Source organism: Crocodylus siamensis, chromosome 3 (genome assembly GCF_052110815.1).
Source record: "Crocodylus siamensis isolate JL-2025a chromosome 3, ASM5211081v1, whole genome shotgun sequence".
Taxonomy (NCBI): Eukaryota; Metazoa; Chordata; order Crocodylia; family Crocodylidae; genus Crocodylus; species Crocodylus siamensis.
Genome location: NC_143397.1, coordinates 107,098,592 through 107,169,963, shown reverse-complemented (window position 1 = coordinate 107,169,963; position 71,372 = coordinate 107,098,592). Strand labels below are relative to the sequence as shown.

General features: G+C 44.9%; 2 protein-coding genes across 5 annotated transcripts; both read right to left on the bottom strand.

Moving 5' to 3' along the window:
* Positions 1-12,483: 12,483 nt before the first annotated feature.
* AMBN (ameloblastin) lies at positions 12,484-27,872 on the bottom strand. Of its 3 annotated transcripts, XM_090037253.1 has the most exons (11): positions 27,795-27,872; positions 27,021-27,089; positions 24,899-24,949; positions 22,602-22,646; positions 19,897-20,013; positions 16,425-16,661; positions 15,950-15,988; positions 15,432-15,494; positions 15,273-15,317; positions 14,934-14,978; positions 12,484-13,471 (listed from the first exon to the last, which is right to left on the bottom strand). In XM_090037253.1, the coding sequence occupies exons 2-11, from the start codon at positions 27,072-27,074 to the stop codon at positions 12,944-12,946; spliced, it is 1,224 nt and encodes a 407-aa protein (XP_089893379.1). In that variant the 5' UTR covers positions 27,075-27,089; positions 27,795-27,872; the 3' UTR covers positions 12,484-12,943. The 3 variants fall into 3 exon arrangements, with proteins under 3 accessions (XP_089893379.1, XP_089893376.1, XP_089893377.1); XM_090037250.1 differs by lacking the exon at positions 24,899-24,949; XM_090037251.1 differs by lacking the exons at positions 27,021-27,089; positions 27,795-27,872 and having other exon boundaries at positions 22,602-22,643; positions 24,899-24,943.
* A 25,424-nt stretch (positions 27,873-53,296) lies between these two features.
* Positions 53,297-69,860, bottom strand: AMTN (amelotin). 2 transcript variants are annotated; one of them, XM_090037248.1, is made up of 10 exons: positions 69,734-69,860; positions 69,557-69,625; positions 68,296-68,340; positions 67,177-67,233; positions 65,886-65,969; positions 62,929-62,994; positions 61,000-61,092; positions 60,484-60,519; positions 56,981-57,007; positions 53,297-55,762 (listed from the first exon to the last, which is right to left on the bottom strand). In XM_090037248.1, exons 2-10 carry the CDS (start codon positions 69,608-69,610, stop codon positions 55,235-55,237), a joined length of 990 nt encoding a protein of 329 aa, XP_089893374.1. In that variant the 5' UTR covers positions 69,611-69,625; positions 69,734-69,860; the 3' UTR covers positions 53,297-55,234. The 2 variants fall into 2 exon arrangements, with proteins under 2 accessions (XP_089893374.1, XP_089893375.1); XM_090037249.1 differs by lacking the exon at positions 61,000-61,092.
* Positions 69,861-71,372: the final 1,512 nt, after the last annotated feature.

Genomic DNA, 71,372 nt, shown 5'->3' with positions numbered 1-71,372 from the left:
CCATCCACCACCCACCAAGGAAAGTTCAGACTTTTGTATCCCCACACATCCATCCATCATCCCTCTATCATGGCCCCTCAGTCCAGGTGCACAGCAGCTGGACGGGGGAGGAGGTTATGAATGTCATTGACATCTGGAATGAGATCAGGATTGAGCCAATGTTCCCATCAAACCACCAAAATAAGGCAGCCTACAAATGGATTGTGAAAGAAATGGTGGCCTGGGGGCATAACTGTGACTGGGCCCAGTGTCAGTCCAAGGGCAAAATACCGAGGCGGCAGTTTGCAAGGACTTGGGACAGCAACAGTGTGTCAGGGTCATGAGTGTCAGGGTCATGAGCACCCATGATGAGAAACTGTCCCATATCTTCACAGTCAGTGACATGGTCATGTCTGAAAATGAGGAGACACAGTGGTCTGTGTCTGCCAGGAAAGCAACAAGGACTCCAGTGCAGCCATGGTTGAAGACAGGCTGCCCTTGCAGGCCAGCACAGCAATCTCGGCAATGAGCCAGATTGCAGATTCCTTGGTCATCTGCAAAAGCCACATGGTCTGCATTAGGACTCCGAAATGGACCCAGACTTGAACAATGGGACCTGGAATTTCTCCCAGTTTCTCCCATTGCCTTTCACGAGAGACAAGCTGTACTCCATACCCCCCTTGCTTTGCACACACTGCAATCTTTGCAAGACTGTTTTCAAAACAAATTATTTGTTGTTTTGTTTTCTGGATATTCTTGGCAAACATCATCTGCCAGCAGCAGGCAATATGGAGTATCCTACCCTGATCTTCAGCATCCCAGCCATCCCTAGCCCACAGGGAACCAGTGCCCCAGAAGACCCAACCCACAACAGGACAAATCTCACTTTCCAAGGATGGTAAGTAGCAGCCCATGCAGCCTCCTTTTGTCCTCCTCCCCCCTGCAGTTTGGATCTGTGCTGGAACCACAGGACTGTGTTTGGGGATTTCCTGCTATGACCCCTCCACTCATCTGCCCTTGAAGTGAGGTGTGCTAATAGGTACATAAAACTATACTACCACAAAGGGTGTACAAGAAAGGAAAATTGCCTCCCACCCTGAGTGAAATAAGCTAAATCAGGACAGTCCACTCTTAGGACTTCTGTTGGTGCAGCTCTGTGAGTAAGGGATGATTCCTCCTGCCACAGCTCTGCTGTAGCATGGACCCCGCCACACTGCTGTAGCGTGGATGCAGCCTGTCTCTACCTAAATCTTCCATGTATAACATGTTGATCTTGACACTTCTCTGTCTCATAAAGGAGTTGTGAGGACAAAAGCATTAAGAACAAGGACAGTGAGGTACTTGTGTAGTAATGGGGTCATGTGAATACCCCAAGCAGCTAAACCATTTTCCAGACCACCAGAAAAAGCATAGTCATTTGACAGCTGAATATCAATGGGGATGGTTAACAAGAACTCCTCTGGGGGAATAGTTGTCCACTTCTGCTGTAGGGCATGACTGAGTAAACAAGTAGGTGTAAATACAGCTTCTGTTGGATCCACTTTATAAACAACTTTTCCTTTACAAATCATATCATTTAATATCCTACTGGGCGAAGGGTGGGAAGGAACCTCTTGCAATTAGTGCCAATGAGCCTGTAAATTCCAGAGGCTTCAAGAAATTAAACTGTTGTCAAATAACAAGAGACCAAAAGGAAGAAAAGGCCCAGGGTCCCTCACCATGGCAGGCAACTCACTGTACTTGTTACGTCTAGATGGTCCTAGAAAACAATCCCTGCTGGAATGTCAAAACCCCTAGAGGTTTCCACTGTATTCTGAGGGGGTAAATTGCTTTCCAAGTCCACATATAGCAACCTGGCTAATCTTCTGTATATGGCAAAACCAAAATAGCTGACTGCTTCCTACCTGCCTGCACCAATCACAGTGACTCTCATATTCTACCTGTCCTGGGTACTTCTCAAAGGGCATATCTACATATGCAAATAAGTATGACTAAATTTAATGTACATTAAGCTAATTAGCATTAAGTGTTTTTTGGCAGGTGTCTACACATGCAGGCACTTGGGACTCAAGTTAGTCCCAAATCCCTCCAATCCTGCTACATGTCCCTGTGGTCACTGGGGGGAGCTACAGTCTCCAGCCACATGGCCAGCAGTTGGGACTAACTTTAGTCCCAAGTTGAAGCCAGAGTCAGCTGCCAGCATTTGGGACTAACTTTAGTCTCAAATTGAAGCCGGGAGAGGTGGCCAGCCCTGGAGCTGGGCTCAGGTAGGCCCCATAGTGGCTGGGCAGACCTGGTACTAAAGTTAGTGCCAGGTCATGTCTATACATGTGTTAATGTGTTTTAACTAATCACACCTGCATTTGCAGGTATCAAATTTAGCCACAATTAGCTTAAGTTAATGCGCATTAAGGGCTTGCATGTGTAGCTGTGTACCCAAAATGCTCATTCACTTATGCTAATGTGCATTAACACGTCATGTAGATGTGCCCAAAAGAATATAAGTGTAACAGCATTGCTTCAGAGTTCTTCCAGGCCTTCGGTGTGCCTCCCCCATCCTGCACTCAAGCAGCTCATATGCATGAGGCAGTCATGGAAGTGGTTTCTGAGAGCAGACAAAGCTCTTAGGTACCTTTTAAAATCTCATCTTTAAATCATAAAAACATGGATTAGGAACAGCTGAGCCATTATTTTACTGTTTGTAGAAAAAAATTGTGGAGAATCTGGGGAATTTCTGGAATTATGTGTGACTCAATTTACCTGCTCCCCGCTCTCAAAGGATAATTTCTTTCCATAGATACTTACTGGGTGTGTCTACATGAGATGCTTTACTGCTCAATAGAGCAGTTTACTGCTCAGTAAGTGTGCATGTCTATGGGTATGTCTACACATCACACTATGGCAATGTAGCGACATGCTACATCACTGTACAGTGCACTGTGGTGATGCAGTGATCACATGGGTCTACACATGATTGCCAGCTATGTTGCAGTAGCAGCATACTCCCTGGTTATAGCACACTGCTACAGTGACAGAGCAGTGAAATCTAACTGCGCGCCATGCACATGGCACAGTAACTACCCATACTGTGCCATGCTTTAGTACTTCCAAAAGGAAATACTAAAATATGGTGCTCTAACAACATCACTGTACAGCAATGTGTAGACATGCCCTACATGTGCACATGCTTATGGCACAGTATATTTGCTACCTGTAAATGCAAGTAGCAGATTTACTTGTGATTAGTTACTGCACAGTAGCACTCCTGTAGATACCTGACTAGGAGGATATTTGCTCCCAGACAGCAGGGGAAGGGAGATTGCTCCCTGCCCCCAAGAGCTGCCTGCTGCCAGGGCAAGCTCTGTCACAGAAGCCCGGATGGGGACTATGTCTCCCTGACCCAGCAGCAGGAAGTTCCCAGCCCCCTGCTCTGAGAGCACAATTGGGAAGTGGGAGGGTAGGGGATCCTTACCTCCCAGCATCAGCTCCATGGTCCTGGGGCCAGCACTGGGAGGTGGTAAACTCCCAGCCCCCACTGCCCCATCATGGAGCAGGGACTGGGAGTTCCCTGCTGGTTGGGGCTGCAGAGTCTGTTCCCTGCCCAGCTCCATGATTGTGACCCAGCCCTATGCCCTGATCAGCCAGTCAAAGTGCATGTTGTAGTTAAAAGTGGATTTTTAAGCCTACTACAGTTAAGAATTGACAGGGCACCTCATCTGATCAATAGCAGAAAGGCTTTAATAACAATACCACAAACAAGCTATAAAACTAAATGACAGAAAAAGACTCTTTCCCAATATAAAATGAGCTATCACAGAATGTCCTAGTACGTATTTAGCTACAGGCATGTTTCTCTCACCAGTACAGGCAGAAACCTGGTCCAGTCTTCTTGCAGCCTTCACCAAGCAGGATCCTTCACCTTAGTGCTAGCTAGGTGGAGAAAAATGATTCCTCTGTCTTTCACCTGGACTTCACACCTTGCTGGCAAATCTGTTTTTCTCTTATACTGTTTAACTGTATAGCTTCAAAGCATTTTTTCTTGATGGTTGGTGAATTAAAGTCCAAACAAAACAGGGAGGAGTGGGGCATGAGTGACTGGTGCCTCCTGAATTTGGGGGGGCTCCTGCAGAAGTCACCAACCCTGTTGGGGGGCACCAGCCCTACCAACAGCATGAGTGTCGGGCATCAGGGGGGCACCGGCCCCTTTGAGGGGAATGTACACCCCTGTGCACCCCATACCAGTCACCTATGGAGGTGGGAATTATGACATTACACTTGTTAACTGCTTAGATCCTGTTTTTGGATTTGTTCAGGTGTGAAAACTTATTCTCCTGGCAGTTTCTGACCAGTCTGGAAGTTGTAAGTCAATCAAATATGATGAGTCTTGATTAGCTAAACAAGATACCTAGAGGCATTCATTACTGGACTTGTCTTTGGGTCTTTGTTTAACAATAGAGCAAATTTGCAATAGCCCATACCAGTGACGGTCCACTTAGAAAACTCCAGACAGATATTGAATGATTGAGACATTTGGAACACTTCAGGCATTCCATAGATTTCATAGAGGTTAGGGCTGGAAGGGACCTCGAAGATCATCGAGTCCAGCCTCTGCCCCAAGGGCAGGAAGTCAGCTAGGGTCCAAAGATCCCAGCAAGATAAGCATCCGAATGCTTCTTAAAGGAGTCCAGAGTAGGTGCTTGCACCACCTCTGGAGGGGGTCTATTCCAGGCCTTGGGGGCTCAGACAGTAAAAAAGTTTTTCCTTATGTCCAGCCTAAAACAGTCTTCCATGAGTTTGTGACCATTGGTCCTTGTTTTTCCTTGGGGCGCTCTGGTGAACAGGTGTTCCCCCAGATCCTGATGCACACCCCTTATATACCTATAGACAGCCACCAGGTCCCCCCTGAACCTACACTTTTCCAGGCTGAAGAGTCTCATGGCTCTCAGCCTCTCTTCATAAGGCCTGTTCTCTTGCCCTCTGATCATGCACATGGCTCTCCTCTGGACTAATTAAATACATGTTTTGAGAAATATGAGGATGTCTTTAGCAAGGCACATTTTGTCACGTACAGGACATCTTTCCTGTATTCAATGCTCCTTTTACAGGTTGTGCTTGAAATGTATATTTAGTCTTTAGTTTTCTTTAGTTACTAGCTGAATTGAAATGTATATGTCATTTCCTTGCCTTCTCTCGTTACACCAGCTCAGCCTCTTTTTCTTGCTCTTGTAGCTTGACAAACACATGTGATGAGTGTGGCAGGTCTCTGCCAACAATTTTCCTTTTAGAGGAATGATCACTTTTACTTTTAGGCACGGGTGTGGTAGAGGATTGAGACCTATCTAACTCGATGTCTAGTGGGTTGCAACCACTAGTGGAGCACCTGTTTGTTCTCTTGACAGTGCTCTCACTATCCCCATCCACTCTTGCCCTGGCCATCATTATGTTATCATCTTATGGCATGGGTCTAGTATTGGGTGTTGCAAGCTGTACTTTCTCTATGCCTAATGGGTTGCAACCATTAGTGGAGACTAATTTTCCTTGTGGCAGTCTTGTCACCACAGTCCATTTTTGCCCTAGCCACTGTCTTTTGTGCAGGAGGGTGTCTTTCCTAGCTTTTAAAAATTATAAACACTATGATGATTTGGCATAATCTAGCACAGAGAATAAAATGAATTGGGTTTGCTTTATTTTGCATGGTCCAAGCTGCCACCTTGCATTTTTCTGCAAGATGCACTGTTATTTCAATGTGATTATAGTATGTGTAGGTCTGGCCAAGCTGTCACAGCTTTCACTGTCATCAGTGCGGGGTTTTGAAAGAGCTGCAGGGAATCCCTACTCAGCCAGGGGCTCACTGCTAGCTGCCCCCACTGGCAGATCAAGGCAGGGGTTGGGACCTGTCCCTCCTCTGCAGGTCTTTTCAAGTCCCCTGACCCCGAGTGGGGAGCCAGGGCAAGGAGCTCCTATTAGCAGGCAGCCCCCTGGGGGCAGGGAGCAACCTCTTGGACCCATGCTCCTTGCTAGCCCCTGGGCTACCACCCAGGGGGAGCTTAGAGTTACCCCTGGCTGCTGCAGGGGGCAGGTGAAAGGCCAGTGTGGGAGGGAGCAGATTGCTTCCATGAGCAGCAAATCTTCACCCAAGTACCTCATTTGTAGACACCTGCCTGAGTAGTTTACTCGTGATAAACTGCTCCCAGATCAAATGCATGTGTTGATACACCCACTGGGAGTGAGAAATAGTGGCCTCGTGACCACTGGGTTGGGTAGGTAGATTATTAAAACTCACTGAATTTTGAATAGGTGTCATTGGAAATGCAATGAATGCATGAAAGAAAGCAACCAAACCCATAATACTAGTTATGCCAAATGTCTGAGTAACCAAGCAGCGCATCTCCTTATGTGGTCAGCTGATGAAGTTGATCAGGTATTCCCCTGACAAAGGGTCTCTCACCATCTGTATGATAGGAAATGTGGGTGAAGTTACATGTTGAACCTAGAACATATTAAGGGCATTTTAAATGTGAGCATCCACATGTTAAAGTTCATTAACTTGTGCTATGTACCCTCAGAGTGTCTCAAAGTTACACCATTTCAGGTTAGGGTTAGGGTTAATTCTGGCCCATGCTATCTAGCTTGTGTTGTTCAGTCTGCTCCATGGAGATAAAATGAGCAACTTGCAGCCCTCCAGGATCCCATGGTTCATCAGTCCCAGCCACCTTCATTTCCCCTGATCCTACCCAGAGCAGGGATAGAGTCCTTGGCTAAGTACAGGCATTCAAGAAAGTCTGAGGCACAAGTGCTCTAACTTCTGAGCTTTACTCTAAGCACCCAAGGTTAGGTCTGGAGCAAGCAGAACAAATATTAGCCCTTTGGTGGGGTAAAGTTTAGAGCCTGCCTGCATAGGCCAAGCCCAGCAGGTAGGGGGAGCTCTTGCACCCCTCCCAGCATGCCCCATGGGCTACCTGGGCTGCTGAAGACTCCTGAACAGAGCCAAATGGACAGCCTACCCCTGATTGGCTGCTGGGCATGGATCATCAAGCCCCCAATCCCCTGCCATCATCGTGACATGCTCATGCCTTCATTTCCTGGCCAGCACACCCAAGCAAGGAGAGCCAGGAACTGCAGCAGGTATGTGCGCTTATGGCCATGAACCACCAGCTGGCCATCCTGTGCATGGCCACCCAGCTTACCCTGTGCCCAATAAGTGTGCGTGTATGTGTGTCCTGCATGCCTGGATTCTGTGTATGAGTGTATGCGTGTGCCTACACACACAGAGGCATCCAGGGCCCAGGCCACCAGCTTTCACACATCCAGTGAGGATAATGACTGCATCTTGCACATCTTTCTTTCCCCAGGCTGATGGAGAGTGGGTGCTACACTCCTAGGGTCCCTAATCTTATCATAAGTGATGTCATTGACCCCCTCCCCCCCCAGTCCTTGTCAAGGGGCTAACCTATCCCTGCCTGCCCTGGTTCACGAGGGGCAGCTAGACTGCTGGAAGCAGTAGTTCAACTACAGACCAGGCCTGGCACCATGAGCACAGGGATGGGGAGAAGGGGCCCTGGTCCTACATAGAGGCAGGCTATCCAGATCTGCAAAGGCCTGGCTAACTACCTCCTCACCCTAGTGGGAGCCATCCCTGAAAGATGGCTGGAGGGCTTCAAGTACCTATACCCTGGCACTGGGCCAGGGGTCTCCTGCCCTAGGCTCCACTGGCCCCTTGTCACAGGCAGTGTTGGCAACAACTGAGGCTACCCAGGCACATTCCCCTTCCCTTCTCTCTTCCCAGCGTCCCTCAGGAGCCTACATGGGTGTGGGGGAATATGAGGCAAGGAAGAGACATGCCTCAGTTTAAAATGTTCTGGTTGCCAAACTTTTCCTGTGTTTAATAAAGAAACTCTGTTGATCGCTGCCCATGTTTCAGCTTGGTCCCTCCTCCCAATTAACACAAAACATCAAACCTTTGGCGGCAGTGGGGTGGGGAAGGGGTTGAGAATGGGGTGACAGAACCTGGAAGGGGGGTTAGGTCAGCAGAAATGCCATAGGTCCCTATCTCAACAAAGACAAAACCTTGATGAGGAGGCATGGAATAAGGGGGGCTTTTGACCTGGCACCCTACTTACATCTTCAATGACTGCCTTTCTTGCATGCGTACCAGCCTCTGGCTTCTTTATATGGGTGTGTGAAGCAGGCCCTATTTGATTTGGATTCAGCCCAAATCAGGGACGGTGATTTGATTCATTGATTTGGATCACTGTCCCTCATTCGATTCAACCAAAGCTGAATCTGAAGATTCGATGCTGATTCAGAGAATCAGCAATTTGGACATAGACACAGCTTTAAATGCTTTTGCTACATACCCTGAGGTACCAGCACGGCTTGTGAATGCTGCAATGCTGGGGCATATGGAGCGTCCCACAGGAGCATGGGGGGGCCCTCCACATGCTCGTCAGTGAACCCAGAAGTGCTTTACACCATGCTCCCCAGCATCCATAAATTTCATAGACATTAGGGGCTAGAAGGGACCTCATGAGATCACTGGGAAGTCAGCTGGGATCAAGTGACCCCAGCAAGAGAAAAGCATGACTCCATCAGGACTTGAGCCCTGAACCTTTGAATCCCTTCAGCCTCTAAAAGCCCAATGCACTATGCATTGTGCCATAAAGCCACCTACTAGCTAGAGCCCCCTACTACCTGGAGGTATGTAGAAAAAACATTTAAAGCTGTGTCTATGTCTGAATCTTTCTGAATCATTCTGAATTGATTCAGAGGGCTCCAATTCGATTCAGAGAAATTAAAGTGTTCTCTGATTTGATTCAGATTCAAAGATTTGGCCACCAAATCGGGCTGAGTCTCTGCCGAATCGAATCAGGGACCGAAGCTTCACACAGCCCTACTTCTTTACTATTCATTCCTTCCAGGAAGATCACACACCAACTGCAGATGCTTCCTCAGCCTGACAAAGGGTTTTTAAACCTGAAAGCTTGCTAAGAAACATATTTCCAATGATTTAAGTTGGTCTAATAAAAGATACCATATTCACCCAGAGAAACTTGTCGTCCAATGAATTGGTAGGCACCCATCCACGGGCCAGACGAAATTGCTTGGTGGACTGGATCCAGCCTGCAGGCTGCATTTTGCCCACCCCTGGCTTGGGTATAAGCATATGATCCAGCATGTCTAGGTTCAAGTCCCTTCTTTATTATAGACAGTTTGTGTGTACTTGTGCAAGTTTATCTGTGCCTTATTTGTATGCTTATATTAAGGGGGAAGAGCACTGCACTGCACTATTTCCGTGGGAAGATGAACATACCAAAAAGAGACGTTCCATGGTACTGAGGGCCACTTCAGGGCCTAAGATAAACAAAAGCACACAGCATGATTGGAAGGTGAACTGTAATGTGTGTTTTACATCTGTCTAAATCAAGTTCAAACAGGTTATTAGAATTTCCAGTTGAGAAAGTTCCTGCGTAGCTACAACGTCTGCTCAACATTTAACTGCCCCAGTCCATGACTTTTGAATGACCTGTGTATTGCAGACAACATGCATGATACTGCCATCTGGCTTGTGCTCATATTTTATTTATATTCTGTTAAGGGCCAACTACATTCCCACCCCTGCCCCTTGGGTGAAGAGGGTTTCACACTTGTACCACTGATGGCATGCAGCTTCATTAGTAAGGGTGACAAGAGAAAGCCCCTTCAAATAAAGGGCCCAATCCATGCCCAGTCTATCCTCTATATGGCTTATCTCTGCTTATGTAGCTCGGACCACTCAGTGAGGAATATTTCATAGTTATTATGCAATGGTCTCTAGAGGTGGTATGCAATACATAGAAAGAGGCAAGTGATGAATGACTTATGAGTGGACTATCGAAATGGTGAAGTGACATGACTGCAGTCTTCCAGAAGGCCTCGGCATAGTCACCAAGTCACCTGGTTCCCAACGCAACATATGGTTCACAGGCTCACGCAACTGTCCTGGCTGCTTTATTTTAGTTCAGTTTCTGGTGCCTATGCCATGCCCATGACAGTTGCTCTTGGCACCTGTCTAGTCTGAGCAAATCCTCATCTATCAGTAAATGCACTGACAAGGTGGAGGTGTCTTGTGAGGATTCTTACAAACTCCCTAACAGGGTCAGCCTTTGAGTACCAAGAAGAACTTCAGCTTTCACTTTTAAGGAGCAGTTGTGTTTAACTCTGCTTGCTTGCAAAGTTAACCTTGACAATGCAACTTGATATTAGCAGGTGTAAACCAGCTGTTTGAGGCTCAGAGGAGCAATCTGCCTGGCTCTGCTTCTGGGGTCGTGGCAGATTACAAATTCCACATGAGTAGCAGTGCTATGAAATCTAAAGAACACACATTCTTATTGCGTTGGTGAAATGTGGTTTGTGTCCCAAAAACTCATCCCACTGTCTCTTCCCCTAAATACATAGCCTTCTGGGCCTCTGTATCACAATGTAATCATGAGATGGAGGAGACAAAGATAGAGGAATGGGTACAAGGAGGAAGGGGAAGAAAAACTTCACAGATGCACTGCTAAACTGATAAAGTTGGCTTTGCTTTTTAATTTTTCCAGTGGTTTAGTGTGGATGCTGTTCCTTCAAGTGACACTAGAAAGATTGCTTTTTCATTGGGTGTATGGAAGAATTGACAGTGTCCAGGAGAGGGCAGGGGGAAGAGTTGATGAATTGGAAGAGTGTGGGGAAGGGGAACGTCCCAATGGAACTATTGTGTGCCACCAACCTTAAGGAGGAAACCCTTGTTCATCCACAGTGCAACTGTGAGTGAGCTGCGTATCAGATTTGAAACTCTTTTCAGGTAAGCTTTTCGTCTTTTCTGTCAGGAACATCTGCTCTCTGTCTCAAATGCATGAACTCCTATGCATCTGCAAATACAGCAAGGGCTGGAATCTCTATCTCCCTGGATCTTGTCCAGGATTTTTCCAACTCCTCCTTTTCCATAGGTATTCACTTTATCTTTCACCTCACTTCTTTATCACTTGATTTTTCTCACTTCATATTTTCCCTCATGTTACTTTATATTTGCCTCTTCAGGTGAGGTATCGAAGAAGAATGTGTCTTGGGCAGGACCAGTCTCTGCTAGAGCAGCTCCCTAGTCAGAGGGGACTCTTGCTAGGTTGGCACAGTCCTTTCCCTTAAATAATGCCTGAACTGTATGAAAGAGCTGCTAACAATGTATCGGGCTTCACAGTAGCCAGGCAGCAGAGAATGCAACAATCCTGAGGACACAGAGTAGAGATATACTACCTGAAATGGGGGAAAAAGGGGTGAGAAATTAGTTGGGGCTCTTTTGGAGCAAAAGCAGTAGATCAGAGGCCACCACCTTGGGTAGGGTGGTCATCATAGAGGACAGTCCAGTTGTCCTCTGTCCTTTATTGATACGAAACCCAATGCTTTTATGTCTTCTATTTTTCTCTGAAGAGAGAAATAGAGGACATAAATGCATTGGGTTTCATATCAACAGAAGACAGAGCAGCAGAAAACCGGACTGCCCTCTGTGATGGCCACCCTAACCTTGAGACCTGACCTGTGACATGCCTTTACCTGGCCGGAGGCCAGCAGAAGCCACATGAGGCACACCCAAGTCTGGGGCTTGCAGGAAAGAAACTGGTGTGGAGGGGTCCCAAAGAGTCCTGTCCCATGACCTGTTCCAGATGGTCATTAAAGCTAGATTAGGAACTATGGCTCTCTGTATTGTAATTTAAAGCCATCGTGTCAAGGGACATTGCACTCTTTATTTCTTGTGGGGCACTGGCTTTGGCATGAGGCAGGTGGAATTGGTTTGTCGGGATGTACATTAGTCCTTCAGTTGGTGGGTTGTGCTCATATTAAGCGAGATGTTATGACTAGAATTCAGATGATGAATTGAGCAGACCCCTTGGTTCTGAATGATGTCTGAATACAACGTTTCTGGCATCTCTACTCCCAGCAGTGGGGTTTGTTATGGGTATAAATGCTTATGGGTATGGGCCCAAAAAATTGTACTTCTCCCCCCACAAATTGTTGTTGTATTTTCATGTCAGTGAAGTTTTGAATGTCCAGTTTTTGCCAAAAATCTGCCCTTGAGAGACTCCGAGTCATTTCACAAACTTCATTGTGTGACCGCAGCAAAATGCTTGAGAAGTTAGGCCATTTTTTTTAGTGTGTGTGTGTGTGTGTCCCAAGTTGTTTTAGACATTAATCAAATTCATAAAATTAAGCTGTGCGCACCAGCCACAGCCTAAGCAGCACACCTTGGCCCATGAATAATCACATGGCAGAATCTGGTATAATTTTTTTTCTCTGAGCTAGGAATCTACTCACATTTTCACTGGTGCCTTTTTTTGTGAAAGGCAAAACTTGGCTGTGTATGCATTTTGGATGACATAAAGCACTCTCCGCATATAATCCCTTTCTCCAGTTAGAAAATATGCTTGCTTTTTGTTTTAAAAACAACAAGAAACATTGAAATTGTTATATAGAAGTTTATTATATACTAACTAACCCTCAAGTGAATTAGACTAACATGTTTAACAAAGCCAGGGGTTTGGGCCATAAACACCAGCTAACTGATTGAATGAAACAATGTGTCTATCAGAATGCATCTCAGTTCTCTAAAGGCAAAGTTTTAAAAAGAAATAATTGTTATACATCATCTTGGTTTTATTCTCAGGGACACTCCACAAACACCTGGAATTTTACTGATTTCTAGGGGGGAGGGGGAAACTGATGGTAATTAACTGCAGGATTTAGTTGAACTATTAATCACTTGAATGTGAAGAGAGCTTTTTTCTTTCTCATTTGGGAAAGAGACAAAATGAAGTTGCACCAGCATTTCCACAGCTGCATAAACACATTTAAATGTTTTATTGCTAATGCCATAGAAGCAGATAAATAGATCCATTGGCCAGTGCATCAGGCATAGGGTATACATGAACGATATGAGTATGTTTCCAAAATATGCTCAGGGCTCTTGGAAATGCCAGGCATCTTGCATAACCTGTGGCTGTTCAGCCCCATTTCCTGCCATGAGCGTATGCTGAGATTCTGGGAACATGGTAGGGTCCACGGTCACTTCTTTCTGTATACCCAGAGGTACTGTGCCCTCAGCACCAAAGGGCATAAAGCTGTCAGGGATACCCTGTGTTAATTCTGGGGCTGCAGCAGTTGGAGTCACCCCTAGAGTTCCTCTCTGACCAACAGGATTGACCTCTTGGCCTGGCATATCGTTAATGTTTGGCAAAAAACCCTCCTGTCCTGCTGGGGTCCCCTCTGGAAAAAGTATGGCACTTCCATGGCCTGCAGGATTCAGGGCTGGAAATCGGGAGCCCCTTGAGGGGCCCTGGTTGGCCCCTCCTTGGAAGGCTGGATTATGTGCTGTAGCAGGGTTATCATCTTCCGTTGTGAAATCTCCCTGGAGGGCTGGGTCCTGAGGCATCCCTCTGAATCCAGGAATCATGGCACCATAGGCAGGTGCCCCACCTCTACCTCCCTGGGGGGAAAAAAAGGTGAGGAACTGTTATTCCATGGCATTGCTATCACAGTGGCTAGTCTGAGAGTAGGCCAGACAGAACTGGTGCGGGTTTTGTGCCATCACTAAAAGGCAGCCTATCAGAACAGCCATAGGGCAGGCTGAAGTGATCGACTTTTGTCCCCAGGAAGCACAGCTATTTATATTCTGGGCTACACAGTCACACTAATCTCTTCTAGCTTTTTTCACAAAAAATGGACCAAATCCTGTTCCAACCTGCACCTACGTTTTGTAAGACTCAATCATCTTTGCCTTCAGATGTTTTTCAGGGATTGAGGAGGGTCAAATATGATCACCTGTAGGACCACATCCAGACAAGTGCAGCCGTACAGAATGTGGCACTGCAGACACGTCAGTGGCATCACATACTGCATGTTCAGTTGTTCTCCACACTCCAGGGCAGCAGCATGGAGGATATTCAGGGGTCAAAAAAACTCATGGGAGAAAAAAAGCAGAGCAGTGCACTTGGTGGCAGCATGCACCACCCAAAGCTGGAGCCTGGCTGGCCAGAGCCACGTTCCACTGCCAGCCAAACTTCATGTGGCAGGAGCAACATGGCTGCAGCCCTGGGAGGCCCCCAGGACCCAGGTAAGGCTGCTGGGGCCAGCCCAGTGCTGACCGCAGCCTCCCCTGCCCCACTGGGGTAAGTTGCCATGTGCCAGGGTGCACATGGCACAGGTGTTTCCAGGGATAATTATCAGCAGCACAAGGTGCACTGCTGCTGGTTGCCCCTGGGGAACCAAATGTCCATGCATGTCTGGATGCAGCCTAGGTAGCTAATAGTGGGATAGAAACTGGCATTTAATTTTTAAAACTTCAAAGGAAAATGCTTATCTATGGATATTTTATCAAGAGATCTAGAAAGTTTAGTTGCTTTACTATATGGAAGAGACAAGCTGTATCTGGGGCTTTTTGTATCATGTTTCTCCAGAACAAAATACAGCGTACATTTGCAGTTCAAGGACTCAGGGCCCTCAGGTCACTGCATTTGATTGCACCTGTAAGGATTGATTCTTTTTTACACTAAGATCCCTTTACCCCACTTTGGAGTTCAGTGAATATAAATTACAAAGAATTCAAAGTGTATTTAGCTTAAAGCAAGCTCTGTATATATTTCACTCTAGGAACACAAGTGTTTTAGCACAAGAGCCTTCACTTGGCAGTGCCTTAAAGAGAAATGTGGGAAAGTAACATTATTCTCTGGAAATACATAAAAATGCCTTTTAAAAATCCAAGGTGACTTTCTGAGCTTGTGTTGGTCAACCTATTAACAGTATATAAACATTGCAAAGGTGACAAAAATTCTGGGAGAGAGTCCTCTTTCCTTTACATATTAGAGGAGGACTATAACAGCTGTTGGTGATCATATGTTTGCAGTGGAGAACATGTTTATAACACAAAGCAAATCCATGAAGTCACGTACCAGCATTTCTTCTGAACTCACTATGCCAAGTCTAGCAGGAGCACCCTAAAGAAAATAGAGCGAAGTACAAATCAGTCTAGCCACATGCAAATGTGACTTTGTTTTGCTGAACTCTGGGTTTTAAAAGAGACCTTATATTAAAATTTGGTTAAGATCTCGAAAGTCATCTGAGCAAATTAAAACCCACTTCCCAATAAAAACTTGTGGGAGTTGGACATTCAAATTGCTCCCATGGCACTGAACATTTCAGGCTTTCACTTTATATTGTGTTGCAATGGTAACAACTCACTTGGAGTATAAGATAACTTTTTTTAGGTAGAAAATAAACAATAGACTTACTCCTTGGTTTGCTGCATAGGACATGTAAAACAGGGCAGGATGCAACTAGACATCAAGAAAGTGATAGTTAAAAAAAGTAGAAAAAGGGAAAACTTTAAAATGACATGAGTATACAAAAGGCAAAGAGGAACTGGGGGGTGAAAATGGGAAGGTACTTACTGCTGGTTGCTGTTGTGGTTGCATTGGACCTTGGTGGACTAACTGATGGACAATTGGGTACATCTTCACCAAAAGAAATAAGCAGAATATTTCAGTGCAACACAAGACAATATAGCAAATAACACAATTGCTTTGAAAGGGCAAGGTAGATATTCATAGTCACGTTCATGTGTCTTAGATACTCTAGCAATAAAAAAGGCACACACACACAAAATATTCAGAGTGTTCCAATAAAAAACTCAACTCAGCCAACCAAGAACAGCAAAAGTAATAGAAGCAGAAAGCTTTGTAGCAGAGAGAGAGGAATTTATGTCCTGTACTGTAAACTATTTTTTCAAATATGTTTTTTAATGTAATTTTTATATTTTAGAAGTCTATTACACAGGGGAATTTCTTGGTTGGTTTAAGCAATCTTAGCTTCTTGTGCAGAAATGACAGATTACACTGCCTGAGACCCTGAAATCTTTGGTAACATGTTCCTGTTAATAGGAAAGATACATAAAAAAGACTGCACTTACCACCTGACCCAAATGCCCTGAATATTCCAGTGCTGGTAACTGCATTAGAAAACAAAACTACACAGTAAGTAAAATGGATTTGAAATGTTAAGATTCAATAACAACAAACTGACACGCAATAAAAAAGGAGAGAAACTTTGCTGTACTAGCCAAATAAGTCTGGCCTGCTAGCGAGCACTTTTTCCATATAGGGACAGGAATTTTGCTCTCTGACCTCCTTTCAAACCATGAGTTCCTGCTATCTTTTTTCAAGTAATCATCACCTGTAAGTCCAGTTGTTTCAAGAAATTTAGCACAATAAAAGATAATTGTGTGGTGACGCCGTATAATTAATGTAAATACATTCAAACATTAGTGTAGGCTTGACAAATTAGCCACTGCACAGGCCTTATCCAAAGTCTGCTCACACCAGTGGCAGCTCACTCACTGATTTCCATGGGCTTTGATTTAATCCACCTTGGCCTTCAATAGCTACCTGTAGCTGCTTGTCTGCTGGTATCAGTTGTTGAATCCCAGGCAGTTCTCCTTGCTGCAGTGGTGGCTGTCCCACTTGGATGGGTGGCAACACGTCGTTCTGCTGTATTTGACCTTGCTTTGAGGGCAGCATTGAGTGCAGGGAAGGATTCTGAGCCTGTAATCTTGGTTGCTGTGGCTGAAGTGGGGTCTGCTGTGATGGCAGAGGTGGTGGATGTACAGGCATTGCATATTCATACTGTGACAGGAAGAGGTGCAGCCAGGAGAAAAAGGATAGGAGAGTGGTAGTTAATTATATCAAAGAAATTTAACTTAGAGAACTGAATCACTCAGCCTACTGAAAAATGAGGCCAGCATTGCTGTCTCAACCCTCTGAAGCCTCTTTGGGCCCCAGCATTGAAAACCCATGCTTCATTGCATTGAATTGCCTTGTCTTTTATCTATATTATTTGCAAGTAATTCCTAATCCAGTATGTTACAGTGCAGACTTTACAGTTGTCATAACATTTTTTCTTATGCAATGTGATGAAAACAGATTGTTTTCTACAACTGTGTTTACATCTAGGTCCACAGTCCCCTCTAATCACCTGGAAGAGGACAGAATCTCAAGGTGTACTCAGTATTACCTTTCCAACATCCTGACTGTAAGTGTTAAGGGTGCATAATTAACATACGCTATTTACACAATGCCATTTTTTCCAAACTAAATTTAAAATAGGTACTAGGTAGGACTAGCTTCCCAGATTAAGGACAATAAGAAGTCCTTCTTCAAATACATAGGGGGTAAAAAGAGGGTCCCGGGTAATGTGGGGCCCCTGCAGGACACGATGGGCACCTTAGTCATCACGCCAGATGACAAAGCTAACATATTTAACGATTTCTTTGCCTCTGTCTTCCTAAGTAGGGACCAGTTCAGCCACCTCCCTGCTGGGCCCCCCTCGGGCCCCGAGAGAGCCACGCCTGGGCCAAGGGTTAGCGAGGAGTTAGTTAGGGTACTTCTGGAGAGGCTGGACGTGTTCAAGTCCGCTGGTCCGGACGATCTTCACCCTAGGGTTCTACAGGAACTGGCCGAGGTCATTGCGGGACCCCGGCGCGGCTCTATGAGCACTCATGGTGCTCTGGCGAGGTGCCGGAGGACTGGAAGAGGGCCAATGTGGTCCCTATCTTCAAAAAGGGAAAAAAAGAGGACCCGGGAAATTACAGGCCAGTTAGTCTGACCTCAATCCCGGGTAAGCTCTTTGAAAAAATTATCCTGGCACACATCCAGGAGGGCCTTGCGGGGGAATGCATGCTCAGGGGCAACCAACATGGGTTCATCAGTGGCAGGTCTTGTCAGACCAACCTGGTGGCCTTTTACGATCAGGTCACCAAATCATTAGACGCAGGGGTTGCTGTGGATGTAGTCTTTTTGGACTTCCGGAAGGCTTTCGACACTGTCTCTCACCCTGTCCTCATCAAAAAGCTGGGAGACTGTGGTGTCGATGCCCACACGGTCAAATGGGTCGCCAACTGGTTGGAGGGCCGCACCCAGAGGGTGGTAGTGGATGGGTTCTTCTCGACCTGGAAGGACGTGGGCAGTGGGGTTCCGCAGGGCTCGGTCCTCGGGCCCGCACTGTTCAACATCTTCATCAGTGACTTGGATGAGGGGGTAGAAAGCACCCTGTTCAAGTTTGCTGATGACACTAAGATGTGGGGGGATGTGGGCGCACTAGAAGGGTGCAATAGGCTACAAGCTGACCTTGACAGGTTGCAACGGTGGGCGGATGAGAATAGGATGGGGTTTAGCACTGATAAGTGCAAGGTGTTGCACATGGGGAGGAAGAACCGGCACCACACTTACAGGTTGGGGAACTCCCCTCTTGCCAGCACGGAGACGGAAAAGGATCTTGGAGTCGTCATTGACTCCAAGATGAACATGGGCCGGCAGTGTGGGGAGGCAGTCAAGAAGGCCAATCGTACCCTGTCATGCATCCACAGATGCATCTCGGGCAGGTCCAGGGAGGTGATCCTCCCCCTCTATGCGGCACTGGTCAGGCCGCAGCTGGAGTACTGCGTCCAGTTCTGGGCGCCACACTTCAAGAGGGACGTGGACAATATGGAAAGGGTTCAGAGGAGGGCCACTCGTATGATCAGGGGTCAGCAGGGCAGGCCTTATGAGGAGAGGCTACGGGACCTGAACCTGTTTAGCCTCCACAAGAGAAGGTTAAGGGGGGACCTTGTGGCCTGCTACAAACTGGTCAGGGGGGATCAGCAGGTATTGGGGGAGTCCCTGTTCCCCCGTGCGCTGCCAGGAGTGACCAGGAATAACGGTCACAAACTGGCGGAGGGTAAGTTTAGATTAGATATTAGGAGGCGCTACTTCACAGTCAGGGCGGCTAGGGCCTGGAACCAGCTTCCAGGGGAAGTGGTGCAGGCTCCTAGCCTGGGGATTTTTAAAAGGAAGTTAGATGAGCACCTTGCCGGGGTCATCTGACCCCGGTGCTCTTTCCTGCTAAGGCAGGGGGTCGGACTAGATGATCTACCTAGGTCCCTTCCGACTCTAGCTACTATGAAACTATGAAACTATGAAAAGAAGAGTCTTGATTTCTCTCACTTAGAGGCCTCTATCCATCTTAGGAATCTCTATACCCCTTCCTGCTTAAACCATACCATTTATCTTCCCAATGCACCTGTGAGGCAAGGTACTATCTACTTTATAGATGGGGTACTGAGATGCAGAGAGACTTGCAGCCAGATTCCAGAACTTAATAGCACTGACTATTGCTGTGCCTAAAAATCAGGCTGTGGGGCCAGAACTTGAAATTCCCAACACTTTAAATGGGGAACTCTTGATGCCTAGGATCGGAAGGGAACACATAAAGCAGCCAATAGGAAATGCCAAAGGGATGGGGTCTCTGAAATAATACCTCTCTCTGGAACTGAGGCATCTGCCTACAACTCTGAATTAGGTGCCTATGTGAGATTAGGTGTCATGGCCTAGCTCCCCAAGGGTACACTAGGTATCTCGGATGGAGCAGGGAACTGACTTTGAGTATTCCAAATCAGAGATTTGCAATCTAGGTATTCCAGATCAGGTATTAAGCTCTCTTAGCTACCAGACCATCTTGCCCCATAGAAGCAGCTGGTTTTTTTAAAGATGCTCAGAAAATTTTGCCTGGTTCAATGGATTTAGGCTATCTGATTCCCTTAAGATTTTGTTGCTGATCATGATCACTAAATGACGTTCTTTCATCTGTTTCCTTGGGGTGACTGAGTGACATTCATAGGAAAACAGAACTTTCAGAACCAAGACAGACATTTTGTCAGTGTGTCTGCTACAAATGGCCTACAGTAGGTCTTCACAAATGGCTAACTTCTGCTGCTCATAGGCAGGTGCATTTCCAGAGTGCTTCTGACTTGCATGAGCCTTTACTGATTTCCTGAACACAGTTTCTGGAGTCCTGGCAAGTAGACAATGCCGAGAAAATGCTCACCTGTTGGGTCTCATGTTCCTGTGGTCTTCGCTGTAACCATGGAAATGAAGAGTGTGGTGGTAGAAGACCATGCAGCCAGACTGAATTAAATGGTTCACCGTAGTCGTATCGACCATACTAAGAGATTGGGGAAAGCAGAGGGAGACATTTTCAGGCTGCTTTTATGCCAGTTTTTATTATACCCATGTACTGGACAAGACTTGGTGAGCACCATCCTACCATCATATTTCATGCCCTCGTTAAAACTTGAGGGAGACACAGTTCAGTTTTGCAGATGCAAAAACTTTGATAATATTTTAAGGGTGTGAAGGCCACTGGGGATTACAAGACAACAATCACTGGGGATTTTTACAGCTATTTTAACCTTTTCCCAATCACAGTGATTAGATGCTTTTTTGATTATGTGCCTCTTCAGTTCTGATTCACATTCATGATCCAGCTAAATGGTCTTTACATTGTAAGCTGGGATAGAGGCAGCATACAAGCTTTGTCAGAAAGTTCCTGGACTCCATAAGTTATGGGGTTTATGATGTCAGCTGTTACTGATGTATGTCATAGACATACACAAGGGCTAGGTACAGACATTCAGAAAGCCCAAGGTGGAATCAGTCTAAGTTACACAGTTTTTTCTGTAAGTGGTATAGTTTAGATCAGCAGCAAACAGAACACACATTCACACTTTGGTCAGGGCGGTGGGCATCTTAGATTGGGTTCTTCCATTTTAAAATCAGTTTATGTGTGCTGAATTTCTGTTTTGTTATGGGTATAGTCCAGTTTTGTGTGGCAAATTTCTGTTCTGTTATGGGTATAGATCTGTTTCCAATCACTTATACCAGTAAAAGTATAATGTCTGGACCTGGCCTAATTGTAGACTGGTGAGAGTAGAGGGCCAAGTTAAGCCTGCCTAATTTTTCTAACATTTGACCTCATCACTGTTTTAGCACTGGACACATTAGCAAAATGGAAAGTGCTGAGTATTTGAAAGCAAGGGCTAAAAATCATCCTTGAATGCTGATAACAATTTTCAAGGAGAATTACTTGATGAAGTCCCAGTGCTGTGTGTCTGAACATCTCACAGTCCTGCAAATTTATCCTCATCTCTCCCCTGTGATGAAGTCAAGTATCACTATCTCTGTTTTACAGAGAGGAGACTAAGATTGCTGGCGGATGTTAAAGACATTTTTAAAGATCTGGAATGCAGTGAGCCTGACATCGGGGAGCCTTTCACTGATGCTGAGTTCACACTGCCCCAGACCTTTAGAAGGCAGGCGTGCAGCTGGGTGCCCCATCTGAAGGCCTGCCTGACTGCCTTCTTATGTTCCTGGGTGCTAAAAGCTCAACATCAGAGAGAGGCTCCCTGATGTCAAGCTCCCAATGCCCCCCATGGTGTAGTGAGGGATGAGGAAACTCCCCCACCCCACACTACACTTGCCAATTTGAAGAGGCACCCATGCAAGCTCCCTCATCCCCAGCTCCCATTTAAATGGGTGAATACAGCTGGGGATGGAGGAGCTTTCCCCATCCCCTGCTGCACATGTTGGACACCCCTTAAAATGGTGTGTCCAGGAGGGGATGGGAGGCATTTCTCCATCTCCAGGTGCTCCTGCTGGATGCCTTTTTAAAGAGGTAAGTGTGGCTGAGGATGGGGAAAGTTCCCCCATGCCCAGATGCTCTTGCCCATTTAAAGAGCAGTCCCACGGTAGCAGCTGGGATTAAGGAACTTTTGCCACCTCCTGCTGCTTGCATAGGTGCATCTTTAAACTGGCATGTGCCGCTGCACACCCCCATCCCCAGCTGCATGCCTGGCATCCCCCAGGATTAAAGCAGCTGGGTTCAGAACCTGGAACTGCCCCCACGCCAATCCCACCAATTGTGCAGGGGTGGCTTTGTCCTGGCCCCCTTGGTTGCCTTGTGCCAGACCCTGATGCTCAGCTCAGGACCAGGATTTGGCACCAAGCAGCCCTGTCCCAGCTCAGACCCAGGCTTTCCCCTTCCTGATCCGAGAGGCTGTGTCCCAGACCCCAGAGCTGCCCCATGCCCTGAGGCTCACTAGGATCTTGCACCTTAAAGGGCCTTTTGGAGACTGCAGGGCAAGGCTTTTTAAGGTGCTGGGTTCTGGTGAATTCACATCCCAGTGCTGACAATCAGCTGACTGTCAGCATTGGAGCCAGAGCAGTCCCCAGCCAGGTTCCAGACCTGGGGCTGTCGGGATCCTAATGCTGACAGTTGGCTGATTGCTGGCATCAGGATGATAGTATGCTACACATTCAGTGTATGGCACCATACAAACCAGCCACAAAAACGAAACCTCTTCAAAATTCTGGGAGGTTTTTTCATAATTTGTATTCAAAGAATAAGCTTTATTTCAGTCTGGGTATATGCAACAGAACTGTTTCTGCATATGATCCCTAATGACCACACACATTTGAGTTTTCTAGGTAGAAAGGGGTATTAAGTGTTTAATTTGATGCTTAGTCACTAAAACCTAGAGTTATCATCATTCCTATGAAGCTGTCTTTAGGCTGAAATGCCAATAATTTCAGTGTCCACAGCCACTAATACCACTTTGCTACCTATTTATTGCTACTATAGAAAAGAAATTGACAAATAGAACAGTATTGTGAAATGTGTATATAAAGTAACGTACCTTTCCAAAATATTCACAAATTTCTCAAAATAATAAGTGTTTTAAAATAAATAGGTACCTGTGGAAGCATGTTCATGTTTTGTCGACCATATTGTCTCATCTTCTGACGAACAAACAGAAAAATCTTTTACTAATGACATCCTCACCGTTCATCTAAATGCTAATACAAACTATTATCTACTGTTGAGTGATTATGAGAAATCCTTCCTTAGAAGCAGAACAATCAACTACACAGTATCTCTAATACCTCTTTATGAAGCATGGAATGACCGTCATATTATGCTTAGTATAATACAAACCATACTGAATCTATACCAACTAACAGGTAACGGCAGCTCATCATTATGCTGGAGTTTTATGTATTATGTTTATATATGAAATAAGGAAAGAAGATGCACCTGAGAAGCTTGACAAATATGAAAATTATATGTAAAAATATTGTTAGAAACATCCTGTGAAGCTTGAATTTTGAAAGTTTGGGACATTATTCAGGACCAAACTCGGCAAAGCACTTATAGATATGTTAATTTTATTCACATCACATTACCTTCAATCAGTGGTGTCTTTAACTGGACTGCTTGTGTGTTTAAATTTTACCATATTATGCTGGAGTGCAGCTGCATTACTTGCAGAGCTTTTGCACTAAGTTAAAAAAAATCATTACAATACTGTAATATTTCTTCAATACTTCACTTAGTATTTGTGGCATTAGTGAAGTGGTAAAATAGAATAGTCTTTTTATTCCATCATTTGCTCCTTGTCATGGCTGAATCATGGCATATAACCAACAGACTTTCTGATCCCTTTGTGCAGATTCACTGAACTCAGTACTAAGGTTGGTATTTTCAAAAGCATGCAGTGTTTGCTTAACTCTACTCCCATAGGAGTCAGTCAGGAGTTTTACCATTAAGTTTGACCAGAGTAGAGGGAAGCCAAGGGGAATTATACCATTGCCTCTTAATGGGAGCTGTTTAGCCAGCTTTGAGAGTTCATGAAAATTCCAGTTTCCACCCATACACATACACTCACATTAGCTAAGTTGAAGCCAAGGCTATATAAAAGATGCTGGTTCCAATGAAGTAAAACTGAACAGTAAACTTGTGCTTCACTTATTTGTTCTCTGTTTAAAATGGGAGTTCTTAAAGACAGGGGCTTATCTTTGTAAAGTAACTTATACATGCTAGGTCATAGTAACCACCACCACCCTCTCCTAACACTGTAACTGAGGAGATGCCTACATCTTGTCTGAAATCTTTCTTTTCTTTTTAGTGTTCTTTGTCACTGTGACTTTTGTTTTGAAGCCACTCTGAAACAGTCTCATTTCCCTGAAGCCAGAAAGTACTAGAAAACTCATGATAGACTCTGTTCATACAATTCCAGAGCAGTAAAGTTTGGCTAGGCATTAGCTTCCAGGGTAGGGATTTTCAAAGGAACCTAAGGAAATTAAATATGCGATTTACTTTATATTTCAACTGGATTTGAGTGTCTAACTCCCTTAGGCATTTTTTACTGACTTGAAGTTTGCCCATCACTAGTGAACATATTAATGAGCTGATACAGCATTGATTTCTTCAAGCTGGAAAGCATTATCTTACCCAAAAGGTGGGAGATTGAGGCAACAAAGTTAATATTTGGGGACAGTTGATTTTGTTTTGTTGAAAATCTCACTCAGGAATATTTTTGCATTTAGGTAAAATATACCTTGTTAATTGCCAATTTATGTTTTTGCAGAAGTAGCAAGGATTGATTCAAACATAGAAGTTAAGGAGTTAGGTTACACTGTCCATATTACTCAGATGACATAAAGAGACCATCAAGGGGTTGGCAGAAAACTATTAATATTGTTCTCTTGAGGAAAAAAGCCAGGAACCAAGCCAAGAGGGTAGGGGGCTGATCTGCTCGAAAGGATTGTTAAAGGAGTGAACTCTTCTGAATGCATCAAAAAGGAGACCTAACTGTAAAACCAAACCATGACAAGCTTTTCTGGTATGGGAGTTAGTTTTATTTTCCCTAATTTGGGGATTTCAAAAAGATATTTGGTTATTGTTAAAAGTTAAATCTGCTCTCTCTATATATAGATGCAGGCACTGGAAAAAGAAATTGCAAAATTCTCATGAAATTTAGCAGGAGGGGGAGCCACATGCCATCTTTAACCAGGTCTACTTTGGAATATTTTACTCAGTTAATTAGCCAGGGGAGGGGGGCCCTCTTTAGCTGTGAGAAGTCATTTTTCTGGATAGTGAAATCCTGAGTTGCTTGTTCTTCCTCCTGCTTCATCTCACCCACGCTGTACTAGTTACAACAAGGGTTTTAAGTAAATGGTTGCCATATACACAACAATGGAAAAACATATACCTCAAAGCTCATACTAGCCATTCCACGTGTCCCAGTATGCTGAGGGTACATCTACAAGCAAACAGAACAGCTATTAGCACCCGGCTTTGAGAGGTTATATATTCCTCACCTGGGCCTACGGAGGTGTGAAGGTAAAGATATTAGGGAGAAGTCAGTGTTCTGTAGCTAGGGATGATGCTATGGATTCACATAATAGAAGATTAACAAACATAAAAAATTATCACAGCAGTTGGACCTCTACAGTTGTGCATGTCCCCACTTTATTGCTATTTATATTATTATATTAACATTATGGTAGGATCCATAGATCCCAATTAAAAGGCAGGGACAAAAGAAAGAGTCCCTGCCACAAAGCTTCACAACTGAGGTTAATCAGAAATGTCCTGCCAAACCTTTTTTCCGTTTTGACAAGAACAGGTGTACAAGTTGTGACCAAAACTAGAAAGAGACCAGTGATGACAGTGTTCATTGAGGGAGGAAAAGGGACTAGGTTGAGGCCTAAATCGATAATCAGAATTAACAGGGCAAGAACTTGAACTTCAATCTCTCACTTCCCCATAGAGGTGTCCCAGCCATGAAGCTATTGGCTGTGCTGAAAGAGAGATCACTCTGTCCTACTTGAGCTTCTCTGTTTTGAATGAATGCATAGTTAATGGACCAAAAAAGTGTGAAAGGTCCATCCTGAGCCTAGCAACCCATCAGGCTAGTGTGATTAAGACATGCCAGTTTCTGTAGCCAGTGGTACACAATGGAGTGATGTGGCCAGCTCCAAGTTCAGTTGCCTTTGACTCCCCAGCCTGAATGACCAGTTACCATGTATGGCTGGATTGTACTAGGGATTTTGGCACAGATCCAGATGAAAACTCAAACTTGCACGGCTAGAGCCATAGTAATACCCCCTTACCTGCTCTGCCACTGTGCCCTAATATAAAACAGACTGAATAATGTCATTCAATGCAGTGATCCCTATGGACCTACTTGCAGCTAATTACAAGTCAAACAAGTGTAAGTATACAGAATTGAGGGCTTAAGTATAAGACAAAAGACTAGAGGGAGCAAAATCACATCCTCCTTTCTCCTGCAGGTCCAGAAGTAATATTTGGAAGCTTAGTTTTTCTTTCACAAAAGATTGTGTTAAATTACACTGCGGACTTTGGGACCTTCCTTCCAAGAGGTGGCTCTTTGCATACACATACCCTGGCGTTGTTCAAAGCATCCAAAGAATTGTGTTAATTTTAAAATCGGTAAAAAGAGACAAATCATGCAAAACTTTTAATAAATATGTTTTGGGTTTTTCAACCAGCTTCACCATATATGCATTTTGTGAGAAGAAGAGGATTTAAAAAACCTACTTAACAGTAGCCTATCTCTCCTTTCCCTGAAGTCAATAGCAGAACTCCTGTTGGCTTAGCTTTGATCCTTTGGCCAACATCTCATTGATTTTAATGGAAGCCAAATCAAGGTCAACACCGAGCACTTCTGAAAACTGTACCTTTTGTTTAGAATGCTGAACACTTTCTGTTCAGTCTGATTCCTGGGAATTTTTACAAGTCTAATTCTCGTTTTCTAATTCTCCCTCTCTGCATTTCTTCAACAGATTTGTAGAGATGGGGAAAAATAATACTAGAATAAACAAACAAAGTGGTAAAAATGACAACCTATTGTAGGACTCTCTTGTGAACTTTATGACTTGCCTAGAGGATCTTAAATGTGTCTTGAAATGCAAAAGATAGAAATATATTTTTCAAATGAGCATATTTTAACAGGGAACAAACTGCTATGCTAGCTGTAAAATCTGGAGTTTCCTTGAGTGCTGAATTCTCATGCATGGAGGATCTGTATATTAGAGAAGTGAAATCCCAATGGAGCAGGTTTTCCAAACACTTCAACACCCAGCATCTCCCTTGAGAACAACAGGAACTACAAAATGCTGAACATTTGGAAAATGTTCTCCTAGAAGTTGATTTTCAAGAGCTGTTCTCTTGTCAGTATACTCCCCGCTGTACAATTTGTGTTGCCAAATCATATTCATCTATACATGGAATTAAAGCCAAGAGGCAAATTGGTAGGTATTTTCCCCTAACAAACAACCTAGAATTTGATATATAAGCATATGACTTACTGGCAAAGCAAACCCTGTGCCTAGGAGGCATAACGTCAGCATCCAGACATTCATATTTCAGAGCTCTACCTGGAACAGAATTGTTGTGGGAATTTTAGATTAGTTTTAGCTCCTGGAAATTAAATAGTGCACTGAACAAACTGTATCATTATCAATACAAGTACATTATTACATGAAAATCCCATTCATTTTCAATCATTAAATCTGGGGACTGCTGAATTCCCATAGCCAGTTCATGCTAAGATTATAGGCTGTAAGGTATCTCTTGTGGGAATACTAGTATGAATTGTTTGGGATTTGAAAAATCAAATAACAAATTGTATAGTAAAATTAAATGCCACTAATATTTCATTATGAATGCTATACAGACTTGGTATGGTATGTGCAACATTACTATTATCGTTAAAACTCTATTCTGCCTGCTCTGCTTTCAAACACTAAAGTATCTTGGAAGATGCAGGCTAGTTAAATGATATCCTCCTTATCCTGCAGGCCTGACATTGTCCAGCTAAACAAAATATCTATTTGCCCATGATAATCCTTTTCATAATTACATCCCTTCACATAGAAAATTCACAGTTCAGTCCCACCAATTTCATTACTCCAAATGGTGGATAATCATTGATCTTCTGTCACAAGCTGGGAAGTTGACAGCAAAAGTACTTTTCAGCTAAGTGTACCAAAATGTTTGATGGAAGTAGCCCTAACCCTAAGGATCCCCTACACAACAAATATCTAGCCTTATCCACAACAGACCAGTACAATTAGCATTACCTTGATTTGCTGGCTTGAGTTGCTTTTTTAGAACCTGCAGATCCAAGTCTCAAAAACCTTCACAAGATGAAGTCTTGGTTTTGTATGGCAATCATTTGTGAATTTCCCTTTCTCAGGCTAGCCATGAACCTTATTTAAATGACTAATTAGCCAATCAAAATGGAGAGAGAGATGTAGGCATGACCTACCAGTAATTACTTCCCAACTTTCCATCACACACAAAGTGGTAGGCCCTACGTTCTCATTAATTTTAATTGCATACCGCAGCCTGTATTTGGGGAGGCATTTTCTTCATATAACAGAGTGCACACAAAGAGCATGCGGCCTAACTCTGCTCCCAGTTACACCAGGTGTAAATTGAGACTCCATCAAATTGTGAGTATTAGTCCCAGGGTTACATTGGAAGCAGAATTTTTCCATTAGATTTAGAGCCTGGTGGATCATTGTTTTGGGTAGGGGAATGTCTGGTAGCAAACTACACCCCATATCTTATGGAGCTCTTCAATGGACAATGGAATATAGCGAGTATTGACTCTAAATGGCATTCTCTATTCAGCTGTGTGATAGGCAGGGCTAACTGCATAGAGACCATCGTTGTGTTTACAGCTAGGTTGGGTTTGCTAAAGATTTTCTTGCCATACAGCTCTAACTATTACCGGAAGCTGTAAAATAAGACCGCATTCTACACCTGGCCCATTGTGAAACAATATAAGAAAGGATGCTGAATTTGTTCATGTGCCCTGCTAAGTATATGGTTGTTTCAGAAGTGTTGTTAAGAGCAGTACCTGTATCATAGTTTGAACTGCAGCATTAACTAAGAATCACAGCTTTCCAAGCAGCCTGAGTGAGAAACATGGATTCCTCTTCCAGGAGCATGAGTGCTTAGAGAAGTCTGATATGAGCATTAAAGTAAGAATATACACATTAGAGAACTGGGCCTCTGGTGGAGAATTGTGTTAGCTGGGATTTGGTGCTTCTGTTCACAGGAGAATTGACCACCCTGAGTCATCCTAATACCTCATCATCCAAACACATAATGATGGAGCCAGTACTCCACACCCAGAAAGCCAACCTGATCCCATAAGGAAACACTTATTAAGTAGGGCTGTGTGAAGCGTCAGTCCCTGATTCGATTCAGTGGAGATTTGGCCTGATTCCATGGCCAAATCTCTGAATCAAATCAGAGGACCTTTTAATCTCTCTGAATCCATTCAGACAGATTCGGTGTTTCAGATGTAGACACAGCTTTAAATGTTTTTTCTACATACCTCTAGGTAGCAGGGGCTCTCATCACTGCAGTGCTGGGGCAGATGCAGCATGCCACAAAAGCATGGCAGGCTCCCCAGCGCGCTCAGCAGCAGATCTGGAAGTGGACCAGAAGCCCTTCTGGTCCACTTCCAGGTCCACTGGGGAGTGTGGTGCCGGGCCCACCTTGCTCCCCCAGCTCAGCAACTGGTGCCTCCTGGGTCTGGGGGGCACCCGGGGTCCCTTCTGCAGCTAATTGCTGGGCAGGGGGGGCACAGGGTGTGGGGGCCCTAGCGCACTCCCCAACAGGCCCAGAAGTACTTCCGGTTCATTTCTGGGTTCGCCGCTGAGCATGCTGGAGAGCCCCCCGCACTGCTGTGGGACGCTCCATGAACCCCACCATTGCAGCCATCACAAGCCGCGCTGCTACCTCAATATGTAGAAAAAGCTTTTAAAGTTGTGCCTGTGTCCAAATTGCTGATTCACCGGATCAGCATCAAATCGTCAGATTCGGAATTGGCCAAATCGAATCAGGGACAGTGATCCGAATCGACGAATCAAATCACTGTCCCTGATCTAGGCCGAATCCGAATCAAATAGGGCCTGTTTTGCATGCCCCTATTATTAAGCAATTTCGTCCTCCTCTTGCCTCAATAAGACCTTGAAAACAATGGAGGCTGGTATTTTCAAAAGAGCCGTAATGAGTCAGGTGCCGTTAAGCTTCAGTGGGCCTGGAAGGAGAGAAAGGACCAGCTTTCTTTCCCATTGATTGCTTTTTATCTTAGATCCTGTTCATTTTCACAAGAACTAGTTGTTTCTATCACCATTTTGCTCCTTCCATTGTTCAGTATCACCTCCATTTTCTTTTGTCTCAAAGTTGTCCCGTTACATTTTTACTACTTTCCTATCCCCTTCTTTTTGCTTGCTCTCTACAGCAATGGATGGCTGCAGCCTAGGGCTTACTTTGCATAGATGTAGCCCTGGGTTCAATCACTACCCCCGCCACTTCAATTGACCAGTGGTGCCTTTTTAGATGCAAGGCACCCCTCAGAAAATGCCAACTCTTAGCTTTCACTAATTTCTTGACAGGGGAACAGAATTCTTCTGTTGCAAAGAACTCAGACCACAACAGGCCAGAGTTTCTTTGACACCATGTATTCCTATTTAAAGTCTCTGTGCACTTCCCCACATGCAGGGGCATGTGTTTTCTGTGGCAAAAATAGCACTGGCACAAATTTGTGCTGCTGCACATGCCCCTGCACATGTGGCTCTGGCCAGCCAGGCTCCACTTCTGGTGGCGTATGTTGCTGCCATGTATACTGCACCACTTTTTTCCCACAGCTTTTTTGACACTGGGATCTCCCAGTGTCATATTTTGGTGCCACGCTGCTAATTTGGAGTGCAGCAAATGCTTGCAGGTATGCCGTGTGAAGTTTGCGGTACGTCAAACAGCTTTGAGGTGCTACAGACCATATGTGCGCACTCATCTGGACATACCCGCTGAGTGCAACAAGCTTGGAGGTCAGGGCTAGAGGTACTACTGCTCTTTTTACAATAAAAAGAGAGACCTGAAGGCTAAAAGATTGTCTGAGTTTCAAAGAAGTTTAATGACCAGAAAATTGCAAAGCACCCTCTGCTTGTGAAAGTCTAATCTCTGTTATCAGAGCTAGTAAAAAATTCTCTATCAAATGTACTTTTTAGTTTTCTTAAACAAATGTTTATTTTTATGGTTTTCAGGTTTTCTTTAATGTGAAAAAGCATAGGCCAAGAAAAAATAGTTTTTGGTTTTCACAAAAACAATAATAAAGCCTTTTTCTTTTCTTCCCTATGTTTCTCTCTCTTTTGCTATGGGTAAATGGGCCCAAGTGCATAAATCTTGGCAGACTCAGAAACTAATGCAGACATCTCTAATAAAATACAGTATTAAGCAAATTAATTAAATGTCTCAGAGCCTCCCTACTTCCAATTTAAGTTTACATTACAATCCTGCCAAGGAATAGGCCTTTTAGTAACAAAGATATTTTTGCTAGATATTAAAATATTCAAAATGGTCTATATAGAATCTACTTCAATTTTTTATGACATTTCTGATTTTATCCTCAGCAAAGTGGCCCCATCTCTATTAATTACTTGATTGAAAAAATTAGCAAAACATAGCTCAGAAGCTCATGCTATGTAGCAAATTCATAGTTTCATAGTAGCTTCATAGTGTTTCAAATGAAATTGATAACAACACTCTCATTTTATAAAATTCCAGATGGTCAAATGGTGGAGGGAATCCCACTGTGCAGCTGCATGTTAATGCTGATAAAATAACTCTTTTAAGACCAGTATCGATTGCAGTTTTTTATTCAAGTAATAGTGACCATTTCTCTGTCATTTTTTATCCAGGTCTATAAATGACAGAATAAGACTTGCCAAAATTTAATTTCAATGCCCCCAATTCATTGGAGAAGAATTTATTCAAAACCAATGTTAGTCTTACTCAACTAATTCTGATGGATTGAAAGAGATGTCATAAAGAAAAATGTCTCCCATGAAATATTTTACAGCTGCATGATTATAGTCTGGTAAAAAGCAAAGAGCATCTAACTATCCATTACTAGAGATGCTAAAATTCTTGTTTCCCACCTCCATTAGGTCATTGTTGTTAGTGATTTTATAATTGTGCATGGAAGATTTGCTTACAGGCATTTGACTGGATTTGACCCATTAATGGAATGGCTCCAGCAGGTTGTTACTAATCCTAGTTTAAACACAGTCAACAATCTTTCCATTACAGTATTTTAGTAAAAAAAACACCTAGATAATAAAGCTACTCAGGACTCTTCCTGGTTTCTGGGTTGAAAAAGTTATTTTAAAAAATGGATATTTCTGTGGTGGAAAATTTAGGGATCTTTTTCAATTTCTTTCAGAAAAACTGAAAAGAAACTTGTTTCAGATGGCCATTCATCCCTGCCTCCACCTGATCCAACCATCACCCAGGGGAGTTATAGGTTGAAATGCCATTCCCTGGCCTGGCCTGGGCTTCCTGGCTGGACTTCTGCTTCTGTGATTCCCAATTTGTAAAATGTCAAAAGGATTGAGTCAAAGGAAGACTCAAGAAAATCCATCCAAATTAACTAAATGAAAGATGCGTCTGTAAGTAGTTTAGTTTAATCCCTTTGTGGACACTGCTGTTCAGAACTAAAGTGCCCTTAATTCAATCTAGGGTAATTCATTTTGGAAGAGAAGTATTTTCAATGAATTTGAACCAATCCACGTTTAAATCTCCTTCAAACTGATTTTTTTCAATGTTCTCATATAGACAACCCCACAGCAGCAGATTGTTCTACAGGCATTTTGCTTTCTCTGTCAGTTCTGCTCAGAAGGCCCCCGGCCTTTCTGTATGTTACTCTTTTGAGCTCCTAACATCTTGCAGATTAGGAAGAGATTGCTCCCTCTCATAGTGACATAGCACCCAGGCAGCAATGGTCCTTTCTTAATGAACAACTTACAAGTGATTTTGCCCTAGGTATAGAAATGAGTCCTGCAGTTCTTAAAACCTCCTTTCTCTACCTCCCAGTTGATTTTCAGGGGAACCGAGGTTCTGGTTTCATTATGTGGGCAGTAACAAACCATTTCTGAAGGGGAGCAGGGCACAGGGATGGGAGGTATCCTCCTTCCCAACAGTGGGGACATCAGGAATTTCTTTATGAGCCCCTACTACCATTGAATTATGTTATCATGCTCTGGCTATACTCCCACCTAGTGCACTCTGGCATCTGAAGCATGATGTTAACCTTGAGGCTGCTCCAGGCTGTACTGGACCAGGGGGTGTAAGGATGAATAAAAGTAACTGTTAGTCCTTCCCTCTTATACCAAGGTGAACATTGAGTCCAGTGTCCCTTTAAAACAGGGGTGAGAAATTATTTTGGCTAGTGGGCCACTTAACGAGTTTTAGTGAGCTGTCGAGGCCTGCATACATAAAATCCTTCAGAAGATATCATTTTAACAAATTTTACATAAAAATTCATATACTAAAAATCAAACATCTACTATAACATTTTAATTTTATTTCAAAAAATTATTTTCATCCTGATCTATGCTTTGAGCAGTGTATATAGAAGTAATTGCAAAACAGCTCAATAAAAAGGCCTGCTCTTGTAAACTGTGGAGTGGGGGAGCTGGGGTTGTGTGGGTGGGGCTGGAGGAGTGCGGGGGTATATGTGGGGCACCAGGTAGCATGGAGAAGCAGCAGCGGGTGTGGGAATGTGTGCTGAGCATCACATGCCCAGCCAGATGTGGAAGAAGCTGCAGCTGGGCACTCCAGTTCCCAGCTGCCTTCCACCCACTTGGCTGCCTACAGATTGCTGTTTATTATACCCGGTGGTTGAGTGGATAGAAAGTGGCTGGGTGCTAGAGCTGGATCCCCATGAGCTGGGGCAGGAGCTGCCCAGCTGTAGCTTTCTCTCTGCCTGGCTGGGCATGTGGTGCTTAGAACATGTCGCCATGGGTGCTGCTACTTCCCTAATGCCCAAAGCAGTGCAGCAGGGGCAGGAAGAAGAGGAAAAGGAGTTGCTGGAGGAAAAGGGAATTGAGCAGTACCCAGGCAACTGCAGCAGTAGTGGGATCAGCCCCATTGGGAGGCGTTTATGCTGGCCCAAGCCAAGGCAGTACCATTGACAAGTGCAGGGTGGGTGCAGGCCGAAGTGTGGTATGAGCTGCTTCGGGTAGAAGCTGGTGGGGCTCAGCCCCATGAGAAGCACTGTGGGGGAAACCATAGGCCAGATACAATCAATTGGTGGGCTGGATCTGGCCCATGGGCCATATTTTGCCCATCCCTGCTTTAAAAACATCATATTGTACTAAGGTAATCAACTGGATCACAATATCTATCATCTCATAGCACAAGGCCTGCTGCATAGAAATACCTAAGCTAGATGAGAATACCGGAAGCAGCACAGCAGCAATCTGTCCCAAGGGATGACAAGGTCGAACAGGTACAAACTCCTCCATGACTGTTTCAGGCTGGACATAAGAAAGAACTTCTTTACTGTCCAAGCCCCCAAGGTTTGGAATAGACTGCCGCTGGGGGTGGTTCAAGCACCTATTTTGAACACCTTTAAGAGACAGAAGAAAAAGAAAGGCCTGCAAAGGATGGAGGATGGGATTCACCTCCAAGGAGGATTATTCTGCACTGGTCAGCCCTGCAGGGAGCAAACCAGGAAAGCCAAGGCTGCAACTGAATTCCAACTAGCTTTGAGCATCAATCATAGAATCATAGAAGTTGGGTCAGAAGGGACCTTGTAGATCTTCAAGTCCGACCCCCCGCCTGGGCAGGAGAAAAGACTGGACTCAAATGAGTCCAGCCAGGTAGGCATCAAGCCTCTTCTTAAAGACCCCCAGGGTAGGAGCCAGCACCACTTCCCTAGGAAGTTGGTTCCAGATCCTAGCCACCCTGACTGTGAAGTAGTTCTTGTGGATGTCTAATCTAAATCTACTCACTAATAATTTTTGTCCATTGTTCCTTGTCATGCCAGGGGGTGCTAGGGGAAACAGTGTCTCCCCTAAACCCTTCTGGTCCCCCCTAGTGAGTTTATAGACAGTCACCAGGTCCCCCCTCAGCCTTTTCTTGTGAAGGCTGAACAGGTTTAGGTCCCGCAGTCTTTCAGTGTAGGGTCTGCCCTGTTGTCCCCGGATCATGCGGGTGGCCCTCCTCTGGACCCTCTCAGTGTTGTCCACATCCCCCCTGAAATGGGGCGCACAGAACTGGACGCAGTACTCCAGCTGTGGCCTGACCAGTGCCGCATAGAGGGGGAGCATCACCTCCCTGGCTCTACTTCAGATGCACCTGTGGATGCACAACAAGGTCCAGTTAGCCCTGCCAACCATGACCTCGCATTGTCAGCCCATGTTCATCTTGGAGTCCATAATGACTCCAAGATCCCTTTCTGCCTTCATGCTCTCAAGAAGGGAGTTTCCCATTCTATAAATGTGCTGCTGGTTTCTACTGCCTAAGTGCAGCACCCTGCACTTGTCAGTATTGAAACGCATTCCTGTTTATGTCAGCCCACTCCTGTAACCTATCCAGGTCCTGTTGCAGTCTTTCCCTCCCTACTAGCATGCTCACCTCACCCCAAATTTTGGTGAGGTGGATAATAAAAAGTCCTTTTTCAGATATGTGGGGAGCTGGAGGAAAAGCAAGGGCAACATTAGACCCCTGCTGAACCCGATGGGGCAACTGACAACTGACACCCAGGAAAAAGCCAACCTATTAAATGGGTACTTTGCATAGGTCTTTCATCAGATGCCCACGCCTGCTACGGGACAGGGAGGTCTGGATGAGGGAGATCCCCTGCCCTCCATTAACGCTGACCTCGGGAAGGAACACCTTGAGAGGCTGGATACCTTCAAGTCAGCTGGCCCTGACAATCTACACCCCAGGGTGCTCAAGGAGCTGGCAAGCATCATAGCTCAGCCTCTGGCTCCGGTGTAGTGCCCAAAGACTGGAAGAAGGCCAATGTGGTGCCTATCTTCAAGAAAGGGAGGAAAGTGGATCCAGCTAACTATAGGCCCATCAGCCTGACTTCTATCCCAGGGAAGATCTTAGAAAAGTTTATTAAAGAGGCCATCCTTAATGGACTGGCCGACGCCAACATCCTAATGGATAGGCAGCATGCGTTTATTGCAGGTAGGTCTTGCTTGACCAATCTCATTTCCTTCTATGACCAGGTGACCTATCACCTGGGCAAGGGAGAAGAGATTGATGTCATATACCTGGACTTCAAAAAAACCTTCAATCTGGCATCCCATGATCACCTCTTGGCGAAACTGGCCAACTGTGGCCGTGGGTCCACCATGATCCGCTGGCTGGGAAATTGGCTCCATGGTCGGACCCAGAGGGTAGTAATAGATGGAAGTCACACATCATGGTGTCCTGTGACCAGTGGGGTCCCCCAGGGCTCTGTCCTTGGACCCATATTGTTCAACATTAATGATGTGGATATTGGAGTCAGAAGTGGACTGGCCAAGTTTGCCGATGACACCAAACTTTGGGACAAAGCATCCACACCAGAAGACAGGTGGGTGATCCAAGCTGACCTGGACAGGCTCAGCAAATGGGCAGACGAGAACCTCATGGAGTTTAACACTGAAAAATGCAAGGTTCTCCACCTTGGGAGGAAAAACCTGCAGCATCCTTATAGGCTCGGCAGTGCTACGCTGGCTAGCACAACAGAAGAAAGAGACATGGGGGTCATCATTGACCACAAGATGAACATGAGCCTGCAGTGCAATGCTGCAGCTAGTAAAGCAACCAAAAAACTGGCTTGCATCCATAGATGCTTCTCAAACAAATCTCAGGACGTCATTCTCCCCTTGCACTCAGAGCTAGAGTACTGCATCCAGTTTTGGGCTCCACAATTCAAAAAGGATGTGGAAAAGCTTGAGAGTCCAGAGAAGAGCCACACGCATAATCAGAGGTCAGGAAAACAAACCTTACGACGACAGGCTGAGAGCCATGGGGCTCTTTAGCCTGGAAAAGCACAGGCTCAGGGGTGATCTGATGGCCACCTATAAGTTTAACAGGGGTGCTCACCAGTATCTGGGGGAACGTTTGTTCACCAGAGTGCCCAAGGGATGACGAGGTCGAATGGTCATAAACTACTACAAGACCATTTCAGGCTGGACATAAGGAAGAATTTCTTTACTGGCCGAGCCCCCAAGGTCTAGAACAGCCTGCCATTGGAGGTGGTCCAAGCACCTACATTGAACACCTTTAAGAGCAAAATGGATGCTTATGTTGCTGGGATCCTATGACCCCAGCTGACTTCCTGCCCTTTGAGCAGGCGGCTGGACTCAATGATCTTCTGAGCTCCCTTCCAGCCCTAATGTCTATGAAATCTATGAAATCTACAACATTTGCATGTTTATCTTGCTGGGATCCTATGATCCCTACTGACTTCCTGCCCCTGAGGCAGGGGGCTGGACTCAATGATCTTTCGAGGTCCCTTCCAGCCCTGGTGTCTATGAATCTATGAATCTATGAATCTAATATAGCTCTACTGCTTCCAGCTGGTTTTGGTGTCTGTACAGCATCTCATTGTGCCATGTGGACTTACCCATAGCTCTAGAAGTGAACTTCCTACTATCATAAGGTGGGCAAGCCCTTTAAAAGTGCAGAGTTGAACACACCTGTACCCTGTGTGTTGCCTCCTATGGTAGTGGGTTTTGAAACAGAAAAAGGAGCCTCTTAGGTTACTTGGAATGTTTTTGGGAAAGGGTTTCAAGACTGTGCGCTGCACTGGATGGGGCTGAGGGAGACTGCTAGAGACAGGCCACAGTGGGAAGTGAAGCAAGCAGTCAGTATAGGTACAACTCTTTGCTTAATGTATGCTTGGCTTATCCTTAGAGTAAAACCCAGAGCAGAAGAAAGGCCTGACCTCCCCTGTGTAACTGACTGCTGAGCAAGGTGTGTTAAAAGTTTCTCAGTTTAGAGTTGGAAGGATGCCCTGGGCCTGGAGGTTGGCTGCAAAACCAGCATGGTGGGAGTTTACCTTTGTAGCTCCTACTTCCAACTCCCCTCTTGGTGTTGATATGTAAAAGCTTCCTAAAGCTTACTGGAGGTAGGACTTTCCCCATGGACACTCCCATGATGTGATCAGCCACAAACACTCAGCTCTATCAGATGTAGTTGTCTTGACCAGCAGACACCTGTCCAGCCCCAGATTTAGGACCATACTTTCAAAGGTATTTAGGTATCCAAAAGCACCTGGTGGGGCTTTCAGAAATACCCAGGGCCCTAACTTGGGAGTAAAAAAAGCACCACTTAAGGCTGGAAGGAGCCTTGAGACCTACAGAGGAACTCTCCCTAGCACAGGAGGGACACCAGGGTTCAATGAGCACCAAGGACTGGTATAAAAGACCCTGTTTGGGACTAAGGGATCATCTCAGGAAGCCCTCATCCCCATCTCTAGGCTGCATTTGACCCTGTTCCTTATAGAAGCGATAAGCACACATGCTTCTTCCTCTGTGTATAGATGTGAGTCTCTGTTATAGCCAATCACTCAGCTGTTTGCTGTAGAGCATATGATTCGCCTCTCTCTCTGCTGGATGGACATTTCTCTTCTGCAGTGCAGGGTGGGGCTGGGTTATTGGTGCTTGAGAAGAAGCCAAGAAAGGTAAGGGGATTGTCACACCTGATCAGGGGTGTCTTTCCTTAGGCCTAAACTTGGATGTCTCATGACCTCTTCCTGACTCTAGGTGGCTGAGGACTCTATATCCAGTATGAAGCAATTTATGCTTAAAAACTGCAGCAGTCTTTAATTACAAGGAGGTTGTAGTGTTACTATTGTTGAAGTGTTGGAATCCAACCCATATCCTACTTAAATATTTGGTTAAAACACCACAATCAGTAGTCACTGCCATAATTATCTTCTCTGGGGATCCTACATGTGCTGACCCTGCCAGGTGATGTAAGTAGCATAATGGGAGGATGGAAAAAGGATGTATGCTAAGATTGTGCAGCGCTGAGAAATCTTGCAGCCTGACAAACACTTGTGGGGGAAAGGTCTGCCTTTCAGAGTAAAACTGGCCATCAACATTAGTCTTAATGCTAGCTTTCATAATCACCTTATTTCCAAGCTCCATACTAATCTCAGTCATGAGGTATTTTTGTCTTTGCTCTCGAAACCAGTTACCTATGAAAACAGGTGAATACTAAGGTTTGGAAACCTTGAGTACTTTGTCAGGCTAAGACTTTTCAAAATATCTCTGCATCAGTGTATTTCCAGTCGTGCTGATGGCAACAGGATAGATCCTATTCCATCTGCTTGGGCATGTCTACACATGCATTAATGCACAATAACCAGCACTACTATGCATTAGCACCCATGCATGAATTTTAGGTGACACTACTGCACGGTAGATTAATTCAACTGTGCATTAGCACATTAGCATGGGTTTTGCCCACTGTGCTAACGCACTGTAGAATTAGTCTACTGCACTTAAAGCATCTTGTGTAGACACGCCACTTGGTGCCTAAATTTAATCCTACTTTGATTTGCAGAAATTTATGAAAACCATTAAGCTATGAGGGTGTCCTCCTCCTGGCTGCTTTTTGTGTTGTATTCTTCTACCGAATGTGGAAGAATGTTACAAAACAAGTTATTAATGACTTTTCAGGGACTTAAGCAGGGTAGATTAGGATCACATTGAGATTCCTAACAAGTAGAACAGTATCTGACCCAGCAAGGACAATAATCTACAGAAGCCAGCTTGGTTTGGAGGCTGAGTTGACTGAGTGACTTTGGAGCTTGGATGGTAGGAGAAGTGTTGGTCTTGTGCTATTTCTTGGCTTCAGACAGACCTGAAAATACAAAACGGGTAATTCTTTTGCGGTCCTTTCCCTATCCCACCTCCTATAAAAAATAGTACATTGCTCAAAAATCTGGAAGTGGATTTGCTATGTAGGACTAGGCACAGATCTAGGACTTATCTGATCAGAACTAGTTTGCCTTTCCTCTTACAGAACCCAATCAAGATGTGAAAACAAGTAATTGCCCTTATAAAAGGGAAGGGTATGTGTGTGCACACATTTGCACCTGACTGTTTCTGTCTGTGTGTGTAAAGGCCCAGTAAAGCTATAGCATTCCCCAGTTAATAATGTAACAAAAGGTAAAATGAGAGAGAGGGAGATCTGAGACTTTTTAGAAAACTTAAAAACAGAGAGGTGGGGCTGAAGGGAGTGTACAGCTGATGCTCATTTTCCCTTCCCTGGCCAAACACTTCAGCTGCTGAGGTTGCTGAAAAATAACTGTTTTCAGGCAGGAGACATGTAAATATGGGCCAGTGCTTGCTTGCTGTCTTTGCTGTGCTGTGCTCTCTTTCCAAAAGATGCTGTCTCTTGAATTAATTTGAACAATGACTCAAATTAGGCTGAGATGGGCCATTTGCAGCCCTCCTGTTATCTTGCAAAAGAGCCTACAATTAGGAGAGGAACAGACAGGGCGGAGAGTGGAATTGCTTGTAATTGATGGTGAGTGGCTGGCTGAGACAAACTAGTCTGATTTGTGGTTAAAATAAGAAATGGCTGTGTCTGGGATCCTGCTGGCCTGGGGGAGCTCAGCTAGTAAGGAGTGATGCTGTAGGTCTTCTACTACCTACAACTAGTGGCATGGGCTTCTGCGTACCTGGCTCCTGGAAACTGAGTGATGCAGGGGCTGCTGCAAGTGGAGGCAAAAGCTTTCCTGAAAAGGTCAAAGCAATACTAACACTGGGCTCCAACATAGTCTAGCCCAGCAGGATAGATTCATCTACCATTGCAATGCGTGAATATTCAGGGTGAAATCAACTGACTCACTGAAATTGGTGCCAGTGCCTCCATTCATGTCAGTGAGGAAGGAATCTACCTATAGACTCTGTCATTTTAAACCATTTGTTAGTGGCTTCAGTAATTAGATCTGACAACCTACAGCCACTGAAGACCATCTGTCTGTATGTATGTAGATTTTGTTACACCCAGATTGGGGCAGTGATCCATAGATTCCCCAAGAAGCCACGTCATGATAGTGGTATACAAGCTGTCTCTGGTACAAGGGACAAAAGTTATTAAAAGAGGTTGGGGGCTACAATCAATTCTGCCCTAGATCCAGACACATGCTTAAACCCCTAATTTGATTTCCCCAGGGATCCTGCAGCCCAGCAGGGCAGAGGCAGCCAGAGAAAGTGCATTATGAGAGGACCTGTAGGTCTCCCTGGGCATTTAGGATTGGGACAGACATTACACATAAACCGATTTAAGTGATCAGAAACTGGTTTAATCCTGTAACAGAACATGAGTTCAGTGCACATAAACCAGTTTGAAAATGGCTGAAACTGGTTTGAGATAAACCTGGTTGAATGTAGTATCAGGCTTAACTGATATGGGTCAAACCAGTCAATGCAATGTCTGTCCCAGACCCCTTCCTAGTTTAAGTTAAACCAGAGTCCCTTAGCATCACAGATGCTTTGCAGCCCTGGGCTGGGCTGGGCTGGGCTGAACTGTGTCATCTCCTCCAGAAAATGGGGCTGGCCCTGCCCCTCTACTCCCTATCCAGAGCTTTGGCCTGCAGGCACAACAGGGTCTGCCTGGCTCCCCCTACCTCACCTCCCCCTCACCACTTGTTGCTCAAGCAGGGAACCCCTGACCTCTCCCTCCATCCTATCTCCCAGAGCGTGGGCCCTAGTCCCACAGACCCTAGGTACGTGGTATGCTAGCTAATGCTGAGAGGTGTCTGTGTCTGTGTGCGTCTCCAATTTCACTGGGACAGGCAGACAAAACAGGGCTTTTTGGAGCTAATCAACAGGTCAGCTGGTAATATCCCTCTGTTCCTTCCTTGGAAAAAGCTGTATAAGAAGAGCTTTAACCAATGAGAGAGGCTTTTGTTTTGCTGATGGGCTGATAAATGCTGTTTTATCATCTCCCTGCCAGCTCTCTTGCCTGTCAGGTTTGCAGACAGTATGAAGAAGCAGGGAGAGGAAATTGTAAAAGCTCAGTATCATCAACAGATGCATGCACTTCACATCCCCCCTTTGCCTCACAGTGCTAGCTGGAGGCTTGAGCAGCGAGCAGGGAAAATGTTGGGATTATACAGATAGGGTGGGGGTTTAGAGCATGCCCCCTCAGCTCAGCCCTGTAAAAGAGAAGGGAGGGCTGCTCTAGCACCCCCCCTCCAGCTTCTATCCTGAGCCACTGCAGGCATGTGCTGGCTTTTCTTCAGTCCAGAGGGGATATCTGTGCAGTTGCAAACTAATTCAATCTAGGCAGGATAGACTAACCTGCCAAGATTTAAACAATTTAGGCTCAGGTGTTTTGAATGTCTGTCCCTAGCTCTAGAGAAATAAAGCCCTTCCCTCCTCTCTGTAGTCCTACGACTAATCCAAGCACTCAAGCTTTGGCTCAGAAATGCATGTTTACTATTCATAATTGCATATATATCATATTAACTCACCTGTGATAGCCACAGGTTTGGACACTGACTATCAGCAGGTCTCATCACACCTGGAGGAAGGTCTTGGCATGACCATGCCTAAGGGTGTGTGTGTGTAGACAAAACAGGGGCCCTAAATTGAAGCAGTGGGTTTTTTAAAGAAACAGCTTTAATTTAGGTCTGATTAAACCCCCGTGTCATGCACACACCCAATTTACCTGCCTCCCCAGTGGCAGGGAAAGAAGGGCAAGCTGCCGGTGGGCAGAGCAGTCCCTGGGCTGAGGTGGGGCACAGTGTTTCCATTCACAGCAGTGGCAGCAACCCCCCCAGAAGCACCCACCCACAGGCACCTGGCTCGGGGTCCCAAGGGGCACCACATCTGCAAAGGGAAGCACCAGGCCCCTGCGCAACTCAGGCAGGCTCTGGGGGGAGGGGGGTGGGATGAGGCTTGCTGCTTTTCTTGGGCGGAGCCTGATTTCCCAGTCTGCTGCCAAGCTGCCTGCAGGGCTTTCTGCAGAGCCACAAACTGCACAGAGTCTGGTGCTTCAGTCTGAGGCTATAGGAGCGCAAACAAACTCCTCAGAGGAGTCTTAGTTTGCTGCATCCCAAGTCATTTATAGCACATTATGCTGACAAATTTTCTATAATGGCTAGACTTAATGCGCAATATGCTGCCGAGGCATGGAAACACCAAAATCATTAAAGCAGTGTAAAAGCATTTAGCCTGCTTTAAAGTGTCATGTGCATACGCTCCTCGTTTTGCCTACACACAGCCTAATAATATGTCAGTTGGTTCCTAACCTGCAAGTGGACACTAGAATCATATTTGGCATAGCACAGAGTGAGGCTGAGGAGGATTTCATTGTGAAAATTTTACCTCTTTGCTAGCAGTCTTTTCCTGTACTGGCTGCAACACTTGATTTTATTCCCAAACTCCTAGGTCCAAATTGGTCATCAGTCCCCAGTATAGAGCCTCGTCTCAGCATTGGTAGTGTGGTCTAATAGTACTTAGAAATGCATGGAGCAGTGGGTAGCTTGGCTAGGGCTTCAGTATACAAAACCCAATGACTTTTCTACACCAAGCAGAATTTCCAACATGTCCCACCCCTACCTTGCTCTTTGACCATAAGATTTCCAGAAGGGGCAATCAAAAAAAGGGGCCCCTCAGTGCCCTGACATCAGTCCAATCCCCAAGGTCAATCAGATGCCCTGAATGTGGCTGTTGTGTATCAGTAGACTTTGCATCTTTGACATACAATCTTTCAGTTACTTTGCTATAATATCTTTCTTTGCCAAACACAGCTGCTTCCTTCCTTTGTTTTTGTCTGTAAGGGATTATCTACCGTAGGCAAGTTGAAGAAGTTATTGTAGTGCTCTTACATCAGTGTACAGGACCCAGTAGGATCAACTGTACTAGCATAACCCCACACTATACAGAGTGAGAGGCCTAACCTCACCATCTGAAGCAGCTGGCTAAAATCTTCCTAATGTAGATCGTCCTCTTTTTCTTTAAATGCAAAGACATTTTACCAGACTCTCCCGTTCATTGTCCCTCTCCACAAGAAGCTGACAGGATTTTATGCTTTTAGGAGCCCCTTGGGTAGAACCACAGTAATACATCACTGTCCTGGTATGTGTCCCCACTATGGTCAGACCTCTGGGGTAATGCAAAGGCTGCATATTAAACACTGGGTCCGAGGAGTATCTCACCTGGCCTTGTTCATTGTTATGGCTTTTCACTCCCCACTATGTTATGCAAATACAGAACACATCTGGATTTGGCTAGTAAAGGTCCTGTAACACCTTACACTGTGAGCTGCACAAATGTTGATCAGTATTAGTGCTAGCTTGGAGTGTGGAACAGTCACATCCTTTGTTTAGCAACCTTTTCTGACTTCCCCACCTATACAGCTATGACTTGCCACCAAAGGCCTGGTGTCAGGGGCAGGTCTAGAAGCTGAAGCTGTGAGTTGCCACTAGAGAGCTGGTGAGTCAGGACAGGCTTTTACCCTTGCTTTCTGGGTGAAGGTGTGAGAGATCCTGGGAAACTGGAGGCCTTCCAGCTTGGGTGGCATAGCTGTGGGGGAGTGGTCACACGTTAATGGAAGAGGAGCTGGGTAGTGTGGCTCAGAGATAATCTTGCCCTGGAGTAGTGTGACTTTCAGTTGCATATATCCAGCCTCAACTTCCTCTGTGTAAAATGAAGTTTATTTTCTACCTAAGAGGACTTTTACAATCTTTCATTTCTCCTCAGCCTAAAGAAGGATGTATGTGCCAGAAAGTTTGTAAAGAAAGAACTTTTTTGCTATTTTTAGCTGGTCTAATAAAAGGTACCACCTCTGAACCCAGAGTTTTAGAGTTTTATGTTTTTCTTTGTCTCAGACCAACATGGGTACAAAATAGCTCCCTAAAACTGGGGATGCACCAATAGAGAATTTTTGGGCCAGTACTGATGGCCAATTTTTAATGACCCATATTGGCTGATACTGATTGGATTCTGATATGCAGCTGAGCAGCATGGAGAGCAGCATCCAGCTCTTAAGACTGTTGTGGGGGAAGGGGCTTGGGTGGGGCAGATCGAGGCCCTCATAGTGAGGGAGGGAGGGAGGGAGGAGTGGAGCTGGAACTGGGGCTGGGGCAGGCACTGCACAGCCATGGCAGAGTGTGGGGCAGAGCTGCAAGTGGAGAAAGAGCCACTGGAAAGAGCCTGGCGTCACTGAGGTCTCAGCCTGCCCTTGCCCTGTGTACAGATCCAGGGCAAGTGCCCCCATGCCCTCTCAGCATATGCATAGCTGCAGGAGCCACCACCCCGTCCCCACACCCCCCGGATGAGCTACTCACAGCCCCATCCCATGCTCCACCCGGGCTGTTCAGTGCCAGCCCCTGCCCCAACCCCAGCCCCACTCCCTTCCTCACTGGGGGGGCCTCAATCTGCCCCCCCATGCCCCTTCCCTCACAACAGACTTACCAGCTGGACCCTGCTCCTTTCCACACTGCTGGGCTGCACTCCTGGCCACCTGTGTGCTGCACTGTGGATGTGCGCATGCACAGGGCATTTATCGGCAACATTATCAGTCACATCAGTCAAAAAAAGCCAGTTGCTGATACAATAAATTTTCCTTATATCAGTGCCAATCTCATATGGGACTGATGTATCGGTGCATCTCTATCCAAAGCCACTTTAAGGTGTTAATTTGCAGACAACCCAGGGGTTAAGAGCTCCAGGAGCCGCCCAAAATAACTGCATAACAAGGCCCTAAGTTAATGCCTGAGTACTGAGATTTTGAGCACTGAAGTGGGCTACAACTGCAATGAAACACATCAGACTTAAGTTAGAGGCCTTTTGACAGTCAGGAACCATGGTTTTGTATTTGGGGGATTGAGAGGAGGAGGAGGAGCATGTCTATACCTGCCTTTGATGAACAAACAGTACCTGCTTTCTTAACTTCTTCTCTGAAGAATTGGCCAAAGGTAGGGTTACCATTAGAGGTGCATTGATACATCAGTCCCATATTGGATTGGCTCCGATATAAGGAAAATTGGCAGTCTCAGCAATCAGCTTTTTTGGCTGATGTGGCCAATAATGTGGCCGATAAATTCCCTGTTCATATGCTCAGCCACTGTACAGCATGCAGGCAGCCGGGAGTGAAACCCAGCAGCATGGACAGCAGTGTCTGGCTGGTAAGTCTATTGTATGGGAAGGAGCGGGAGTGCAGCAGCTGTCCCAGCACCAGCCCCACTCCCTCCCTCACCACAGGTCCTCAATCTGCCCCCCGCACACCTTCCCTCCCTCCTCCCCCACAACAGACTTACCAGCTGGAAGCTGCTCTCCAAGCTGCCTGGCTGTCAGATTGGCTATCAGATTGGTATCGGCCAATCTGGCTCATTAAAAATGAACCATTGGTATCAGCCAAAAACTGCTCTATCAGTGCACCCCTAGTTACCATATTTTCAGTTTCAAAATAGGACACCTGTGCGAGGGGGTATGACTGTGGGTGGGGGCAATGATATGCCCATACCCTACCTCTGCCCCTCACTTTCAAGCCACAGCCTCCCCAGCTCTGCTGCTGCCCTCACTCTCAACTTTCATCCCCTGGCCCTACCTGTGCCCCATGCTCCCAAGCCACAGCTCCCCACCCCCCTGATGCCCCTCACTCCTAAGCCACAGCCCCCTGCCCCCCCCCCAACTCTGCTGGTGCTCCTCACTCCATACCTGCAGTCCCCTGGACCCCCAAGCACTGCTGCCCATGCAGCTCCCTGCTGCCCTCAAAAAACTCCTCCCACTCTCTCCCCCCACCTCCCCTGCCTCACCAGTGCCAGCAGGCAGCTGCCCCCCTTGCATGCTGATCCACAGACACACACAGAGACAGCCCCTGTAGTCCCCATCCCTGGCCCTCCAACACCCACCTCATACAGATTTACATGCCTGCAGCTGCCAGGGCATGTGCAAAGGCAAATGATGCCCTGGTGTCCAGTTGTCTTCCCCCACTCTTCCCAGCCCCAAGCAGCTGCTTGCTGGGGTAAGCCAGGAAGTGCCAGGAAGGCAGAGGCAGAGCAAAATCCTGGACATTTGCAGATATTTAAAAAAACCACCAGGACAGAGAAAGGAGAACTCAAAAAGAGGACATGTCTGGGAAAACCCAGATGTATGGTAACCCTAACCAAAGGAGTCTTATGTCTGCCACTTTGGGTCTCCCAAATGTCATAGTGATGCCAGCAGTGCTACCCAGTGTGCTCCAGCAAACAAGCGCTAAGGCAATGGGTTTTCCTGTGGTACCCATATACTCAATCGTGCTGACAGCACAGAAAGCAGATATGAAGTTGACAAAAGAGAAACCCAAGTGTTCTGACTGCACAGTTGGTACTGAGCTGCCGAAACAGGGAAACATGGTTTCATAACATTGTCAAGATAATAAAACACCTGTGCTGCAGTGTGCTGCAAACCACAAAACGGTGTCAAAAGGTGAACCACTCGCCCAACAAGGCAGAAGCTCGAAGCCATTTGACAAACTTTTAACCACAACAGAATACAAAATGAACTTGGTAGCTCAATGCGGTCAAGGTCTGCTAACCACAGGTAGAATAGCCCCTTAGCCAATCATAGTAAAGGTTAATACAAATTTGGTTCTAAATTCTGCTTGAATGAAAATAAATTTGGGACAAAATTTGAGCAAGGTGTGCAGATGACTTAAGAAGCTTTGCGGGTGCTGCAGAACCGATGACCCAGAGCCGGTCGCAGCTTAGCTGATCTGCTCCAGGCATCATCTGTAAGGGTGTCTTTAACAAATTGTGCATAAGAGGTAACAAGGCTTGAACATGCTATATTGGATTTTGTGAGTATACCCTAAGTTATTCTTTCTCTTTTAAATAAAACAAAAGCTTGCCTCAGAGATCTGTGTCTACTCTAAGTAACTCATCCACTCCACCCAATTACAGGTACATTTCCCCACTCTGCAGATCACTTACGATATTTTCTTGCATACAACACACAACTTTACTCCCCAAACCAGCCTCCTCTTCCCTCCTCCCCCTGCCCCAAATTGGGGGGTGTGTCTTAAGTGAGGAAGCTGTTTTTTCACTGGAATAGCACACCTGGAAACATCTGCATGGCATGCAGTTGTCAAGTTGGCTGCTGCTTATGCCTGGCTCAGCAAGCTGAAGGGGTAGAATCCTGTATTAACCTCTCACAGTTGTACCTATTGGCTGACTGCTATAGCTTGTGCCTGAAGCAACAAGTGAGCTGCTGGTAGTATCTTGATGAGACTTGTGATTTGAAAATACTTTATTTACAGGCAATATATCGAGAACTAAGTCTTGCTGCTACCCTAGCAAGGGTCTGGGGGCCTAACTGTGTATGACAGGAAATATTTCTGGGAAGCAGGGTGCTGCTGACCTGCTGTCTGATCTCCATCACCTCTGGTCCATACTTTGTGTCAACTGCAATTTTGGGGGGCAAGGGCTGCCTGTCAATGAACTCACACACAATGCCTGTCTTGGCTGGAGACCCAGCCAAAATAATACATACCTTCACTGATAGGATGGAAATACTTTTGCTTGAAGAGAATGGAGTGTTTACAAGGCTTCCCTATTGAAGTGGAATACCATTCAAACATTGGCGGATCCAGGATTTGGCAAAAGGCAGTTGGGAGCAGCAACCCATGCTGCAAGGGTGGGTGCACTCCTGTTCCCAGTCTCCTCCCCCCTCCACTGACAGGTCTGGGCCGACTGCATGGGAACCTCCAGAAACATTTTAAAGACCCCCAAAAGTAGGTAGGACTCCTCCCTCCCTTCCTCTCTATGCTCAGAGGCACATCCCCACCCCTCCACTTTCCTCCTTCCCCTACCTCAGCAGAGAAAGCAACAGCAGCAGGCACAGGAGGCAGGGAAAAGAAAGGAGGCAGAGAGGAGAAGGAAGAGGAGGATTCTCACCTGCTTTGGGGACTGTTTTTTTATATAGGTTCCTGTGGGTCTGCTCCAGTCGAAAAAGGTGAATGCAGCAGTGCCACTGCACCCCCTCTGGATCCTCCCGGGCATTGAAATCTTCACCTGGACTCTTATTTAAAAATCAATCAGCCTCATATTGTGGGACAAGCTGGGGCTAGAACTGCTTTCACAAGAATGTACCAAAGAAGCACCTGCAACTTGATTTTCCGTTTTGTTGCGAGAGACTGCAAACCACAAGCTAACGGCTAGAAAGTCCCAAACTTTGCAACCAATTTCACAACTATGTAACCTGAAGTATGCCTGCGCTAATGGAATTTTCCAATACCTTGTAATCGAGTATATAAGCAATGGAGAATAGGCACTCGGGGTCGGCTTTGATCTGAGTCTCGTGACTCCAGGCCGACCCGCTTGCAAGCAATAAAGGCTTTGTCTCTGTGGCTTGTGGTGTGACTCACTTCTGGGGACCAGATTGGAACTTAGCCTCCAGGAGCTCAAATGGCCCCTTGTGCAACAGTTCTGGCGAGCCAGCCAGGGAGCGCTCTTGGACCACCCTGGGGCCGGACGACAAGACCGCCGTATGTACTTGTGGAGTGCGCACCAAGCCATTATTTGGGCTTGCCATGAGGCCCAAAGTGTGAGTCGGGGCACCCAGGAGGTTAAAGGCACTCCATTTCCATTTGAGTCACCCCAGCCGCGGACTCTGAGGACGAGGTACCTGGGCGTGTTTGGAGTGAGTATACTAATTCCCTGTCTTATTTTGTTAGTATTGTTGTTTGGTGGTCCGACAGGATGTTGGTCCGGGAATACCTGTTTCCGGCAATTAGGAAGAGACGTTATGAGTACAGGTCGCTCCCAAGTAGAAAACTCCTCCACCCCGTTGGGTTGTATACTAAGAAATTTCGATAAATTCATCAAATATGGAGATTATGGAATAAAAATGACTAAGGATGAGCTCACGAAGTTCAGCCAATTAGAATGGCCTACCTTCGGGGTAGGCTGGTCAGGAATGGGATCCTTTGATGCTGACCAGGTCACAAGGGTGCATAACGTAGTAGTCCGTGACGGACATTGGGACCAGTTCCCTTACATTAACTGTTGGTGGGGCATGGCCCAGGACTAACCATCTTGGATCAGGAAATGTGCAACAAGTATAACTGTCAGCATAATCTTTTGCATTGTGTCAAGCTGCTGTCTCCTCACCTGTTGTGTACAGTGGTGTTTGCAGGCAGACTGTCAGAGTTTGGATTTTCAGGCACTGTCATAATTTGGATTTGCTTCTGCTTTTTTTCTGGCTTGCATGCTTAGGTGGTGTGTTCAGATGTGCAGGCATGTGGGCTTTGTGGTATCACAAACTGCACTCATTGCATGTTAAACCATGCTTGGCACTGCTAATTTGCAGTGCAGGATTTTCTGGTAGCACAAATAAACCCCAGAAAAAAAAAAAGCGAAAATAGCATGTGCTGGGGACAAACTTGGAGATGGGGGGAGCAGGCAGCATACGGCGGCTTGCTCCCCCATCTCTGCACCCTTACTCCAGTTTATTGAAAAGGTAGATATGTTCTGTACTTCAGACAGATTTATAGGGTGGTGGGGCAGTGGAAGGGGTGATCTTTTAAAGGTGAAGGTATAGTAACCATTTCATTTGAAGCTGTAATGTTCCAGATATGCTTAGAATTGATAATCTGTTTTTGGAATAATGCATGCATTTAGTTTGGAGGTATCCTAAGAAGAAAAGAGAACTTTTTTCCTGAAGTTTTAGTTTTGGAATTTTCAATCCATCTGCATATGCCTGAGTGCCTTGATACCTTATTGACTGGTTTAAAGGACTATTGGATTTACTTGGGTATTTGGGGGTTTCGTGTCACAGGGAGTGGGACATGTTGAGGCGGATACAAGTGCCTATTGTAAAGAAAAGGGCTATTGGAAACGAGAGTGCCCCCAGCTGAGGGAGAAGAGGGGGGAACACTCTAGGTCCCACCAAATGAGAGCTGAACTCTCCAGAGAGGAACCCAATTGATGGGGACCAGGATCCAAGGCCACTGCTCTGCAGGCAGAGTCCCGCAAGGATCCCATGGTAAAAATAAGGGTTGGTGGCAAAAAATATGAAGCATTAGTAGATACTGGGGCCACATTTTCAATGCTCTCCCAAAAACCCCCCACTTGGAGGGGAAAGTGGAAAGTATGTAACCGTAGAAGGAATTGAGGGTAAGCAGAATAAGCTACCCATGTGCGGACCCCTCCTCACCAAAATTGGCGACAATTTGCTTGAGCGTGCCTTTGTTTATTCTCCCGCCTGCCCGGTTTACCCTGCTGGGATGAGATCTCCTTACCAAACTCCAAGCCGAGATTTTTTTCCGAGGAGACCAGATGGTGGTCCAGCTGCCGGTGAAACAAGGATCCAACTACCAGATGGCACTCTTGGGGGACGAAAGCTCGGCAGTGGGAATTGAAAGTTTAGAAAACGTACATCCACAGGTATGGGCCGACGGAACCCCCGCAAGGGCCAAGTTCGTGATGCCGGTAAGAGTGCGCCTCAAAGAAGGGGAGGGGCCCATTCGCGTAAAAACAATATGCCCTCAATAGACAGACTAGGATGGGACTGAAGCCCTTGATAGAGAAATTTAAAGGATATGGCTGGCTGGTGGAGGGTTCGTCTCCATTTAATACCCCCATACTCGGGGTACCCAAAGCTGATGGGACCTCGTATCAGCTGGTACAAGATCTACGGGCTGTAAACCAAAAGGTCCTAGCAGATCACCCAGTAGTCCCAAATCCTCACACCATCTTAACCCAAATCCCGCCAGATGCAAAAATCTTCTCAGTCCTTGATTTGAAAGATGCCTTCTTTTCCATTCCTCTCCACGAGGATAGCCAAAGGCTCTTTGCTTTTGAATGGGAAGATCCGGACACTCACCATAAGTCTCAATTTATGTGGACTGTTTTGCCTCAAGGATTTGTATCTGCCCCACACATTTTTGGCATTTCTCTCCAAAAAGACTTAGAGGAGTGGAAGCAAAATACACCCTGACCAGCAAAACCCCCCACTCCGATGGGGGAAAGACAGTGGGCTCACTACCCGGGACAAGCCTGGCAAATTGACTTTGCTGAACTCCCCAAGTCTGGACGACATCGATACCTCTTGGTGATGGTAGACCAGTTAACAGGATGGATAGAAGCTTTCCCAACTCGGACAGCGATAGCATCAGTGGTGGCACGCACTTTGCTGAATGAAATCGTGCCCCTATACTCCCTTCTGGAATCCATAGAGTCCAACCAAGGGGGACACTTTATTGGGAAGGTAACACAGGAGGTAGCTAAGGCCCTAGGGATTCGATGGAAACTCCACACTCCATGGAGACCTCAGAGTTCAGGCCAGGTGGAACGCATGAACAGAACCCTAAAAGCAATGCTGACAAAAATTTGTATAGAGACTCACTTAAAATGGCCTCAGGCGCTCCCACTAGCCTTAACTCGTATCCGTAATACACCACGAAGAGGTATTAAATTGTCCCCTTATGAGATAATGTTTGGAATGCCGCCCCGAGTCTTGCCACCAGGAGCCCGAGAAGCAGTCACCTTCAAATTAGGTATTACCGAACTTAGAGCATATGTTATTGCCTTTCAGTCTGTCTTAACCTCTCTCCACAGGTACACCGCCTCCTTCCAGTGACTTCCCCTAGACACGCCAGTCCATAACTTCCAACCAGGAGACCAGGTATTGGTGCAGCAGTGGAGGCGCGAGCCACTCTCGGAAAAGTGGGAAGGCCCATACCAGGAGGCGGACAGCAGCTCCCTGGGTGAGCCCGCACCGGAAGCCGGGCCACCCTCGGAACAAGAAGCCGACACCTGGACCAGTGAGCAAGCAGGGACCTCATGCTCCAACTTAAGCGATCGTCTAAGACCTAGTAGTATGGCAAAACAGTTGCTTTGCTTGCTTTTTCTCTCATTCCTCCCAACTACCCCATTCCCCTTTCCTGAAGGAGTGTTAACCTCCTCCTACCAGCTTGCTAACCGCACGGCTCATAGTCTAAACCTTTCTGCCTGTTGGCTTTGTGTATCCCAGCGAAGCTGGGGAACCGCTATCCCAGCCCCACCATCCCTGTGGGGTTCTCTACAGGCTAGTAATTCTCAATGGACGAGAACGCACCCTAAATCAGACAGGGGTCAGTCTCTGAGGGGAGGGGAACAAGCGCTTAAGTCGGCATGGAAATTCAGAGATCAGCCCTTTACAGCAAAAAGCCCAGCATCCGGGTCCATATTCGGATATATTACTAATCATGCTGAGAATTTATACCCAATTTGCTTGCAGAGCAATTATACCAGTCATCAAGGCTCTGTTTACCTCGGCAGCATAAGGCCCTGGCAATGTAATATTACCTTTTCGATCCAACCCCCAAAATTTACTACAGGAGGTTTCAATTATTCTGTATTCTCCCCCTCACAACTTGAAAACTCTGCAAGACCCAGGCTGTAATCAGACTACGCCTGGGGTAGACCCACAAACTCACACCCAGCTTTGACAAAGGGAGGGCCAAATGCGATCCTATTGTATCAATCATTGCAGCCTCAAGGACAGGTCCTTTTCGATAGCAGCCGAGGGTCGATCTTCTTTGCCCCCACAAACGACACCTCCTACAAAGATCCTTCCCTAGATCCTTTGCTCTCAGCTACTATGGCTGCTCAAACATTGCAGGCCTTTGTCATAAAGGAAACTAGGAATGGAAGGGAGGTCAACCTCAACCCTCAGCACTTATATGCATCCGTCGTCTTTAGCAGTGTCCTGTCCCCCGCATCGGGAGTCTACTGGATATGTAGCAATCGGGCCTACTGGGTCTTACCCCCCAGTTGGCAAGGGACTTGCTCCCTAGGGTTCGTATTGCCGCAGATCGAAGTAGCCCCCTCTGAAACACCACACCCCTTCCAACTGCAAGCAGTAAATAGACTGGCTAAAAGGGTGGTCCCTTTGCTACCCCTGATGGCAGTAGTAGCTGCTGCAGCCGGGACGGCTGGAGTAGCCGCCGGGGGAACTGCACTGGGGTTGCAGCAGAAACTATCCCAAGAAACGGCTAAGGCACTCGAAAAGACAGGTGAAACCCTAACTTTGCTTCAGCAACAACTTGACTCACTCACGGGGGTAGTACTCCAAAACAGAAGAGCTCTTGATCTCCTGACATCAGCATAAGGGGGGACGTGTCTATTTCTCCAAGAAGAGTGCTGTTTTTATGTAAATCAATCAGGACAAGTACAAGAAAACATAAACGAGATATTACAGCACGCTAGCAATATCAAGTCATTAGGATGGGGAGGTTGGACAGAAGGACCAATGCAATGGCTACTATCGCTACTTCTACCCCTTATACCAGTTTTGATGATAGGATTAGTCATCCTGATGTGCGCACCCCACATAATACAAGCACTGAACTGGTTTATAGCCAGCAGGATAAAAGCAGCCACCCACCTACAACTTACAATGCTTCACAGAGGTCAAACAAGGGAGTAAAAGAAGGCATCTTGAGAGGGGATAATTGTGGGACAAGCTGGGGCTAGAACTGCTTTCACAAGAATGTACCAAAGAAGCACCTGCAACTTGATTTTCCGTTTTGTTGTGAGAGACTGCAAACCACAAGCTAACGGCTAGAAAGTCCCAAACTTTGCAACCAATTTCACAACTATGTAACCCGAAGTACGCCTGCGCTAATGAAATTTTCCAATACCTTGTAATCGAGTATATAAGCAATGGAGAATAGGCACTCGGGGTCGGCTTTGATCTGAGTCTCATGACTCCAGGCTGACCTGCTTGCAAGCAATAAAGGCTTTGTCTCTGTGGCTTGTGGTGTGACTCACTTCTGGGGACCAAATTGGAACTTAGCCTCCAGGAGCTCAAACGGCCCCTTGTGCAACAATATGCCCTTTAAAGAATCTTTATTATGGCATCTTTTTCTGCTTTATTGCATCTGAGTACATAGCTTTATACTTCACTGCTCTTGCCTATGAAAAATATTCAGACATAAAAGTAATAACAACTCCCAAGAATCTGAAAATTCAGGTAGAGAAAGGAGAATTTATGGCCCATCAGACTGCTGAATGAAGTCCCATTTTATACTCTCACAGGAAAAGTGCCAAATCCTTAGCTACTATAAAAAGCGTAATTCCATTGAATGCCATCATGTTACACCAGTTTACACCAATATGGAATCGGGCTTATTGTGTTTAATAGACTTCTTACCCAGAAGACCTATCTGCATTGGCTGAGGTCCTCAAAGGTATCTAACTCCCAATAATTTTAATATAAAGGAGATGCCTCAGAGTGTCTGGGCTGTTATGCCTGACACATTTTACAAGGCTGTTTATGGGTTATGCCCCATGGAATTACTCTAACAGAGCACAGAATTAGCCCCTGTTACTGCCAATATTCTATGAGGGATGTGTGACTTCACTCATGCATGCTGTGCTCCCAAAAGATAGTCGAGTCTGCGAGAGCAGCTTCACAAAATCAATTCCACTGTATTAGGAAATTTGCCTTTAACATCCTAGTCGATTCTTATAAGTAGGAGTGCCTTTTCTATGAAGCATGAAGTTGAATCAATAGCTATTTGTATACATAAACTCAAGTGCAGCCTTTAGGTATGTATTTCCCTGTTAATAAAATATATAGGGAAGCTGCCAACTATGGTCATCATCTGACCTTGCTGCATCTTAACCTCTTGTCTGTGTTACAATGGTTATTGGGTTTCAACTAGCACTAAGAATTACAGAAATGGGAACTTTTTTCTATATGATGAACACATGGATCGCATGGTATTAGACACTTCTACTCTTATACTCTCTCAGGGCTTTAACATCTATGTTAGCCAGTGGGAGGGCTCTGTCTCCTCTCACAGGGGATACACCTATCTTATTATCATAACCTTGCGTATGGAGATTAATAGAATGTATTGTTCCAGTCCCAGTGTCAGAAGTGGGTGGTGCCTGGATTTCATTTGCTTCCAAGTTCAGCAAGATGGCAGGTTCTGCAAAAATTGCATCTGTCACTTGTTCTGAATCCAGCTGTCTGAAGCCAGGTGGAGTGGTGTACACCCCACTGGCTGCCTCAGTGATGCTCTCAGGGGTTTGTGACCCCTTCTTGATGCCTGCAGGTAGAGTTGCACCAGGCACATCTGCTGTACCCTCAGGAGATGGTAGCTGACCTGGAGAGGCCTGATTCACATGCGTCTGTCCTGCTGGGAAAACTATATCCTGGCCCTCTGAGTTGACCACTGCCTGATTTGCTTGGAGAAGTCCTTGCAGTCCAAGTAAAATTAATCCAGTGAGGATCTGAGGATCTGTTTGCTGCACAGGGAAAAGAAAGATGTGGGTCCTCTGGGTAGTCAGGAGCAGTGGTCTAAATAGCTCTGGTAACCTCTGAAGCTTAGGGCTTTTCCTCCTCCCCAATTAAAGCCACTACCCAAGCAAAGCAAGCTTGCAGAAAATCATTTACAGATTTTTCCTTAGAAGAAATGATATGGATAGAGCCAGCATCATCATGAAAAAAAATCTTGCCCTAGCATTCAGGTGGATTTGGTCATTGGAGAGAGGGTTGGCAGGAAGTGAAGTCCTGTGTTGGCACTGGATTGTTTTGTACATTGTTAATTCATGTAGTTTCACTAGTTTATGAGCTCATAAGAGACACAGAGAGGTTTCATTAGAAGGACTAATTGAAATGTCTAGGACTGCGTAGTTTTGACTACCAAAAGGTGTATTGCAAGCAAAGTAATAAACAACTGAGGGAGGCAAATACTGCTCTCATGTGTGCCTTAGATTCATCGATGCTAGGTTTGGAAGGGACCTCAACAAATCATTGAGTCCAACCCCCTGGCTAGGCAGGAAAGAGTGACCCCAGCCAGATGCCTATCCAGCCATCTCTTAAAGACCCCCAAAGCAGGGGAGAGCACCACCTTCCTTGGAAGCCCATTCCAGATTCTGGCCACCCTTACCATGAAGTTTTTCCTGATATCTAGCCTAAATCTGCTCTCTGTCAGTTTGTGACCATTGTTCCTTGCTCTTTTCTTATCACACAAGAGCATGAAGATTTAAATGAAACAGCAAGTTCCACAAGTTTTAATGTGTAGAAATAAGCATTTCTATTCATCAACTGTAAATTAATCACCTTTCAGTCTTAATACATCACTGAGACTGAGAACTTAGATGGATTAACAGGACCTTCTTACAAAAAAGAAAACAAAACCCCTATCCAATAAATAAAAAGAGTAAACATTTATGAAGCTAATGAAACATCTACCATTCTTTTAGAGGAAAGCATTCACTGAAAGGATAGAAACATGCCTTGGGATATAATCCAACCTCTACTGGACAAGACTGAGATACATTTTTATCTTTGATCATTCCCTAATTGTCTATTGTAGTGTTTATTGCAATTCTGAAATGCTTGATACAAGCCTGTGTGAGAGATGAGATAGGAAAACTGCTTATCTCACACCTCTAGCAGTTACTGAGTTTATTTATTAGCACATTTTATAAAATGAAAATAGAAAGGAATGAGTTATTTACCATTTCCTCTGAGCTCACACCTAGTCCCTGAAATCCAACCAAAAATATGAGAAATGAAGTTAGCACAAAGTAGGATCAAAGTGAAAGAGCTTTTTTTTCATTTTAAACTAGATTTGATATGTTAGCAGTTTTCTTAGGAGAGAACAAGGGACTCTTCCTTTTCACCAGGAGAACTAGAAGCAGATACGCAAAATTGCAATCAGGATGTAAACTTAATTAGGAAAGCTGCATTAATTCAGCTAGACTAATTTGGAATTGATCTGCTTAAGCCAGCGTAGATTAAACCCTCTAATGCTGATGCACTCAAACTGGGTTAACTGTCTTAAATCAGTTAAGTTTAATTCTGTAATTACCCATACACAAGCCAAATGGATTTAGAAGAAGCAAAACCTGTTTAGGGTTTGCACTGATTAGTCATCACTGATTTTTTAAAGCAATTTAGGTAAAATAAAACTTTCCTAATATAGACAACTTTCCTCTATTGACCTCACAGCAACTGAATAGTCTTGAACTTTCTTTTAGGTTAGTAGCCTTGGAATAAATGAGAGCTCCACTAGTTAGGTCCAAAATCAAGATTGTTTTGTGGGTAAGTGGGACCTCTTCACTACTGTGCATTTAACCCAAAGCCAGGCCAGCACCTAAAAAAGTGATTCACTCACTTATTCCCTAACTTGGTGGACTGTATTTCCTTTTCTTGATTGCTGTTTGATAACTTAACCCCAAATATTTCATGAACAAGTGTTTTGTTTACCCACATATTTGGAGATTGGCTGCTGCTCTCTCATGTAAATAACATTATCTGGGATTATCAGAGAAAATTAGGGTTGGAAGGGACCTCAGGAGGTCATTTAGTCCAACCTTCTGCTCAAAGCAGGACCAGCCCCTACTAGATCATTCCAGCCAGGGCTTCATCAAGCCAGGCCTAAAAGCCTCCAAGGATGGAGATTACACCACCTCTCTGGGTAACCTGTTCCAGTGTTTCACCACCCTCCTAGTAAGAAAGTTATTCCTCATATCCACCCATAACTTCCCTTGCTGCAACTTGAGACCATTGCTGCTTGTTCTGTCATCTGCCATCACTGAGGACAGTCTAGCTCCATCCTCTTTCATACCACCCTTCAGGTAGTTGAAGGCTGCTATTAAATCCCCTCTCAGTCTTCTCTTCTACAGACTAAATAAGCCCAGTTCCCTCAGCCTCTCATCAGAAGTCATGTGTCCCAGCCCCTGAACCATTTTTGGTACTCTCCGCTGGACTCTCTGCAACTTGCCTACATCCCAGCATGCTGTTAACCTTCTTGGCAACAAGGGCATACTCTTGATTCATATTCAGCTTATTCACTGTAATCCCCAGTCCTTTTCTGCAAAGCTGCTGCCCAGCCAGTCAGTCCCCGGCCTGTACCGGTGCATGGGATTGTTCTGTCCTAAGTGCAGGACTTTGCACATGTCCTTGTTGAACCTCAGAGATCTCTTTTGGTCCAACCCTCCAATTTGTCCAGGGAACATAAATGGGTACGTTTCCTGCTCTGCCTGTTTTGCAAATGGGGTGCTCATGCACAGGGCTAGCCTCAGAGGTGGGCGACACCTAGGGTGCCATGGTTGGGGGCGTGCAGCCCATGTTCACAGCTCACATGCATGAACAGCCCACATTCACAGCAGTACTTTTCCCCTGCCAGGGCTGATCATTATCCCAAACAGGAGAAGTGATGCCCAAGCCAGCCTGACCCCATCTTCAACCACTGCTCAAGAGGAGCCAGGCCAGGCATGTCACTTGTCACCCACCTGCCTGATGTACCATGCCACTCTGCCTCCCTGCTGGACTGCACCCCACACACTTGCCCACCTGCCTCTGTGTGCAGCAGCACCACTGACTTGGTCAGGGTGGGAGGATGGAAGTTGCCTGGTTGTGGGGCTCAGCAATGATGAGGGCACCAACATACAAGTTCACCCAGAGCACTATTTTCCCTTAAGGTCAGCTCTGCTCATCTGATGTGTGTTCCCATGTGATTTTGCAGATAGTCGAGATCTGACTGTCATGGAAACCTGCATCCTGGAAGTCATACTACTTTGACCTCTCTCATCCTATGACCCCAGCTGGCTTCCTGCCCTTTGGGCGGGGGGCTGGACTCGATGATCTCCCGAGGTCCCTTCCAGCCCTGATGTCTATGAAATCTATGAAACCACCCCTGTTTCTTGGTAGGAACCATCCCATGCATGTTATAAGGGCCACCACAACATAGAGTAAGAACAGAAGTGCTCACTCATTGAGTCCTTTGATAACAGCAGTCATCTATAATAAATATTCCCTTTCATAAATTTATTGGATTTCCTAAAAGTAGTTAGGTTGTCTGTCTGTCTGTCTTTCTTTTTTTTACTCCTGTGCGGATGCTATTCCAGACCTTGATTGCCATGACAATTAGATGCCTCTTGCTAATTTTCAGCTTATTTTTTTTTATAACCAGGTAATACTCATTTGTTCTTATGCCAATATCATCCTTTAGTTTTTGCAGTTTCCTCATCCCCTGGCTGGTTATTCCCCTGATCTGTTTATAGAATACAATTAATTCCCTTCTCAGCCTTTGTTTTGTTTGGCTATATAATCCAAGCTCCTTTATTCTCTTCTAAAAAGATAACCTCTCAATTTCCCTGATCATCTCCATAACCTTTTCTGTGCCTGTTCTCATTTGAATTCAGTTTTCTTGAACGTGGGAAAACAAAACCATATTTAAAATTCCAGGTGATGTCTCACTAGGGCCATGTACAATGCCATTAATGTTTCCCTGTCACTGCAGTAAACATCTCGACTTACACAACCCAGGACCATGGTGGTGTCTTTTTCCAAAGATGCATCAGATTGGTAGCTTATATTCATTTTGTGACTGACTGACAATGTCATGTACATCAATGTCTACAGTCACTGCCAATGAATAAGCTCCCAGGTTAGAGAAGATATTTTTGTCATAGGCATGCTTTTTGTACTGTTAAATTCTCCCTGTTTCTATTATTCCAATTCTCAAGATAAGGTCATGAAGTGATATTGCCTTCCTCCTTTGTAATGATGTCTGTTGACTTTGTGTCTTCAACAAATTGCATTAGCCCTTTCCAATTTTTGGTGCCAAGGCCATTACTAAAGATATTGAATCAAATCAAGCCTGGTGTTGATCCCTGAGAAAGTCCATGACTTGCCTCCCTTCAGCACAATCTGTTGTTGTGCCCCTGTTATAGTCTTCCTTACATGTTTTATGAAATTTGTACAAATCCCTAGCTTCTCCACCCTAACAAAATGTTATCCTTGTGGTTTTGCATCAAGTAAAGTTAGATAAATGAGGTCTACAGCATTTTCTTTGTCTAGAAAACCTTTTTAAAAGTCAATTATCTAATTCTTTAAAAAGGCAAGAAGTGCTGGTTAAGGTAAAAATGCCTATTTCCATTTTCAGAAGTACAAATGACTGAGAACCCCTGCTGAATAATGACCATACGGGATCTAAAGCATCTTCTTTTCTTACCTGTGGCCCCATATGTCCTAGTATAAGTGGAAGCACCTGAAAAATATTATTAAATGGAAGCTGTTGAGAAATTCAGTATAAAAATATGATTGGACAGACAGTTTAGTGAGACAGACTACTTTACAATTATTTTATACCAAAGACACAGTGCTGTAACAATAACCAGATGTCTGCCATCCTTCCTCCATCTCTCAATATTCCTGCTCTTCCAGCTAAAGTAAGTGAGAAATGCAGGATCTCCTGTTTTTTAAATGCCAAACAGATTTCTCATTTACCTCAAAATCAGAGAGCACCACAAACACATATTTCCCTAGGTGTCTAAGAAGGCTGTGCTACCAGCAATACAGTTCCTCCCTGAGTTGGTCTTTCTCAGGATCGTTTGTATGCAGGAAGTGGCAGGGAGCCCTGTAAGCACACCATAACTATGATTCTAGACATAGGCAGAGATAATGTGAACAGATGCCTTTGCAAGGGTATCAGACAAATGTCTGCAGCAAAACTAAAAAAGGAACTCACTCCTTGTTGCGGCACCAGATGTTGTGTATTCACTCCACCTGCTCCTATTGGCAGTGTCTGTGTAATTGGCACCCCTCCTGCTGCACCATTCACCTGCATGATGGGAGAAGAGATGCTTGGTACTGTGAGCCAGAATCTGTTTTATCTGTTAGATGTGTAAAGTGGACCTAGGCACCTAAAGGTGATCCTACTGCACCTTGTGCAAGTCCCTAGAAAAGTTAATGCAAAAGGTGAAGCAGGGGAGGATCTTCCTCTTCCTCACTGCTTTTATGCAAAAGTAGATGCTTGAATGGAGTTTCATGGAACTCAACGGAGTGGGCTAAAGCTGCACTTAAGCATTAGTGCTGGTTGTACACACCACAGGGGTTTACTTCGGTTTAATTCTCCCTAAATTGAGGCGGTGGGTTTTTAAAAATACTGCTTCAGTTTAGGGCAAAGTAAACCCCCATGGTGTGTACACAAGAGTTGGGCCCAATCCTCACCTGCCTCGCCAGCGGTGAGGGAGAGGACAATTTGCTAGTGGGCCAAGCAGTCCCTGAGCTGTGGGGGGAACCAGTGCTTCCCTCCACAGCAGCAGCAGCAACCCCGAGGCAGCACCTGTCCACAGGCACCCAACCCAGGCAGTCTCGGGGCCACTGCAGCTGCAGAGGGAATCACCAGCCCCCTCCCAGGCATGGAGGGAAGCAATGGGCCCCTGCACTGCTCAGGCAGGCAGGCACTGGGGAGAAAAAAAAAAGATCAGGCTCACCACATTTTTTTTCCTTCGGTGTTGCCTACCTGCACAGGCTGCTGTCGGGCTGCACAGCCCCTGAGCTGCACAGGGCCTAGTGCTTCCCTCCGTGGCTATAAAGTAGCACACTAAAACACTTGAGACATGTTTTATTTTGCTGCATCCAGAAGTTATTTACCGCGCAATATGCTGCTGACAATGTAAATAGTCGCACCATTAAAGCAGTACAATAGGGCGTTTAAGCCACTGTAAAGGCCAATTTCGTAGTATGTACAAAAGCCCTAAATCCCCTTAGATCAGTGGTGCTCAACCTTTTGGTCGCATAGGCCATATGAGTGGCACAGGGCTAGTCTGCAAGCCAGATTGGACCGTAGGATCTGGCACTGCACCATCTTTGTCCTGTGCACTAGGATTGGTCTCAGGAGGCCTGACATTGCCCTTTTCCTTCCCCTGCTCACTGTGATTGGATCCTGAGGGCTTGGCATTGCCCCCCCCATCCCCCCATGTGCCAGGATAGGGTCCCAGGGACCCAGCACCATCCCCTTCCAGCCCCCAACACCAGGATTGAGCCCTGGAGCCCAGTGCCACCCTTAGCCCACCCTGCATTCTGGGTCCCAGATCCAGCATGCGGGGCCCAGGGCTCCCAATGGGTCTAAAAATTTGGCAACGGGGAGACGTGGCATCCCCCCCACCACCAAATTTTCAGACCTGTGGAAAGCCCTTCAGGACAGAGGACATGGGACTGTGGGCCAAAACTGGCCAACAAGTCTGGGGCTGAGCATCCCTGGCTTAGATGAATTAGATTACTTAAATTCTCTCTGTCCTCTAAAATATAACAAATAAAGCCTGACCTTTACTACCCAATTTGTTTAAAATCCTCTTCAAAAACCTGGAACTTAGAGCAAGCAGGTTTGTGAAAACTCATAGACGTTACAATTAGAAAAGGGCCTCACCGCCCTTTTCTGTTCAGGATTGGCCATCTTAGAATCTAAAAGGTACCTAATCAGTTAGTCTTACCCTTTTGTAAAGTATGTCCTCTGTTATGCATGCCTGCCGCCATGTAATGACTTAATCTTTGTCATCCTGCACTGAAAGAGGATCAGCCTCTCCATTATTAAATACCCACCTTACAATAAATATGTGAAAATAAAGTACAATGGCTGCAAGCAAAAAAAAAAGAAATATATAAAGAAACTTACTAGATTGATGTCTGCTCCAAATGGCCATACCCTTGTTAATGGGATGAAATTTAAAGCAGGGAAGACCTGTAACAAGGGGACATTAGTAAACAAGAGCTTGTTATAAGCTGCCCTCCCCAAAACAAGCTACCTCCCATTAGACTCACATTACTCATGGCAGCATAACACAAGTAGGGAAGATAAGGAGTTAGCTGGGAGCAAAAGCTGCACGTTCAGATTAGGAACTAGTGTCACTTGTATTGAAGTAATACTAAGACTATTTACTCCACATGCATTTGAGTGAATGATCCTAGGGCTACCCTTTTGCAGGATCAGAGCCTAGAAGTGTGTGAGTAGAGCAGCCTGTAATTTGGTGAATATTTAAAATCCAACAGCATTTTGATATTTCACATTTCAAGATTAACAATGGAAAAAATGTCAGTCCTGCTTTTGCAAAATGTTCTCTTTAAATCAGTTGCAGACCCTGATCAAAATTTGATTTTGAAATGTGATTTTTTTTTCTTTTTTTGCAGCAGCAGCAAGAAAAGTGGTTCACCATTTTTCCCCTTTTTGTGACTAGCTTGAGTGTTTAGACACTGGGAAGAGGTGAAGGCTTGTAAGAAATGTATAACCTAAACCCTACATCAAAGGTTCAAAGGGTATGGAGGAATCCTTTTCTCTAGCATCAGGATTAGAGTCTGAAAGCCCTGTAGAGATTCTGCACTCCAATAAACTTTCCCCTGACAAGTCATGTTAAAATAATTCTTTAAAAATTTTCCTCTGCTACCACCTTGGAGTTTTCATGGGAAATTTCAGGAAAGGTTTTCATCAGTGATAATGGCAGACCAGTTTGATCTGGGAGGGGGTTTTTTGTATAGTTGAGATCTGATCACTTATCTTATCAGATAAGTCCCAAACAAATGCAATCAACCGACCCACAGAAACAGCATAGGGTCACCCTAGAAGAAAATCGTTACGTGTAGGCTCCACCCTCCAACCGAGTAAGGCTATTAGCACTATTGTTACTTTGCTACTGGGAATTCTAAGGGACAACACAGGTGCAGACATGTTGTACTGTTAGACATATGCTTGCTTATTGGTTTGAAGGATGTAATGACACATGTAAAATTGGAAAACTTTGCCAGAAAGGAAAATGACTTCTAATGGAATATGCTGCTAGAAACCACAAGCAGCATTTTAAAATAGTAATCTGATTACATTTCAACTATTGAAATGGTAATATTAGTAGCAAGGGGCCAAGATGACTCATACTGCTCAAATAGAAAGCTGGAAGATTTAATCCTTTCTAGAAAGAATATTCAAAAATACCCGTGCTATAGGACTTGTGCTGCTCAGTTAATTCTAAGGAGGACCTTGCTATGAAATCACATAAGCATTTTTAATCCAACACCCTCACCAAGTTCCCTGTTGAACTCTCAGCTGTAGTTAGCCACTCTAAGCCTATCCTGGAAAGAGCAGAATATACACTAAATCAAATTATTATCAATAATATTTGTTGCTAATGATTCAAAGGTCTTCAGCATCTAATAGCTGTCTATTCAGTGTGAAATGCAATGTGGGGTTTCGGTGCAGTTCTTGGTAGATGATTCTTGTCCACATGGCAAAAACATTATAATAATAAACATTAACATTTGCAGAAGCCAAAAACCCTACTCACCAATCCTCAAAGAGCACCTCACACTGCTGAGCAGCCAGGCTGCCAGTATTAATGCTGGGCAAGGAATAACATCCTCAATCTCAATCAATGACTACCATGAAACTGTCTCAGGAGGACTTCTTTCAATGCTCTGTCTGGGGCTGTCCTTGGGAGGGGACAGAATATGTTGACAGCAATGGCATAACATGCAGCAGCTCAGAGATTTGAGAAGCCCTATACAGCAACTCCCAGGAGTCTGTCACAACACAGACACTCTTGCAGGGCTAAGTAACCCCAGGGCTCTTGCCTGTCCCCATCGAGCAGTGAGGCTGTTTCAACTCTGTTTCGATGTTTTGCTAGATCAGCCAGGGCCAGGAAGTCAGCTCAGCTGGGCTGAGGATGGGAAGTCAGCCCAGCTGGGCAGTCTTGACTCTCTGGCCCTGGCCAGATCTAGTGCAGGGATGGAAAGTCAGCCCACCTGGGCTGATACCCCGGCCGTGGCCGGATCTTGCCCTGGGGATAGAAACTCAGCCCAGCTGGGTTGATTTCCTTTCCCTAGCCAGATCTAGCTGGAGATGGGAACTCAATCCAGCTGTACTGACTTCCCATCCCCAGTGCTATGGTTGAAACATTTTAACTTTCGAAACATTTCAACTAGCCTTGTTTTGTTTCGAGGCTGTTTCGAAGCCCTTTGTTTCATGTCAATTTTGCTGTTTCAACCTCAAAATGAGTCAAAACAGTGTCAAAATGGACAGTGAAATTTCACACAGCCCTATTGTTCAATGGCATTAGAGGTAGCAGAGTGTCTCCATATACAGCTGGCTAAAAACCGGAGTTTTGTGTTTGTTGGAAATAGCAACGAACCAATAAATACTTGGTTTGTATCTGAATCAAACCAAAACAAAAACATTTGAAATTGTTCAGTGAACTGAAGCTCTGTGCATCCCAAAGCTGCTCAAAGAAACTGATGCTTTTGTCAGTTTCAGCTTGTGCTGGAGGAGCCCAACGTTCCCAGTACATGGGCCTTCCTTGCTAGGCCTATTCCTCAGAACCCTGCTTTGGGTTTGGTTAAGTTTGTTGAGTCCAAGATACTTCAGACTAACATTTTGGGGTCAAACTGGCATTTTCCAATGAAAAGTTGTTTTGCCATAAAATTTCCAGCTAGCTCCATCCAGCTGAGAGTTTTCCACCATAGAGTGAAAATTTCATTTTTCCCTTTCAATCTTAGATCTTGTATGCATGCCAGGAATCCTTCTTCCTGTACCATCCACAGTGTAGACGTAAATAATATGCCTGATAGTAAACAGTCTGCGTGCCATACCTGATTTGCCTGTTGTGCTAGCAATGGTGTCTGATCAGGAAGCAGTTGTGCTGGTGGCAGTCCCAATCCAGGGTTTACCTGTTGCTATGACAACAAATATTTTACGTATGAGATGAAAAATTATATGTTTTGCATTTGTTCACTGTTTTCTGTAATTCTGAGAAGAAAGCTGCAGTCTCTTGATTTTTAAATTATATGCTTTCTTCTGAAAATATAGCTGCTGCCACCTCTGCTTTATGATTCCATAATGAATAAACATAGCAATTAAGTATACCTTTCATTAGCTGAAGAGACATCAGTGTTTACATACATGTTTATATTTATTCAGTTTCTCCATTCTCTTGGTTCAGGAAAAAAGAGATTTGGTGCTGGCTTAAAGCACTGAACTGAGACAGAATGGCTCCTGTTTCTCCTGAATCCTATTAAGTTACATAATCTTTCTGGGCCTTGTTTTCCGAGCCGGTCCTTTCCTTATGAAAGATTTTGTAGTATTGTGTCAGGGTTTTTTTTTTCCCAAAAAACTAAACATTTTCAGTTATGTTAGGGGAAAAGCCTCCTGAACAATTCTGTGAAATAAAACTGGAATATTGGGAATTCTGTTTTCATTGCAAACTTAGTATGTTTTTAACCAGTCATATTTAGTTCTTCACCTGCAAAATGGACTTATTCTAACCATGTTTCCTGTATCATGCCCTCTGGCTTTCAACCCTTTCAAAGGAGCTGTCTTCTTCTCAGTGCTGATGTGATATGACAATATACAATATTATAATATGGGATACAACAACATGCGATACACAATAGGGACCTGATCTCAGCCTTGTGCATCTCAGTTGATACATGGGGAACTGACGTGCGGTGTCCCAGAGCCAGAAGCATAATTTGCTATAGCTGTGTGATATTTGGTGTCAGCTTGTATCCTCAATGGATTGGTACAGAGGGGGGACCAACAAAACACCCATTCACAAGTAGATTACATTCTTTCTCTGCCCAAACAAAGCTTATCCTTAGTTTGGGCAGAGAAAGTGATCTGTCATGGAGATCTGGTCACCACACTCACCAGCAGTTTATGCTGCCTTCATATACAGCCAATTATTAAAACTGAGCTGCAGAAAGTGACAATAGATTTTGGGGCTGATTATCTTCTGTCTTACAATGACATAGAGACAAGGAGAGAATTAGGCTCATTGTCTCATACTTCAGTCAGCTTGAGGCTCCTGTGGTATGACGGAAACCAAGAACTAATCTTTTATGACAAATTAAACCCCAATGCAAAATAAAGTATAGGCAGTACCTGTGTCTGCTGTGGAATGTTACCCAAGGAGTTGTACAGTCTCATTAGTTGCAGTATCTAGTAATTGAAGATTAGACATTTTCAGACACTATTAGTGTATATTCCAGTCTCTAACTGTTCCTCATAAACTAAATGTAAAAGCTACCAATTAGATTCATAATTCTAGATTCATCATTATTTTCAAGGCTTGATGAATTTTCTTCTCGTGTAGCAGCTGGTTTATGACATCCATGCTAAAACCTATAATATAAATATAATTTATGCTGCAGACTTAAAGTGAATTTTCACAATCTATAATGGAGTCACAAGAAAGCTGCTACATTAAGGTTTCTATCCTAAAACCCTGAACAGTCTTAACCCTGAACTAGGATACATCCCATATGTAAAGCTAGGCAAGGGCCTAAGCTTCAGCAGGATCAGTGTCTCTAGCTGCAGCCTGAAGAAATTTAGACAGTTCAGACAAAGCCTTAACTCTCTGGGTTCAGATCAACCAAATGTTCAAACACCTTTATTTTTCATTTAAAAAGAAAATGCTGTTTAATTTCCATAAAGCAGTTTGTCTTTCAATGTTAAGTTGTATTTGGGTATATCAGTTCTGCTTTTCTGTTTTTAGTTTTCATTTTTTTCTGTGGGCTTGTATATTGCAAAGTCAGCTGGAGTCTTCAAAAGGCACACTTCTGGAAAATGAGCACTTACGTTCTTAAAACCTGAAAAATGCTCGTGACAATTCTGAAAATATTTCTTCATGTATAATATCACTTTTCATAAGATCTATTAAAATAATACTTCTCCCCAGAATTGAACCGCGACTAGTAAGTGGAAAGCCATCTTAGATAGCTTTATAAATTGTCCTTACATTGTTTTTACTTATTTTAGTAATTAGTCAAAAGGTTTCTAGAAATGTTTTTTACAAATATCATCAAGGCAGAGTAAGAATATTATGAGTTTTAATTTTAAATATGAAACAAAAGCTCATAGAGATTAATTGTATCAATTACAACCAAATTTGTAGCGAGACTATATGTGAAAAAATTCAGATTAGTCAGTGAAATTATGTACTTTTTTAAAAGAAATGAGCCTTTGTCTAACACAGAATGGCCAAAGGTGCATGTTATTTACCTCTCTGCTATTGCTCACAGGAAGAACTGTTCCAGCTTGTCGCACCTGTAGATAGAAACAAATCCCTGTGTATCAGAACATGGCTTAAATTTCACTTAATTTGCTAATTGGTTGGTTAATTACAGTCTTGTTCTCTAAGGATTAGATGCTTGTCTAAAAGATTTGCTCCAGCTCAAGAACAAGTATAGGGCCTGATGCAGAAATGATAAGCTGCTGTTGCCTGTGATGTATTATCCAGGAGCGTGTATTTAAGTGCTTTAGTCAGTACGGAAGGGATTGCTGAATCAGAGCCTAAATTATCATTTTGGTCTTTCCTGGTGCTAAAATCTATAATCTCATCACACACATGCCAAGGCAACTAAGAACTCAGGGCTAGCCACAAGGGCCGTGTCCAGACAACCGCAGATGTGCAGTTTGTGGAGCCACAAACCCATCTGCAGTACCACACAACGCACATGCAGGCATTCCCCGTGCTGCCACCTTGCAACATAGGAGGGAAGGGGGGAAATTGTTGGACTGTGAGAAATCCTGGGGTAAAAAAAAATCCACGCCAAAAGAAAGCAGTGTGGCGCATGTGTCAGCAGCATGCACTGTCCAAAACCAGAGCCTGGCCAGTCAGAGCCACCTCTGGCTGCTGGCCAGGCTCCTTGCTGCAGATGTGACACAGCTGCGGCTTCCCAAGGCACCCAAGACCCCAGGTAAGGCTACTGGGGCCAGCACAGATGCTGGCCCCAACCTCCCCTACCCCACCCAGGGTAACCTGCCATGCACCAGAGCACGTGGCACAAATATTCTCTTGGGACAAGTAGCAGTGGCACAAGCTGTTCTGCTGCTATGTATCCCGGGGAACCATATGTTCCCACTCAACTGGACATGGCCAAGGAGCCCATCCGCTGAACTGTTAAACTTAGCATCTTTCTTCTGGTAAGTCAGTGAACCCAGATCTACTGTTTGCTCCATTTAATTGCATTGCCTTGCTGTTGTTCGCCATCTGACACGTCTCTGAATGACAGCATAAAAGAGCTTGTGCATGACAGAAAGCAAATCAACTATCTCTTGGGTCTGGTAGGACTGCCCACTACAGGACTACCTGGCTATTTGTTATCTTGATTTAAACAATCCAAGTGCTTCAGCTCCTACAGTTTGCCTTGGGAGACTATTCTAAAATATAGTATCTCATTTTTTGTCTTTGCTTTTCTAACTAAATCAAGCAAGCGGATTAAATCAGATAAAAGAAAAGTGATAGCGTAAACATACTCACTGGTAAAGACAATGCTGTTCCTAGGAGACAAAGCAGCAGAATTACAGTCTTCATACTTTGAATTGCTACCTGCATCAAGAAAACAACATTACTTTTTCCTCTCTCGTTGGCTGTTAGAATGCAGCCTATCATTACTTAGCATACGACCTCTGCCTTGCTGCAGCAAGTAACTTTTACCTCTGTTTCCAGGATGCACCACACAAGTGAGCAGGTTGACCAGGTCACAATCGTTTCTGACAGGTTTCTCTCAAACAGCTCCTGCTTTTTTGAGATGTCATTGACTCCCACTCCAATTTAAACTCTGCCCCAAGAGACCAGTCAGAAGGTAGGAACTCACATGAAGTCATGTTGGTTTCATCCACTGCCCAACACTTCATTAGTTGTGTTATTAGCCGCAGACATCATTAAGTCACATGGCGTCTGTGGTTACACAGTGAAATGGACAAAAAAATCATGACCTAAACAAAAGCCAACGCATGTCCTCCAGCTCTTTCTAGGAAAGATCGTAAAAGTCCAGAATCAGGCTACAGCTATGTAAGAGTGGATCGGAAAATTCTGCACAAAATTCTCTCACGCTGGAAAATGTGATTTCATTGAGACTGAAATTTGATATGGAGCAAATGTTGATTAAGTGCAATTAATCGGGTTTTGGATCAGTAGAATTGAAATCTGAATTTTGAAATTGACCTGTTTGTGTTAGAAAAAGGATCATTTCTCTTTCTTCATTTATTCTCCCTGTAAATTCAGTTGTAATTAACACAAATTAATCCTGCTGAGCCTTCACTACCTATAGAAATTCAGAAAAGTGTCTTTACTAAATACCTTTTTACCATGTTGATTCATTTCAAGTGAAGCTGACAAAATTCTCTGTTGCAACTTTCCCCATCCAAAATTCAGACTTATTTTGTAAAAAATACTTGACATTCTGATTTGGAAGGGAATTTTTTTTTCAAATAAGTTGAACACCTCCAACTTACACTGGTGCAGCTCCATTGGGTCTGGGCTAGAACAGGTTCCACAGGAACAGGCCTCATTTTTACAAAAATATATATCGGGGTGTGCATCAGGATCTGGGAGAACATCTGTTCACCAGGGTACCCCAAGGGAAGACAAGGCCCAATGGTCACAAACTCCTGGAAAACCATTTTAGACTGGACATAAGGAAAAACTTCTTTATTGTCCGAGTCTCCAGAGTCTGGGATAGACTCCCCCCAGAAGTGGTGCAAGCACCTACTGTGGACACTTTCAAGAAGCGGTTGAATGACCCCAGCTGACTTCCTGCCCTTTGGGCAGGGCACTGGACCTGATGATCTTACAAAGTCCCTTCCAGCCCTATTGTCTATGAAAACTATGAAAAAATATACTACTGCCAGATGAAACTGAGCTCAGATACATGGGTCAAGACAAATGCTTCTAGTTTCAACAAGCCACAAACTTCTACCTTCACCCACAATTAATCACAATCCCCTTTAGAACTAGTGGTTTTATATCCTTCCTGAATTAATCCTGTGAGAAGGTCCTTTTTTTTTTAATAGAAGTCAAGCCAAAACCCTTAAGGAGCACTACATTCACTTTAACAATTAAAGTAGAAATGGCTTAATTTTGTTTCTACTGAATGCCATTAAGCTCCTTCTAGTGTTTGCAGGTAACATTTAGAAATCCTCCAGGCTCCATGTTTTCTCTCCTGCTTGCAATAAACAAGGGGGGTGTGGGTTGAAAAAGTGAGTCATTTCTCAACCAGAACCCACCTAATTCCTGAATTAGGTAACTGGTTGTAATGCTATAATTAGATGTCTACAGAGCTAGAACACGTCAG

Bases quoted from the DNA above. Each gene is read 5' to 3' on its own strand.
- AMTN (XM_090037248.1), bottom strand. From the start codon at position 69,610: ATGAAGACTGTAATTCTGCTGCTTTGTCTCCTAGGAACAGCATTGTCT. The intron at 68,341-69,556 runs GTGAGTATGTTT...TTCTATCTACAG, and splicing joins GAACAGCATTGTCTTTACCA to GTGCGACAAGCTGGAACAGT. The intron at 57,008-60,483 runs GTAAGAAAAGAA...GTTGGATTTCAG, and splicing joins TAGGACATATGGGGCCACAG to GGACTAGGTGTGAGCTCAGA.
- AMBN (XM_090037253.1), bottom strand. From the start codon at position 27,074: ATGAATGTCTGGATGCTGACGTTATGCCTCCTAGGCACAGGGTTTGCT. The intron at 24,950-27,020 runs GTAAGTCATATG...GTTTGCTTGTAG, and splicing joins GCACAGGGTTTGCTTTGCCA to ATGTACCCTCAGCATACTGG. The intron at 22,647-24,898 runs GTATATGTTTTT...TTTGTTCGTCAG, and splicing joins TGGCTAGTATGAGCTTTGAG to AAGATGAGACAATATGGTCG.